This window comes from Alosa pseudoharengus, unplaced genomic scaffold, assembly GCF_046254945.1.
Source record: "Alosa pseudoharengus isolate Yale_2024_CS ecotype anadromous, Long Island Sound unplaced genomic scaffold, YU_APseudo_1.1 YU_APseudo_1.1_scf_16, whole genome shotgun sequence".
NCBI classification, from domain to species: domain Eukaryota; kingdom Metazoa; phylum Chordata; class Actinopteri; order Clupeiformes; family Clupeidae; genus Alosa; species Alosa pseudoharengus.
The window spans coordinates 24,138,491-24,210,579 of NW_027468630.1; the positions used below are offsets into that span (position 1 = coordinate 24,138,491).

At 43.5% G+C, this 72,089-nt stretch overlaps 2 protein-coding genes across 2 annotated transcripts in view; both read right to left on the bottom strand.

Moving 5' to 3' along the window:
• Window positions 1-9,887: 9,887 nt before the first annotated feature.
• On the bottom strand, window positions 9,888-39,941 carry gabra2b (gamma-aminobutyric acid type A receptor subunit alpha2b). The gene is made up of 9 exons (XM_076288166.1): window positions 39,871-39,941; window positions 38,218-38,333; window positions 32,436-32,503; window positions 27,554-27,774; window positions 25,281-25,363; window positions 23,800-23,937; window positions 17,879-18,031; window positions 13,413-13,615; window positions 9,888-10,234 (listed from the first exon to the last, which is right to left on the bottom strand). The coding sequence occupies exons 1-9, from the start codon at window positions 39,939-39,941 to the stop codon at window positions 9,932-9,934; spliced, it is 1,356 nt and encodes a 451-aa protein (XP_076144281.1). The 3' UTR covers window positions 9,888-9,931.
• Window positions 39,942-58,368: 18,427 nt separating this feature from the next.
• gabra4 (gamma-aminobutyric acid type A receptor subunit alpha4) overlaps window positions 58,369-72,089 on the bottom strand; it is a 53,784-nt gene continuing 40,063 nt past the window's right edge. The window contains exon 9 of the mRNA XM_076286602.1: window positions 58,369-58,875. Within this exon, the coding sequence (XP_076142717.1) occupies window positions 58,369-58,875 (507 nt within the window). The remainder of the gene's footprint in view (window positions 58,876-72,089) is intronic.

The window sequence follows — 72,089 nt, forward strand, 5'->3', positions numbered from 1 at the left end:
AGATCCCAGCCATGTGTGAGCCACATCCACGCCAGAGTCAGCCACCGTCCTGTTCTTAACCCCGTAATTCCTCAGGGCCGCACCACCGACACCAATTACCATCTGCTCTTCTATGGGCTGACTGTGTAAAACGCCCACCATAGGTACCGCAGCCATATCGTCCATGAAGCACAAATCGATTGGTTCACTGAGCAATCACTGTCCGTGACCCAGAGGGCTGAGTCCTGCCACGACGCTGAACCTGGCCTGCCAGTTAATCCACAGATGCCCGCGCAGCGCTGTTCAGTCCGAACGTATCAGTGCATATGTCTGCTGCTCTACTTCACAAATACAATCACACACTTCAAAGCGACTGCACCCAGTGGCACACAACCAAACCTACACACACACACACACACACACACACACACACACACACACACACACGCACACACAGCAAACAGTGTTGAACCACACAAACACACACGTGTGTCCCGCAAAAACGGCATCAGTTAAATCAGCCGTGTTAATGCAGAGGTAGAGGAGCACAGCGGAGGCATGATAATACAATGGAATGCAGACTAGAAAGCGTGTGCTAACGGGAGCCTGCGTGAGGAAGCTTCCATTTGAATACCTCGGCTTGTATCCAGGAAGACCACGTCTTGTAAATAACAGGTCTAACAATGATGTGTATAATGGGTATAACAAGATATTACACATGGATCTTGTAGCTATTTCGACAACAGAGCTCTGAAGAGTCCATCGAAAGGCATCTCTCTCTACAACAGATATAACGACACACACTTTACAGTAATAATGACCCAGATAGGTCATCTGCTTCGGGCTGACCAGGTTATAATGACACGTGGAAATTTCCATTTTTAGCCACACAATTTGACATGAACCTGATGAAGTCCAGGCTCTCCAGTACCAGCAGATGAAATGGGTTTGTTTACTCGTGAGCTTGTGGCTGCAGGCACCAGCAGAACTTTGAGGAATTGCCAGTGATGCAGCATGGCATGGCAGCCTGGGTGAAATGGACGGCTTGAAAGGTTGCGCTGCTCAGCTCATACCACAGATTGCATTGTTCCTGAGAGGCCAGTGCAGATGGTGAGAGTCTCAAAGAATCTGTGCGCATGAGTGTGTGTGTCTCTCTGTGTGTATGAGTGTGTGTGTCTCTCTGTGTGCATGAGTGTGTGTGTCTCTCTGTGTGTATGAGTGTCAGTGTGTGCATGTGTATGTGTATGTGTGTGTGTCTGTGTGTGTGTCTAAGATTGTGTGTGTATGTGTTGAGTGTGAGTGTACAGTATGTGTGTCTCTGTGTGTATGAGTGTCAGTGTGTGTATGTGAGTGTGTGTCTGAGTTTTTTTGTTGTCTTTTTGTGTGTGTGTGTGTGTGTGTGAGAGAGAGAGAGAGAGAGAGAGAGAGAGAGATAGAGAGATCCGTGCCAAGACAAGCATCTCGCAGACACAATGGTAAAGACTTGACGATGGCTCGGTGACTAAGAGTGCTATGAGACTAACATTGAGACCACATTTCTCATGAAGGCTGTCCAGTGAATAGGCCTCCCAAGAATTCATCTGACCATCATCAATAACATGATGACACATGCTTTCTTTGGCAAACACAATCATTATTGCCTTTGTCATTATAGTTGCAATTAAATTGATGACAATGTCAGCCACATTAACCCTAATAGAATCAGAACACCCCGTGCAATACATCACAAGAAGACATACCGAAGAGAAATTAGTAGGACGCATCTGGAAATGTGAAGAGTTCCGAACCATGCAGAGAATTCCGGCACATTCATCAAGACACAGGAAGTAGTCCATTTGTTTGGAGTGACAGCTTGCAAACTAGATCACTCAGGAAACCTTGAAGCCTGCACTTCTTAGAAGAGACCACTTCTTAGAAGTAGATGGATGACATGGTAGATCTTTGGCAGGGCATTAGTTTGACTTTAGACTTATAGAGTATTCAGAGGAAGCACTCATGTTAACACATCCAGTAGTTAGTTCAGACCACACAATATGATCGGAAGACAAACATTCAGGTTTGTGCTTAATCCTGAAAACACCACAGGACTGTGCCAGCATCATAGGGCTACTTGCCTTTTATACTAACAATTAGTGTTGCTTTTGTGGTGTCTCTTTGAAATATAAATCTATTTACTGCGAAGTGAATTTTTTGGCTGATTTTCGCTTTTTAGTCCTGTAATTACACAGTTGTTGTATAAAATAAACAGATCACTCAAGGTCCTGTGTCATCCTAAATAAGAACACAGATGTAATGCTCCATGCATTTCTACTCATTTCACTCTCATATGCATGTGCATTCTGTTTCTGTCTCAGATTGTCTGGTATCTGTGTGATCATCAGTTTTAATCCAAGTAAAGTGTCACTGATAGTAATATTCACTATTTAACCATCACATATATTTTCTTCATGTTGGCAGCGCATGAGAATGTGCTGGTTTTAAAAATGGAGGGGCTTCTTTGAAATGAGGTTAAACCCCTGTTGGTGGAAACTGCAGAGCCGAGAGAGGTGGGGAGAGACAGAGAGAGAGAGAGATGGATGCTGATGAGACACAAATGATGGGATGTTGATCCACGTTGATCCATGGAACACATTTTTACCGATTCAGAGGCAAGACCGCTGCACTGTCTGCAGTTACCACAGCAGTGCAGGGGACAGTGCAGCGGTCTTGCCTCTGAATCGGTCAAAATGTCAAAATGTCAGCATACATGGCGTGGCACCAAATAGACTCGGGGAGTCCAGTCGAGCTCAGCATCAGCGAGATGGACAGAAACCAGTCGCCTGGCGTCTGACATGAGAGAGATGGAAGGTAGGGGGAAAAAGTCAATTTTCTGTCTGGGAGAGAGACTGAGGGAGAGAGTCTAAGAGCCAGGGGAGGGGATCTATATCACGGTTTGCTCAGGCGGAGGTAGACACTGGCCCAGGCGCGGCACAGATGTGGCCCTGATGTGGGTGATGGATTCCAACAGTCACCTGCTATTGGAGTGTCTATAGGGAGAATGCCGCAGAGGATGCTGTCTCTGAACGTTACAGCTGGGAGCTTGTCAAATAAAGGATGTCACTGGTAGGGCTTTTCACCAGCCATGCATTGACGGCTGACAAAAAAAAAATAGAGAGTCAGGAAAACAGTGTGGAGAAACAGAGCAAAGGAACCACAGCATGGGAGAGCAGCACAGATTAACATGCGCACAGTTGATCAAGCAAACAGAACGGAGAGATATACGCCGGCACCACTGTTTGCCATGGCTACTACTGTGTCCATTAGTGATGCCATCACGGTGAAGCAGAGCATATAGACATTTGCCGAGAATAATACACACTTCTTGGCCAATACCTATTTTTTTTCATGGTTTCACCATAGTAAAGCAGTCCAACACATTGGAGGTAGACATGGTGGTGAAGGCGTGACGTGTCTTTTCCACATTCTAGAAAAGGCTCCTGTGATGTGATGTGATGCTCCAAGGTGTTTCTCATTCCCTGCATGCAGCGCTGCAGCTCTCTCTCTCCCTCTCTCTCTCTCTCTCTCTCTCCCCGGTAAATAACACACGGAGGAAGCACGGGGACTGGTACCTAATGGCTTTCTCAGAAGATTCTCTCGGACTCCTTTCCCGCCACTGCTGTTTTTTTCTCCCAGGGTACACGGGGGCCACAGCACATCCTCAGGCAGGCACACAGAGAGAGGCCCCCCCCCCCCCCCCCCCCCCCCGCCCCCTGGGGATGCAGTATCAATGTTTGTCAGGTCGGCGCGCAGAAAGCCAAGCCACCAGAATGATGTTGAATTTAGATGGGTAACACTTGAGAGCCATCAAGCTCCCAGCCCTCGCAATTCCAATCCAATTTTCAGCGCCGCTGTCTGTATCGCCTTCGCTTTCCATTCCTGATGCCTCGTAAACATGGTGTCCCGCTCCAAACACTCGAAAGGTGCCAGTATCTCCAGCCAACACAAACAGGACATGCTTATATATCAATCATATTATGGCCCTGAATGAAAGTGATAAGGACTACATTAACAGGGCCACTGTGATACAGATAGGAAGGGTGACAATAATACATACCACCAAATATCAAATACAACAGTGTTACTGAAAAATATATTACCTTGATTAGCACATCTGGCCTCAATTCGTAGTATCTTATTTTTAAGTGGATCTACTGTACAGAGAATTAGCAAGTATGCATATTCATTTTCATTCACTTTTCATCATGTCCATGGAGTGAATCATGCCAGCTGACTGCACTCTCCAATGCTAACGTCACATGCATGGGAAATGGCAGCCAATTATTTCACCTCTAGCCTGATATTGTTCCTTCATGATCCAGAGGTGTTCAAACTCTGTTGATGCATGGTTTTGTTGTGTGGTCTCAGTCAAGTGAGTCGTGAAGAGGTAAGAGTGATCCTCAATTTCTGCTTTTTCTCTGAAAGAAGACCAATTGCAAACATCGCTGTGTGGTGCTTATGACTCACTACTAGAAAGTGTTCATTTGCACAATTTGAATGCAAATGTTTCTGTCATTTTGGCTTTCTTTTGTGCCTGACAGACTGCAAGTCCCTATTAAAATCATAATGGTGAACAACAAATAAATGGGAGAATTGGAACTGCAATAGTTTGGTTGCCAGACTGTAAAATATCTCATGCAATATTAATAATTTGTGTGAGAAACTGCTGGTGTGTGTGTGAGTGTGTGTGTGTGTGTGCTTTCATGTGCATGATGTGCACACAAACATGTGCACATGAGTGTGTCTGAGAGAGAGAGTTTGTGTGTGTGTGTGTGCGTGCGTGCGTGCATGTGTGTGTGTGTGTGTGTGTGTTTGTGTGTGTGTGTGGGCGCAAGCTGGAAACACATTAATACATCCCCCATCATCCACCCCTCTCACTTATAACCAGGGAATTGAAGGAGTTGGGAGAAAGATTTCTCACTCTGATTTATAGATAAACATTCTCACATGCAACCTGAAAAGAAACCCCCACATATTTCTGTCCTGCATGCAGGGCTGTGCACTTCTGTGTCTATGTTCTGGATAGAGTGAGTTTACACACAATCCTGTGAGTGTAGAGTGATAATGTGAAATGCAATGTGTAATATTCAAATGATTTCCATGCTTCCTTTTATGATCATGTCAGGCAGCGTGCCTTGTTTGTGAGCGGTGGAGAGGCAGTGTACAGTGTATGATGTGTGATATGTGATTTGTGATGTGTGAAACCTTGTGTAGTTTCCTCCATGTCAGCGTCTTTGTCTATATTCTTCATGTAAACGTATACCCAAGCCTTTCTCTGTGTTTCTAATCAAATTTTGCCAAAATATTTATTTGAGCCATATTTGACCTTGTGCTGGATTTGATCACGTTATGATTATCACATCTCACACAAACGTAAATAAATTATTAATGTCACGCGTGCAATTAATATGAGCGGCCTAAGCAGGAAGCCTAAATTAGTGCGATGGAGAAATTCTAATCATAATTTCATTCTCATTGGAGTTTGGGGAATGTAGCTATATTTTAATTATCATGCTCAATAGAGCAGGAACTGGTAGAAAATAACGTGTACGCGACAAGACTTCCTATTATTCTAACAATAAGCTCTATGGACTGATCGAGTGGGGGGTACACACACAGCCTCCACATATTTCGTTGAAATAAGTTCTGAAGCAAAATAAACCTCCGTCATTGCATCTGGGAATGCATTCCCATCAGCAGACAACACTCCGATGTAGCCAATTATTATTCCACCTCCCGTCTGCGGAGTTGCACAATCAATGACACAGTTGTGATAATTATTAAAAGTTATAATTACTGTGATGTAGTTGTCTAAAATATGGTCTTCCCCCCCAAGGAGGAGCTTGTCTTTCATTTGGAAAAGAAGGAGGGGGGGACTGGAAAGTGAAGTTGACTGCCTTTTGAAACCAGGCAATGAGTATGGCTATAGCTGTTGACAACTTAAGCGCTTGGCATCAATCAAATAACATGGAAATGACTTCCTCATTTTCAGACTCCAGCTGACACTCAAACCAACAATCTGCTGCCCCCGCTCCACACACACTGCCATCCGCATCATCAGCCCCCAGCCCCTAGCTCCCAGTCCTCTATGGAGTTCAAGCTCCTCTTCCCGGATCTCTGATGAAGGGAGGGAGTTGATGGGTTAACGCCATGCGACGTCTTCACTTTATCATGGCGATGACTGAAAGGTGGCAAAAATAGGCCACGTGAAGACGCCATCTGTGAGCTCATGTTGCTGGAGAGAGAAAAGAGAGGGAGGGATAGAGAGAGTGGGAGAGAGAGACAGAGAGAGAGAGAGAGAGAGAGAGAGAGAGAGCTGGATACGTGCTTTTGTGTCTCAGTCAGGAGCTATAGTACCTGGCTTACTATTGACAAGCTATATGTGCCTATAATTCATGGCCTAAATGGAAATTGAATGACCCTAATGGAAGCTAACAAGTAGTTACTCAAATGGAAAGTGCAATAGGGACAACAACTCAATCCTTTCTATTTCTCTTTCACTAACAAAGGACAATTAGCAATGTAGGCTACAGATTGAATTTTCAGAAAAGGCCCCTGATTTTAAACCTTATATGTATGTTCAAATACACCAGGTGAATGGTTTATTATTGATCTCTCAAACATCAAAGTGTGCAACAGCAATTTCAGCCCCTGGTCGTTATCATCATCCACACTCAACAGTGCAGATATCGTGTATCTCAGCATTCAAATTCTACTCTTGTATTGAGACAGTGGTTTGCCCAGGCTTTTCTTTAAATTTGGTGGTGGTCAACAAGAGCCTTTGTAGGCAAACACAATTGCTTTTGGAGCTTGACTGCACTTCTTTGAAGCAATAACTGCAAAGGGGGCACAAGTGGCACAACATACAGTAGGTGTACATTTCAAAGTGAAGGTTTTTGATAAATTATCACTTTCAATTTAGTTCGCCTTGACACCTTTGATTCAGTATGTGAGTGGCAATATATGAAACGAGTTAATTAAAACTGCCACTCAAGTTCACTGACAAACACAACCTGTGGCTCCTCCTATTACCATATCAGCCTCATCAATTTCACACAGCGTTGCCATGAAGAGGTCTCATCCTTAGGTAGATGTGATCCATGTGAGAGACCTCATTTTTATTCCCGGGGACATGAACGGTAGAATGACACCATCTTCCAGGTTCCTGCTTGTCTTTTTGTCAGAAGGCTCCTCGCCTTCAGTAGCTGAGTGATGAAGACGGGTGCACCCTGGATAATGACCTCTCTCCTTTCTCCCTCTGCCATTTTTAGAAGCCCATTTCTGGGTGAACAGGACCAGGAGTTTTAATCAGAGCACTCCATCACAACTGTGTCAGTCAAGACAAGACGAGACCCAGTGAGAAAAAAAGAAAGATAAAAAAATAGAGAGATAGAGGGTGTGTGTGATCTCCGATGTCTGTACCACCAAAGCCTCCCTGCCCCCACCATCAAGTACTGCGCTCAGGGGAGAGGACAGCTTGTCAAATCCACCACAGGAGTCCCTTGGGGGAGGGGAGTGGGGGCTCTGTGTGTGTAGGAATCTTTTATCAAGATAAGGATGAACAAATAGCTATTAAAATGGCAGCACAACTTTTGAAGCTATAAATTCAAAAGTACCATCTAAAATCCTGTTGAGAAACTATAATTACTCGAATAACAGTTGTTCTGGCATACAGTATAAAAGCAACTCTGGATATCTGAATGACTGGTTACTACCTGCACCAATACGCCGTGGGATAATTTATACTGATACTGATGCAGGGTATCATTCATCAAACATGAAACAACAGTGTCTTTTATGTAAAATTATTTCCAAACAAATATGTTTTTTCCCCACAGTGTAAAGTGCCATCTGAATCACATGTGGAATGAAAGGATTCAAGCACAACCTGAGTGCATCATTAATTTTTTTTATTCAGCCTTATAGCAAGAAGCCTTTGAAAGAGAAGATAAGAGTAAAGATCATATTTATAAAACAGAACCTGACCAAGCAGGGATAAGACACCAGGTGGAATAGTTTTGGACACCAGCCCACAATGCTCCCAAAAATTTCAACAAACAAACAAACAAACAGGTTTTGTACAACATGTATGACACAAGAATGAACCATGCTAGAGAAAGTAATCAAAGTGTGTAGGGTGGTCAAAATAATGTGATATAATTTTATTTTGTAAACTCAACTAAAATGTCTGCAAGTCACCCTGCAAGACAAAATAAATAAATAAATAAATAAATAAATAAATAAATAAATAAATAAATAAATAAATAAATAAATACATCTTTCTCAAAAGAAGCAGTCAATTTCAAAATAAAAGTTCTATTACATTCCTATGCTTACAGCAGCTCTCGGTATGAACTACGTTGCCATTCCATCTGTATGTTATTGCTTAAACAGTATCTGCACAGCCAATGATGCAGGTAAGAAAGCTATGCAAATGGTTGTTGGCTCTCATTTCTGAAATCAATTAATTCTACACTAATATAGACATGACTGCTGAAGGGTTGTCTATAATTTAAAAAATGTACGTGCATATGTGTTATATTAGTTACTGAACTAATTCAGAACACTGATGTCAGACAAAAATTAAGTACTGGGGTGTGAGAGTTGCTACTAAGAATTCAGTGAGTACATGGATATTTACAGTTAGTGGCGGTTGTTTGTTGAGTTCTAATCTATGATAACAAGAAGTGCAAGGACAGACAAGTGCTATTAATGACAACCTATATGGAATATAGAAAAAATCTGCCTCTGTTATTGTTGTCAAAAAGGTAATAAACCCAAAATATAAATGCAATTTTCACTATCAAACATGCAGTAGGACTTGAAGCACTTGCAGGTGTTTTGGTCCGTTCAACACTGTTAGAAAATCCGATCACTTCACCAAAGTGATTAGAATGAGAGGTAAGCACCCACAGCCTTCTACTAGTTGCCATGTTGCAAGTCCAATGTTAACCACATTTGTAGTCGTAGAAATAATTCGGTGCATGCAAGCCAAACATCTTGAGATGCAACATCATTTTATCAAATGATCAGTTCACAAAACCAGTTGCAGTCACTTACTTTGAAACCATAAAAAGAATAGTCAGTTAGAAAATTAAGGAGAGTAAACAGAGAGAAGGTTGAAATCAGAAACAAACAAAAACACTTGAAGCTAAACCTGCACTTGTGTCAAACCTCCAAAAAAAAACAAAAAAAAAAAAACATAGCTTTGTCCTCTGTGAAGGTGATGAGGCTTTTACGTCCGTAAAAAGCTCAATAAACCACATGCTTTTGTATTTGAATAAAACCATATTGTTTGAAAGTTCAAAATTAACTTCAATGACTGTATGCCTAAACAAGGGTGATTACAGTTTAAGAATCCTGGTCATCAAACCGGTCATCTGAGTTTCTGCCTGTAAATGACTATAGTTATGATCATACATGTGTAATGCCATCCCACAACAAGCACCATCACAGAACCAATAGAAAGGCAACGTTTCAGAGAAAACAGAAAGAACTGTGAATAAATACAGTACAGCGATATTGTACTATGTCTAAGCTCTCCCAAAAAAATAACTAGTTCTGAGATACTGCTCTTTAAACACTGCCAAAATATCACAAACTAAAAATTATAAACACACTGACACAAGTACTAGTGACTGTCCCACCCTTCCCCAATCCTAACCTTAGATTATTATAAATACACACGTTATTTACAAAGGCAAATGTCAGTCCAAAAGCACTGCAGAAAAAGATGTAGAAAAAAGAAAGGAAAGAGAAGACCTGGAAACTATCCACAACTTGTCTGCCTCACTGCGTCTGGACCGGACGCGTGCACAGGAGAATCAGCAGTCTCTAGGGGGTATTTGGTATGTCTCTGGTCTCACTCTTTGATCAGCTCAGACCACACCACGGGGTTGGGAGGCAGGGCGTGCCTTTAGGTCGAGGGCACCATGTCCTTGATGACGGGCTCCCTGTTGAGGTACGTGGCCCAGTAGACCAGGTTGAAGCTCCCGAAGAGCATGGGGAAGAGGATGCGGGACATGCGGTCAATCTTGCTCACGCTGTTGAAGGACTTCTTGCACTCCTGCTTGCCCTCCCCTTTGGGCTTGTTGGGGTCGCCGGCGCCGCCCTTGGCGATGGTGGGCAGCACAGAGTCCTTGGTGATGTTTGGGGCGTAGTTGGCCACGGCGACGGCGTACGCGTTGTTCTTCTTCACCACTGAGGCCTTCTCTTTTTTCTATGCAGAGCAATCGAGGAGAGAGAGAAAGAGAGAGCAAGAAAGAAAACAGAGAGAGAGAAAGATAGAAAGAGAGAGAGACAGAGAGAAAGAGACAGATACGGAGAGAAAGAGACAGAGAGAGATAAATGACTGTTAGACATGATATATTTGTAAAGAGGTTGCATCACTGTCTAATTTGCCATCAAGCTGAGCTAAATGAGAAAGCCAGCTTTGTTTACAAAGGAGGTAAAGCTCAAACAAGACCTATCTGAACCTCTCGCATTAGAAAACCTGCTGTCTGGAAGTCTGAGAGCATGAACATGCTCTTCAAGTCTGACAAGGGTTGCACTCAACACCCACTGATCCCATTGCAGAACGTGCTTCTTGTTTTACTGTTTAGCTAATGCTATTATTTTGTGAATGCAATTGACAAAATAATTTTAGCCTCTCGAGGTCTCCTGGCAGAACTTCTGCTGATTCATGCTGATGCCATCTGATTGGGAGCGTCCAGCACGTCTGGCATGGGCCTCCTGGTGTTTGATAGTGACCAAAAAAATATAAAATAATGAAACTAAATAAAAAATAAAATAAAACCCACACATCTTAAGAAAGGGACACTTCTGGACAGCTGCCATTCCCCAGAGCTGTGCTTGATGAATAGACACTTGGGAGCGGCACAATGTTAATTAATGAGATTGAGGAGAGGCTAATGCATTAATCTAAATGCAAAACTGTTGCAGTGCGAGGAGCAGTGGGGTGTCAGCTATACTGCCAAGCCATACACCATTAACAATTTAACAGGAAATAAGGGTGGGACTCTTTGGTCGGGTCTCATTAATTCAATCTGCTAATTACATCTGGAAGAAGTTTTGAGGCCACTGGAAGAGAGTCTAGATCTGCATGTGATGAGACCCCTCATAATTGTGCCGTTTTAATGACAAATGGGTTATGGTGCACATTTATCATTAAGTGCTATGGAAAAGTGTTGGATGGGGTCTGCAGTTTGTACACAACACAAGTTATGCATAAATAATGCTAATGTATATAAATGCATTACAAAGTGGGGGGACATTCATCAATGTGCAGCTAAATCCAGTTGTAATATAAATTACTGACTTAAATTACATTTATCAATAAAAAGAAAGATTACATAGGACTTATTTCATTAGTTCCTTTCTTCCAAGTAGAACTTAATAAAGGAGAGGATACCCATTCTCCAAAAACTGAAACGCATACTTCAATGCATTTTAATACATGTTAGGTCCAGTGAATGACAATAACCTGCATGAAATATAAGAACTGACAGGCTTCTTATTAGCTCACCAAACAGGCCCATTTGAGTTCCTGGAAACCAAATATGTCTCTCTTCATTTTGAGCCTATTCAAACTGTGGACATTCCATTATCTTCCAGACACAGGGGCTTTAACAGAGTGTCTCATTTGATTGGCCTGATGACATTTATTCTGTATAATTTGGGTGGGCTGGGGACGTTCATGAATACCCAATGCATGAACCCTGCACACATATCATTCATTTTGAAGGAGATGACACAGTATAAGGGTTTGGGGGGGGTGTTCTTGAACAGTGAAGATATGAGATTATTACGTCAGGGCATAAGAAAAGGAGCTCCGGAAATTTATAAACCAAGAAATTCATGAGCAGACAGTCCTGCACTGGCCAGCAAGGATGAAGATATCACATACCGATCTCTATCACGAGTGGAGCTCAAAGCAATTTTCTATGCTCCCCACCACCAGCCGAGTGCACAATTGCATTGTGGGAACCACACGCCGTATCTATGGATCAGCAATCATTTGTGGAGGGATGCACTAGAGAGCTCCACATGCTGAGCTAAGGCTTCTTCTGTCTGGTGGTCCAGTTGCGTCAAATGTTTAAACAAACACACTGGCTACCGTCTAATTAATCTCTCTTAATTAGAATTCAATTGACCTGCTGAGCAAACTGACCTGGAGGATGCAGAGGGGCTGAGAGAGAGAGAGAGAGAGAGGGAGAGAGAGAGAGAGAGAGAGAGAGAGAGAGAGAGAGAGAGAGAGAGGGTTTAGTGTCTCTGAAGTCGTGGCGATAACATCGTAACAACTTAATCTCCAGCCACTTCCGGAGCAAATACAAAAACAAGTGCTTGTACCTGGCCTGATAATATCTGAAATAGTGTGTTTTGTTGTGAAAGCACATCCGTCAGGATTGGCCGGCGCTGTGTATTTATAGAGCCCATTCATTTCTCCAGGAGCATCCTCTCTAGCGCTATCAGCAGATGGGAAAGCGGAGAACTGGACTTAAGGCGAGAGGGAGGTCAATGAATGTACAATAGGACTCAGAGGCCTCTCTCTCTCTCTCTGTACTCTCTCTGTACTGTTGTTACTTTTTAATAAAAAAGTATTAAAAGTCACCCACTAAAAACACAGAAAAATTGCTCATTTTTTCTTTCAAGGGTTTTCTTTCTGCATCTTTTATTCTTTAATGAACAGTTTATATTCATAAGGTATTTATCTTAATATCAAATGTGCATGCATCCTCTCTATCCTGAATGAACCTCTGTTTAATGAAATGCACTCTTCCTTGTTTAAGACCCCACTTTAGTACCATCAATATGGACAGAGCCCTGTCCAGACCTCCGCCACCGGAGACCCTTCACAGCTCATTGGTTCTCTGTTCCACTTGGAGAGCCAGTGATGCTAGCCTCCATTGCTCACAGGAGGCTAAAAGCCTGCTGAATCCACAGTCCCCCCCCCCCCCCCCCCATCTCTACACCGCACACAGGGGGGCACGGAAATGGCTGTGCAACACTGAGGTGAAGCAAACCTCTTTGAGTGGAGAAACCTTGCTTGGAGACATTATCAGAATCAATGGTAAGTTCTTTTTTTACATACACTGTGGGTTAATTATCCCGTTGGTATTAATAATATAACAGTTATTCAAGTAAAGATGTATGGTTATGGCCTGAACACACTATGGCTTTTGGGTTTTATTTTGGAGCCCTGCAACAAGAGCAGAGCGCACACCACTGCTGAACCCACGGGGACGCCAGGGGGATAATTAGGCCACAATGTTTGTGGAAATCCCCCTGCGCTGTATGACCACGGGGTTGTGATGGGATGTCACCTTCCGATCGATCAGATCAATGCACGCTTCAGCGAGAAAATTGAGGCTGACAGCCGAAATGGAGGCGGCCATTACCTTTTCATTGACAATGCTCTTCCCATCCCAGGCCCAGCCGCGCTTGGTGAAGTAGTTGACGGTGGCGAACTCGATGAGGGCGGAGAAGACGAAGGCGTAGCACACGGCGATGAACCAGTCCATGGCGGTGGCGTAGGCCACCTTGGGCAGCGAGTTGCGAGCGCTGATGCTCAGGGTGGTCATGGTCAGCACGGTCGTCACGCCTGTGGACACAAACATGATATCATCAGCGCAAAGGAGAAACACTTTCTCTGTTTGGGAGAAATCTGGATTGAGAGACCCCGCAAATAAAAGGACCAGCGAACGTCCTTGACTTTTTTGGCGCACTCATCACAGGAGCCCCGGATCTATGATCTCGCATTTGAGCATTCATTCAAGTACGAATGGGGGGGTGGGGGGGCACTATTGTGGAAACACATTTAAACTTATTTGAGCTATTGCAGGCTGCCACCATCGCTTGATTACTATCCTCGGTGGATGCTTGCACTGGCGTGGCCAGACATGGGGCCTGCCGTATCTTTCTGGGCCACATTTGCTCTCGTTGTTTGGAGTCATCATTAGCCAACTGGATGGGAACCGCTGTGTCCATTCATGCTCCAGTGGACCTGCCGTGTTCCCTGGCTTCCCCTGTCTCACTCTCGTTGTTTTATATTCCCTCCCTCTCTTTCTCTCTCTCTCTCTTTTGTGAACAACATTTCATCCTCTTTTCTGGCGAGAAAAAGAAGTTTATGAGTGTATTTTTAGACTGTATGTCAGGGAGAACGGACGTGAATTATTCTAACCTACTTTCTGTGTGTGTTTTTTTTTTAATTGCTCGAAAAATAAATCGCATTGGCAGCCCACTCTGGCAAGGAGAAATGAGACATTGACCTTAATGAGGCTTAACTGGCAGACTGTTGTCTCCACAGAAGGTTAGTGCAGGGAGGGTCCTCTGAGCACTGGTGACATCACGTAGGCATTCCACAGGAGACAGACAGAACAAAAACTGCTCCTGGATCAGTGGGAAGGCACAGCTCTCCTTGGGGGAGCACACAGACGTGGAATCCAGTGAAGTCTATCAAAGCGCATAAACAAAAGCTCCTAATTAATTTCCTGGCGACGTCAAAACACTCCTGCGCCTACTCCCCTGTGTCTGAGAGGAAGAGATGACACCTGATTGTCTGAGGTAGAAGAAGAGGAGGTAGAAGAAAAAGCATCCCCGACAACAACACCCACATCTGGGGAGACGGATCATTCCTGACTCCTGGACCACCAGGACAAATAGCTTGCATTAGTCCATCAGTGCACACAGGAACAACAGCCATACATCACACAGACTAAACATATCTCCAAGGAGTGAGAAATGCATCGATGATGACATGGGCTCAAATTGAATGGTTCTTTGGAAGGTGGGCTATTTAAGACGTTCGGGGACAGAAGAGGTGGGCCACATCAAGAACTGATTGCCAACTCAGTGGGTCTATTTGCCAAAGCACATACAGTCCTAATCGGCTCATTCATATTGATGAAACAGCCACTAATCTTCAGATGCAGGGAGGTGAACGACAGGGAGGAACCAAATATCCGACAGCGCTCCACTCTCTGTCCGGGAAGATGAAAGATGTTCACATCGTTTCTGTGGGACCGAGCTGATCAGATTGTCAATGAGACTGCAGAAACCGCCCATCGGCACAACGTGCATTTTATTTTCCAGATAACATTTGGGATTTATACATCATAACATCTATATCAAAGAATCCTCTACCGTCCAGTACAAGAATATTGGGGATCACCGATCCTGAGAGAACTCCTTTTCATTCCAAATATATCTGAAGATACAATCACCTCAAACAGAATACATACGAGCATTACCAGTGCATTTACAAAACAGAGACCCAACACAGTGACACATTTTAACTCTATATTTTCCATTTTGACAAAGTAAAAAATTTGATTCCTGACATATATCACAATATATGCATGCCATGAACTACAATTAACTAAGAAAAGCAAGCAGATTGAGCTAGGTGTGTTGCAATCATGGCTGACTGAGCTGCTCATTAATTCACAAAGTGATTAAAAGGGTGATTAATTGGAATTAATCACCGAGTTCTTGCCTTTTTACGGTTCCAGTTTGACAACAAGGTCACATGCTCTTTGAGGCATGATAGTATTTCCGTACCTTACTGTGATTGTGCCTAGTCCACATTATGAAACATGTTAAAAAGTGTGGGATCAATAAAGTCAGAGCTGTGAGGGCCTCTGAGGGAGTTTATTTTTAACAACAATAAACAAAATCATCCAATCATGTAAAAGCACATGTGTCCCTTTAGGAGAGAAATTCTCTCTCTCTCAGGACATCTCCTTGGGTTTTAGGGTGACCCCCTTGGACTCAAGCAGCGAGGCTTGAAATGGTGAAGTCATTAAATTCTCATCAGCTACACTAGTGAAATTAACTCAGTGCTGAAATAAACCCAAAGCACATTAAGCTAAAAAAAACACAAAAACAACAACATGCAAGCCATTAGACGTTAATGACACCTAGGGTAGAGAACCTTTTTGTTAAACGTACGCCGATGATGATCTGGACCAGAGAGCGTGTGGGGTGGCGGTGAAGGACCTGAAGAGTAGATCATGCTTGAGCTGTCCACTGCTGTGACTCTGACCTAAATATAATGAGCTTCTAAAACCTTTGGTGTGGATAGAGAGAGTGTGGGAGAGAGAGAGAGAGAGAGGGGGAGGGAGGGGGGGGGGGGAGAGAGAGGAAAAACTCCTTTTCCAACCACTCTGTATGACAGATCCATTCTGACTTGCTCTTACTGCTAACCTTTGTGGTGGGAGACGGCCTTTATGTGACCACCACAAACCACCTGAGGGGACGAATCTCGTTCTCACCTTCTCTCACACAAGCGCCTGGAGAGGTAACCCCCCCCCCCCCCCCCACCCAAACCTATCCCAGCTACTCTTGACACTTCCTATGCATACATTACCCAGTACATGCCTTATGCCTCATGAATATTAATGCCTGAGGTGCAGCACGCAGACACTACAACAGGAACAAGGTGGAGGCCTTCAAACAGGCCCGTGTGGAGGAGGTGTGCTAAGCTCAGCTCAGCTCAGGCACCCTGTTCCAGCCAGGCAGCCATTTTAACAAGCTCACATTTAATTACTGAGACTGAGGATGAGGCTGGCACCAGAGTGGGGGGTTGAGGGCTGTGCCACTCTCAGTGCCCGTAGGGAATGGTAGGTAAGGGGATTGGGGGGCGGGAGAGTAGGGTTGTGGCTAAGGAGTTTAGTGGAGTGTGTGTGTGTGTGTGTGTGTGTGTGTGTGTGCGTATGATCACTTTGCATGTGTGTGTGTGTGTATGAGTGTGTGTGTGTGTGTGTGTGTGTGGGGGGGGGGGGGTTGTTGGCATCCTGACAGGCAGGCTGGCAGATGCAGAGGGCACTACTCGGGGCATGAAGCTGGGGAGTTAACAGTGGCATGAGCCGGCGTGAGCTGGGTACTGAGAAGAGCATTGGAGGTGTTAACCATGGATAATCGCTCTCTCTCTCTGTCGCTCTCTCTTTCTCTCACACACACACATACACACACACACATGCAAAGTGATCACACGCACACACACACACACACACACACACACACACACACACACACACACACACACACACAAACACAAACACAAACACATATACACACACACCGAAAGTGGTAGAGAGAAACAGAAGAGAGTGAGAGAGAGTGATAGAGAGAGGCAAACAACAAAAGAGGAGGGAAGAGAGAAAGACATAAAGAAAGGGGGAAAGACAAGGAGAAGGAGAGACGAAGAGAAACAGGGAAAGATGGTGAGAGCAAGAGGGAAAAGGAAAGCCTGAACAGGAAAAAGAGATAGAGGGAGAGGAAGAAACGGAGCGAGAGGGAGGCTCGGGTGCCAGAGAGGAGGTTCATCTCCTGCCCGCTGCCTGGGATCTGCCCAAGAGGTCTGAGAAGCATCTCGCTAATATGATCAGCAGGCTTCAATCCCCCATAATTCCTCAAAAAGAAAACAATGCAAGAACATTTGCCAGGCTCAAGGCTTTCTCTCCCCGAGGAAAACAAAATCTAATTTGAGAAAAAACACCTGGCGAAAGCATAAAAATTGGCTGAAGAGAGATCATTCAGTCTCTGTGCAATGTAAATAAATTGAATTTAGAATTTTTCAATTCCATCCAATGCTCATACAATCAAACTTCTTTCGTTGCATCCTCAAAGGATCTCGTGTCTCTCACATCAGCTTGATTGACAGCGATTCCTTCAATCGCGTCCCACCCGCTCCCCTTAGATGAAAGGATAGCACTTCCCCCCTGCCCCCTGATATAATTCAAAGAATGCATAACTCTCCACAAACACGCCATAAACATGACACCATGATGTACAGCTCCTGTCAGGGAGAGACAGATGGGATGATTATGAGAGCCCCTTAGTGTGAGTGGTGAGTGGCACTCACCGAATACAGTCCTGGCGGGCACCGACTCCCGGTTGAGCCAGAAGGAGACCTGGGAGAGGATGACGGTCATGATGCAGGGCAGGTACGTCTGGATCACAAAGTAGCCGATCTTCCTCTTCAGATGGAAATGGGCCATCATGACCGTGTACTCGCCTGTGCGGGTGGAGAAAATCAATTACTGTAAGTAGGCCAACGGTACTGGGAATTATTACATATTCAATTGGACGAAAAGAGAGAGACAGAGAGAGAGAGAAAGAAGTGAGACAGAGAGAGATTAAGAGAGAGAGGAAGAGTGTGAGACAGAGAGAGAGACTGAGAGAAAGAGAGAGACTAAGCTAGAGAGAGAGAGAGAGAGCACATGGGTGCATTAGTGAAACAATGAACGGGAAATCTCCAGCATTAAGTGCAGAGCTTATTTCTGACCAGCAACGCTGTCGATGTTTCCCCTCCTGAATTTGAGCCGGCCAGAACGTTCTGGCCTGAACTGACCGAACTCCCCGTGCAAGTGTGCCCTCTTTAGTCATTTTATTTTCAGGGAAGCAGGGAGTGAGAAAAACAAAACACAACATGAGGAAGGACACCAAATGGACACAATAATGGCGTTAAAAAGCCTTACGACAGCATAATTTGCACGACCGCTTTCCTTTTTAGAGATGAGCGGCAGGCACGATGCCCACATGTGGAACTGAGAATCCCTCACCAGAGGAGAGAGAAAGAGAGAGAGAGAGAGCAAGAGACAGGAGAGGAGAAATATGCCCGTTGCCCATGGCAACAGAAGAGAGGAATGTGTCTCAGTCCTTGTGATTCTGAAAAGGATGCCTTGATTCTGCCACTTGGCGAAGGGGGAACTCCCTGTCTTCTGTTGAGCATGCAAAGTAGGGTTTTTTCTCTCTCTCTCTCTCTTTCTCTCCATAATCCCCAAAGATTTAGCTGTGCCTCTATTGTGTGAGCGTACACTGTCAACTGTAGCCTTGCTCTCCTCATCTCTGTTGAATGCCTAGGTGTGTGTGTGTGTGTGTGTGTGTGTGTGTGTGTGTGTGTGTGTGTGTGTGGGTGTACATGTGTGTGTGTAACTGTGTGTGTGTGTGTACCTCCCTGAAGACAGATCCATGGAAGATGAGGCTGTTCTCTGTACGCTAAAGATCCCTATATCTCTATAATTCAATTTGTGCGCCGATGGCTCTTGCCCATGCTTTGAGAGGAGCATGGAGGCTTGGAGAGGGAGTGAGGCAGATGGAATGTGTGTGTGTGTGTGTGTGTGTGTGGGGGGGGGGGGGGGGGGGGGGGGTCTGCGAGAGTAAGAGCCATTTTTTCCTCTGAGAGGCTTAATGCTTCTTTACTCTGACCGTGAAGATGGTAATTACTGCATGAAGATGATAATCACCCAGTGGTCGCCCTGTCAGAGTCAAACCCCGGCTGCCAGCGCCAACCCCCCCGCACCCCCCCTATCTGAACCGCCAGCACGCCCCCCACACACACACACACACATCCACTGCCACCACCATCACCCTTCAGAACTCTACCATGACAGATTGTTATTTACGGAAAAAGCAAAACAAAGACATTGACCAGAGACTGGGCCTTGCTCTCCTCCTCTCTGTCGAATGCCTTGGTGTGTGTTCATGTTCATGTGTGCGTGTGCGTGTGGGTATGTGTGTGTGTCTGTGTGTGGGGGAAACAAAGACTGAGCAGACCAGAGACTGGGCCTTGGGAGTCATGACCTGAACTCAACACAAATAGAAACAAAGAGGAATGAAAAGGACAACACGCTGCATTTGCCCCTAAGTGGGCTGGGAAGCTAGCGCAGTGCAGGGAGGGGCGGCGCACTCACCCACCCATGGCAAATGGTGTTAGGGGAGACGTGGAAGGAGGAAGAATCTGGGTGCAGACTGAAGACTGTGTTATCTCCGTCTCCTGCTCAACCCCATCTTCCACATTAACAGCTCCATTCCAGTTTCACACGTATAGCTTGCATTGCCATTAGTGCTCTTTAACTGCTATAATTTCTGAAGGTTAATATGGCAGAAAAGATCACATACCAACCACCTATCTAATTACATGGCAATTAAATCCTTTAAAAAAAAAAAAGAGAGACAGCATGTACAATGACCAGTGGTCCATTCTCCAAAATGGCCGAACTGATTGAACAATTACTATTACACTGCCAATAACTACTATAAGGCAAGTCAGCATTGGTACTGAACAGTGTGGTAATGACCTCGGATGCTTGGTTTTCCAGAGACCTTGTTCATTTCCTGTCAGCTTTGTTGCTGTCTCTCACCGGACCTCAATCCAATTTCCTCAAAGCAACAGACGGCCATTTTCTCTGCCTTCTCCACTCAAATGAATAGTGCAACGGCGTGATGACGAGCTGGTGAAATTAGTTCCTCTGCGTTGTCTGAATGACGGCGGAAAAAAGCCAGGCTCTTAATTAGTCAATGAGACTGAATGAGTGTCGCTCACAGAGAGAGTGAGAGAGAGAGAGAGAGAGAGAGAGAGAGAGGCACTGATGACACTAGCGTCACTTGTAATGCAAATTCATAATGAAAAGGAAGACGGTGTCAATGAAGGAATCTGGGTCATCCTGTTATCTCTGTAAAACTCTGCTTCCTTTGATTAGGGATTGAGGAGTAGAGCAAGTGCTAGCCAATTAGATGGAAATGAGACCCTCATGTAGGCCTTCACTGGACTACTGAATATGTCCATAAGTGTGTATGTGTGTGAGTGTCTTTGCTGTTTTGAAAAGAGAGAGAGAGTGCACATATATGTGTGTGTAGTTTTATGTTACTGCATGTAGGTTTAGTTATGTAATGTGTGTGTGTGTGTGTGTGTCCGTATGTGTGTACAGTGTATGTGTGCATGTGTGTGTGTGTGTAAGAGAGTGAGAGAGAGAAAGCATATGCATGCATGCCTGAAAGGAAAAGAAGTCAACATATATCACTTCTTTAGAATAAATGACCTGTGAAAGCCAACACAAAACACTACTACTTCCACTAACGTTTGTGGTGGCCCAGGAGGATTTCCCTCCTGATGGCACTGAAAAACACATACACACACACACACACACACACACACACACACACACACACACACACACACACACACACACACACACACACACACACACACACAGCATAACCATCAGAGCTGCTGCATAACTACCTGCTCAGACAGGTTACACACAGAACTCCAACATGAGCTGTGTTCATGTTGAGAGCAGAGAAGATGGCGATTAAACTGAGTGTGAAACATAACAACATGAAGCCTTTTCCTTTCCTGAAGCCTCTCCTTCTCTCTCTCTCTCAATTCAATGAGATTTATTGGCATGACTGTAAGTTTTACAATGTTGCCAAAGCAGTAATGGAGAAAATTACATCAAGAGAAGAAAATAATTAGCAACTAATAGTAATAATAACAACAATTGACATGGACTATGGATAATAATAATACTAATAATAATAAAAGAAGAAGAAAGAAAAGAATACTCTCTCTCTCTCTCTTTCTCTCCTTTTTAAGTGGATTCAGTGCTCGCGGCTCTGTGCAAGATGTCCCTTAAACACCCCTTGAGCTCAAGTGAACATTCAAGTGTGCCAAACGACCTAGATTCCCTGCACAGTAGACTACCCACTGACACTGTAGTAATGAATGATTAATCCAAAAGTCAGGCCATCAAGAAATCTACGAAAGCCCCCACAGAGATAGTCTGGCGATGTGCGAAGTGTTTCAACCATAAGCTTTCGCGCTTAGCTTGAGAACACAAAGCGCCATGTTGGGGGCCTGACTGTGTGGTGACCTAACAGCGGATGACAGGCAGTGGGGAGACACGAAAGATGGGGATTTTCCAACGCGGTGATGGGGTCCCGGGGGAAATAATGGAGGTGCACTTACAGTAAGCTAAACGCCTCTGTCAGGGACTGGTGTTGGAGGGCTTTCGTTGGAGAGAATGTTGGCCCTGCGCATGTTATTGCGATCTCTGCTATCAGCTGACACTGGAATCAATCAAGCTCTGACCTGGTGAACATTGTGGTCGCCCAGGGCCAGATCAGCCTGAGGTGGTCTGTGTTTGTGTTTGGTCTGTGTACATTCCTGACCAAACGCCCAGATCTGGGACATGCTAAATGCTCGTCCATTAGACGCCACACTGATCTGATGCATTTATCATGCTAATAGGCCAACACATTTTGAGATGGACTCTCCCCATTGAGATGTTTAAAGATGAAATGAAATTGACATTCCATATACAATATTGCACATTCTTAAACATGTGATGGCAACAGAAAATAGTATATATTAGATGTGAGGAATTTATGACCTGAGAGTAATTTACAGCCAACAAGTAGTTGACTTGATGCATGTCAGCTTTGTGGTGTTCAGTTATCAGCAGTTAGTTTAGAGGTTAATCCTCTCTACTGAGCTGAAGAGGAGAAGCCAACTTGTTTTTTTTTCGTTTTAATGTATCAGTGACCTTTTGAAAGCCACAAATTCTCCCAGACTCCATCTCAGAGGGGCCTGGAGTAAGCAGGCACACAGTTCAGGCATGAAGACGTAGGAGTTCCCCCGCAACCTCCTGTCTGAGCGAGCAAGTGAGCGAGCGAGCGAACCAGTGAGAGCTCCCTGTGCGTTAGGTCTCTCCTTCTAAACCACCACTCTCTCTCTCTCTCTCTTTCTCTCTCTCTCTCTCTTTCTCTCTCTCTCTCTCAGAGCTCTGCTTGTCTTGCCTGACTAGGAAAGAGGACAGACAGATGAGTGAGAGGAAGAGGGACAGAGAGAGGGAGAGAGAGAAAACTCGAGAATGAGTGAAAGGAAGAGAGAGGGTGAGATAAACCGGAAAGGGACTGAGTGGCTGAATGAGAGAGGAAGAGAGAAAGAGAAAGGGGGGAACAGTAAAGGAATGGGATGAGAATGAAGGAGAGACAAAGAAAGAGAGAGAGCGAGAGAGAGAGAGAGAGAAAGAGAGAGAGATAGACCAGAGGATGAGAAAGAGAAGGAGAGAGTGCACAGACTAGTTGACCGGCGAGTTCCCCCATCTGTGTCCCGCCCCGGGCCGTTTTTTGTGGTCCGTCTCTCGGATGCGTCTGTCCTCCAGTGGCCTGCTCGCTTCCCGGTAAAGTGGAGAGTCTTGTTGTGGCTGCTGATTCAGACCCCGTGGCCCGTGCCAACGCGAGTGTTTGCACTCCGACTAAATGGCACGGCGCTGGAGAGTGCAGCCAGTATTAGGGGGAAGCCATTTGAAAGATGTTTTATTGTGAAGGGGCGCGAGACGAGGAGGTGACGGGGAGGGCACTGCACACACTGACAGACCCCTGAGTGTGTGGAAACCTCACGGAGAGGAGCTGACGACATGACAAATTCTATGTTACCTACATGGGCTACATGTGGCCCATGAATATGGTGATGGTACATTGAATGCCTACATGACCAAGACACAACAACAACTCATGCAACAAAGATGATTATATGACTATGCTGTTGTTACGTTTTTTAAATTACACAATTAAGTACAGTAGAGCAGCACTGAGGAGCAGCAGCGTGTTGGTACTCGGGTATGTTGGTGTAATTACATACAGGATCCTGGGAGATTGTAGGTGGGATTTAGCTAAAGTGCATATAAGCACAGACTGCCACTGCAGCATTACAGATGGATAATTAGTATGGAAGGTTGTGCTTAATGGTACAATAGTGGTTTAGGTAAGGCTATTGAGTGCTATTTCTTTTAAAAGTTCAAACAGGTTTAGAATTCAAATTCATCTGCGAATGACTGGTGAAAGAGAAAAGGTATTCTTTGCTTCAACATGCTTTCATTAGTGTGATATCTGACCTGCAACAATCTTTCATTAGTGTGATATCTGACCTACTACTGTACATGCTTCTATTGTCTGATATCTGACCGGCAACATGCTTTTATTAGTGTGATATCTGACCTGTGCTGGATTTGATGGTCTCCTGTCCGACTGTCTGGCCAAGCAGATCGTACTGGTTGAGCCGGGAACTCTCTTCCTCCACCACGACTGTAGTGTTGGGAGTCCACTCATAGGTCACTTCTGACATGGTGTAGGCATCTGGAGGACAACAACAAGAACAAGAACAACACCGTTGGCATGTCATTAAACAAGGAAAATATCAAATGTACGGAAAGGAAAATACAGACTTAAGCAGACATGGACAATATTGGATTATCGAGGCACCTAACCAAAGACAAAACCTTGCTGTTTGCATCTTGAACCAGACAGTAAAACAGTTTAGCGTCAGCACTCTGCACTTAGCAAGGCAAGAAACTATAACTAGACAATTTTTTTTTTGTTTCTATACTGAACAAAGCCAGGGAGAGTTTGGTGTCTGCATCTAACCAGACGAGGAACAGCTCAGTCCAGGCCCCACTACACAGCAGGCAGGAGAAGCAAGAGGGTTTCCTCACTAATACCAACTTATTACTTTTTCTCAGCAGGCATCAGGACAGAAACAAAGGCCCTGATAATGACTCAGCTTTAAATCCCACAGAGTTGGGCAAGCATTCGCCTCTGAGTTACATTACTCAGCTATAAATACCACGAAGTTGGAGTTGGGCAAGCATTCGCCTCTGAGTTATCTCAGCGCCTGTTTGGTTACAGTCTCGGCCTTCCAGGGCAGTTGCTGCGATGACACCCCAGCGGTCCCTCACTTTCTCTTGCCCTATCCATCCTTCCATCGTTCCATCCTTCTTTCCATCCTTCTTTCCATCCCTCTCTCCCACATCCCATGCTAAATATGATGAATATCAAATGGCAGAGAATATTAGACGTAGCGCTGCCAAGTGGTGAGTCATCAGGCCATTAGAGAATGATCCTTTTTTTCTACCTCTCAGCACCTTCCCTTACACTAAAGAGAGAGAGAATGAGAGAGAGAGGGAGAGAGAGAGAGCGAGAGAGAGAGAGAGAGAGAGAGAGAGAGAGAGAGAGAGAGAGAGAGAGAGAGAGAGAGAGAGAGAGAGAGAGACAAACAAGCATGCACTCAGGACGCATTCACTCAATCTGACATTTGATGTCAGGACCCAGTTACAAATTAGCACCCCTCGGATTGTTTGGGAGATGGTAACACTATTTATATCAGGGAACTGCACGGTAGGCATTTCCCCCCCGATTTGAATCATGAACTTTTATCATTGATCTAATTTCCATAACAGTACCTGTCAAGGCATATAGATCTCTAACTACGAGCCAGATGCTTAGTATGGCAGGGCTATGAATTTACCATAGCACATTACTGGAAGAGTAAACCTGTCCCTGGCACAAGTTATGATGAGCATAAACTTCGCCCAAATTCATTAGGGAAGGCTGTATAAACTTTGGGTTGTTGTGCTTTAAATATTAATTACAGTCGTAGCATAACAGTATGCGTTGGAAGGTGTGTGCAGAGGGTAGCTTACAGCTGCCAAATTTGAGAGGGCAGGAATGGAAGTCCATGGGGAAGTCTTCAAGGTGCATCGGGCATTCTGCATGCACTGTCAACCTATGGCAGACAGAGAAAGAGAGAAGGGGGGAGAGAGAGAGAGAAAGAGAGAGAGATAGAAGAGGAGAAAGAGAGAGGTAGAGAGAGAGAAAGGGAGAGATAGAAGGGGAGAGAGAAAGAAGGAGAGAGAGAGAGAGAGAAAGAGGGATGGTGGAGATGAGAAGTGATAACAAGTGAGGTGTGAGAGCAAAGAGATTTGTATTGTAAACATCATAATTAATTCATAGCTTGCAACCACCTCAACAAAATCACAGTGGAAAGGACACATCTGATGCCTTTGACAAAAGTGATGCATTGAGATGTTGGCTAAGACACATGCGCCTCGTCCACAGGGTAACTCTGGGGAAATTTGCCTGCCCTAGTCTCCCAGCATGTTCCTCTAAAGTCAGTCAATTCGGCTGGTGGCACAAAGGCCCTCCGTGACATCTGCAGAGACTCACTACTCAGAATAATAGCTCCTGTCACAAGTAACAGCCTGCCACTAGCTCTGCACTAAATCACTCTCTTATTGATTCAGGAGCACTTTAACATTTTCAGCTTCTGCCCGGGCAGAAGTAAGGGGAAAGAAGGCAATTTCAGGTGCAGAGGAAAAGCCAAAAAAGGAAGCCAGAGCGAAAGTAGAGGACTATGACTCAGGGTGCCCTTTAAATGTTAAGCAAGGATCAAACAAAAGCATGTTCCCATTAGAGTATAACTACTTTTTGGAGCGGTCATGTTTTCATTTAAAACATGTTGCTGTAAGGGTCCTGACATTCCTGGGCTGATAATCCTTTCAATCATATGTGGACTTTTGATCAGCTACTCTGCTTCATGGATGTGTGGGGCCTACAGTGGGCCTATTGTGGGCCTACTATCACATGCTTGTCCACAGGATAGTAATATTACATTCTCTTGTAACTCTTTGCAGAATTAGACTGAAAATGTGGAGCAGACAATAGTAGGCTGTCATTAGTTAATCAACATGCACAAAGAAAACTATTTTGAAAATGTAGGCTATGTTTTTGCTTTAACTTTATGTACAAAACTGTGATTGGTCAACTCGCTCTGTGTGTTGAGCCGGCTGCTTCAAGCAACCTGTGGGTAGTAGCATCATACTAGTTCGCTAACATAAGCTTTGCAAATAAACTCAGACATATTTTGGTTACAATGACGGGGTTATCCGATTGTAAACTGTCTCTGCCAGTAACGTTTTGAAATTAACACTTCGTATTGCCAACGAGCAGCAGTAGGAGTTCGACATTCTAACAACCTTTGCGGTGGTGAGCGACGCAGACACAAGAGACACAAAACTTTGAAAGGTTTACGCCGACGTAAAGGCAACTGCATTGTGTCGACGCAGAAGCATAAATTCTATTCACCAGCACATCAGTGGGGGTGTTTACGTCGTCGTATGCATCCACGCACAAATTTATGGGCGTACAAATAGCAGTCGCTTTCAAAATAAAAGCAACGATATTGATTTGCGTGCATTATCTCTATGCTAGGCTCTTGACTATTGTTTTTTCACAGACCTTACGCGGGCCGGTCAGGGAAAGCCCACGGGCCGGATGTTGCCCATGTATGCGCTAGGGGGAGCTTCGTAGAGAAAAAGCATCAGGCTTGCCTGGTGTCCCTTTAAGCCGAGTCAAATGTATTACTGTAGGTCAACAAGGGTTCTATAATCAAATGTTATATTTTCAACAGCGTGCAAAGAGCTTCACGATTTTCTTTTTCCCCTCATTGGTTCTGCAAAGTGGTTCTCACAGTGCTTTTATCCAATTAATTATGTTTTACAGTGCAGTGTAGATGGACAGAGTTACCTAACCCAGGCAACTTATTACCAAACAAATCCCATGTTAGTTATGGAAAAGTTCTCTCAATGTTTTCGTCACCTGTCTGATTTGGCTGTGACATACAGCCACCCGGCAGCATAGACATGCACATGAATGGGGCTAAAAAATGGTTATTTTCTGTAAATCCACGTCTACTTATGAACCTAGGCCTATACCTTCATTACGCCTGCTCCCTTAGAGTAAGGAGAAAAGTGTATAATTATCATTATGCCTGTTTTCTATTATTCTCATTAATGATATTCCATCACCTCAATTACTCCATACAATTACGTCAGGCAGTTTGGATAAAAGCATGGACTGCATGAACCTGAATCTATTGCTAGCAACAGTGAGATGAAGTCTCCACTCTCCACCGTACCTCATTGTGTAGAGCAGGGTGCCGTCATCCTGGATTCTCAGTAGCTTGTTGGGCATCGTCATGTTGTGGGCAACCGATTTCTTGCCATTGTGGAAGAAGGTGTCTGGTGTCCAGATCTTGCTGGCCATGAGGTTGTTGAGGCGCAAGATGTTCATGGGCCCATCGAATTTGAGCCTCTCGTCCTTCCAACTTTGGCGGAAGAAGACATCTATTGTGTACTCCTGTCAGGTCAGACATGAGGCCATTATTCAATCGTCACCGTGACCATGCATCAGCAACTCAGTCACGGCTGTCAAAACAACGCCACTGAAAAACACATCATATCTTGCTCATAACTCTCCCGATATGATTTCGTGCTGATCACCTCCCACCCCTATATGTTCCAGGCGGCCTGTGGCTCCTGCAGGTTTATGTGGGGGGCCATTATCAAGCAGCGGCGCATGTTACAGCACACAGCATAAAAAAACACAAACACACTGTCATGTGCACTTTCTGAAGCGGCTACAAAGGCCTGCCCCAGTCCATAAAAATGCACACGCTCGATGTCACACGTTACGCAAACGACACCAGTGGGGGCCGTGAAACAGCACACAGGAAAACGAGCCCCTTTTTTATGAGTGCGGGCGTGCGGCAGGCCGCTGGAGACGGGGCGGAGGGGTTATTTAACAGGTGCAGTCTGGCGCACGCTCTCCGGCCTCGCTCCGCAACCCCGCTCCGCTGAAGTGTCCCCAACTAACACGCTTGTGCCGGGTCCCGGCCGAGGCCCTGGGGCCAAGAATGCAATTCAGAAGCCAAACAAGCCACGGCCCTCTTTGCCCTTCCGCCCCCTTCTCTTCCTCCTTTCCTCTCCTCCCCTCCTCCTCTCTCTCTCTGCTTCACTTCATCCTCCACTCCATTCTTACAGCACACACGCTCTCTGTGTTGCTCAGAGGCAAACCCCATTAATAGGCATAATGGCTGGCTGTGTGTTTGAGCGCGGATGTGTGTGTTCATATGTGAGTGTGTGTGTATGTGCGCATGCATGTGTATATATGTATACAGTGGACTTACAAAGTACTTAAACTCAAACTCAAATTATAATTGCCATTTATCGCAATTTCCCCAATACTGCCAACTTTTGGCCATCATGAAAAAAATAAATAAGACATAAAAACCTACAATCTCTATCACACAATCTGTCTTCTTTTCTTTGTATGTGTGTATGTGTCTATGTGCATTTTGTGTGTGTGTGTGTGTGTGTGTGTGTGTGTGTGAGTAAGTGTGCGTGTCTTTTCCTCCCTTGTGTCGGCGGGATGAGATAAACAGGAGCGCATGGCAAGGCAGCAGCCACAACAGTAGGGGGCCCCGCTGAGCTGGGGCCAAAAGGGAGACAAAAGCTGCCGCAGATCCATCATGGCCCTCTGCAGGCGGGGGGGCGGCGGGGGTTCTGCCCGAGGTGTGGGGATCTTTATCATACATGTGGATGACAGCATCTTAAGAGACTAGAGGAGCTTAAGCATTTTTCATCCCGGCTTTGGCCGCCAGTGCTGCTCTGACAGAGCCCGATGAATGTCTGAGGCGCTATCGCGGGGAGACAAAACAGACATTCTACAGGAGGCAAATGGAGGGGCTGGCGGGGGTGGAGTGGAAAGGAGTGGGCGGGGGTTGGGTGGGGTGGGGTGGGGTGGGGGACTTTATTTCTAGCTTATTGGTGAGGGACTTTGGACATTGGAACAGCTGTGGTATAGAGAGTAGAAGTACTGTAATCAGTTTACGCAGTGGAAAGAGGAGGAGTTCTATCCAGAGGAGATGAAAACGGCGAGAGCGTGTCCCTTTGAAATGAGGCATCCAGGCATAGGAACGGCGGCAGGCGCGGTCAAATGATCACTCTTAATGGCAGGGGGCCGCTGAAGCACCTGGAGCTGCTGTAGCGCTGGACACAGGAACCAGGGCTGTGCTAAATTGCTCCATAACCTCCTCGAGGTTGTTTACAAAATGCCATAGACTCACGCCTCATTAGGCTTCATTAAAGTGGCAACGCGGTCGCAGAGAGGGGGACTCAGGAACAGACGTAGGCCTAATGTGACGGGTCTGTACCAGCTTAGGGCCGGATTCTGCCCACACTCGTCCATGGCTAGTCATCTGCTTTTGGTACCTCTCCTTCCGTTTTTCACAGGAAAACTGCGGTGAAGGAGGGTCTTATAAAAGGAATAGTGAAGCTCATGTCTTTGTGGGTTTACTTGCTTGGTTCATGGGTCCACTGACTGTTGTGGCTTATTCAATCTGGTGTGGGCATTTTGGCAGCATTCAAGTTGTTTGACGTCTAGTTAGGAAGCGTCTTTGAAATACTTTTTGAGACAGCTATGGGGGAAGTCATTTATCAGCCGCTAAGATTCATTGAGTAAGCCATTTCTAACGCGTGCCGGTTAATAGGTGTGTGTATGAAACAGGACAGATGACTGATGAATGTTTTTGTGTCATGTTCGGAGTGGACTGGAGGGGACGGACGACTTTGCATGACTGAGAGGATCATTTTGAGTAGGCTGCAGATGATTTATTGACACTGCTGCTTGCAATGAACTAAAGACCAAAAAAACTCCTGAAACAACAACATTGAAGGGCCCGTTTTCTATAAAAACAAAAATAGCATTTTAAGTTATTCATTAGATATAAAACTGCATCTGTGAAAGAGGACTAGTATGCGACCCTTGGTGGGGATGGAACCATTTCAGTGGCAGTAAACAGGTGACTAATGTGCTACCTGAATAAGAAATGGAGGAATATATACGAGCACGACAGAACAAGGCTGTTAAAAAAAGAGCCAATTTTGCCATTTGAAAACGAACGGAAAATATATCAAAGAGTGAGCGAGAGGAGGTTTTTCACAGCTGAACATCTTTCTAGGAGGGAGGAAGGAGCGGGGGGAGGGTGGGAGGGTGGTGGAAGTCAGTGAATGAGATGAGCTATGAGAAGAGGGCAAATCGCACAATAAGACAGACCTATGGCCTATCTCTTTTACCCACTTACAGAGCGTCAGAATGGAACACGGGCTACATCCTCCCCTCTGAATAAAGCATAGTAAGGAGCATCAGCTCACAAAAGAAGTGGGAAGGCCCAAGGGGATATGTGCTGTAGCAGAATCAGGCAAGTGGGTTTAGGGGGTTGAGTTAACGTCTTCACAGAGGCTCACACTTACAACTGCCATGCATTTGGTAAGAATGGCATTTCTGGACGATCCAGATATAAGAAATGCAGCATGTTTAACATTCCTTGAAATATACCGTACTTACAATCAAACTGAAAAGAAACCTCAGACTACCAAGAGACCTCATGCTGGTGTTGTCGTAGACTTATTAATCCTTACACCTAACAGTCAAACCTGACATTATGCAATACCTTTGTTTATTTATTAAGGGTGTAAAGGTATAAATATTCATACTGAACAATTTAGGTAAAAACATTTTCAATGTACCATATGCAGTTTTAAATAGCAATCAACAGTAGGCTTTTTTTGCGTGCGGACAATGTTTTAAATTTGAGTTCCCACACAAACATGTTAGTGTTTGACTGTACAGAGACTGGTCAGCTTAGTTAATTAACGCCAGAAAACATTTGACACCTTTTCAAAATATTATTCCTGCTCATATGTTGAGCATCAGCAATGTGGTCAGTGAATGTTAAACTAGCAGGACTTAGAGGCTTACTGCATCGAAAATGAACTTGACTTCAAGACTTCAACAATTAATCAATCAAGAGGTATGTACCAAATTGTGACAATTGTGTACTGTTACACCCCTAATATTTACAACAATAAATACAACATTCCTCAATATGGAAGTGGACTCCATAATTTTGCTACTGTACATCTTCACATGTGGTAGACAAGGTATCCCTGAATTCAGACACAGATCTTTTAAAGAGTATACACATCATCTCCCATTTGGTCAGAAAGGTTCTGGAATGTATGGAATTGGGAAGGTGATCCTTGTCCAGGAGGTCTGGAGGATCATCTTCTCAAGTCAGGCACATACGAGCATGGGCACTGCAGAGTGGCGATGGGATGAGAGATTGATGGAAATTCTCCCATTAGGGGCAATTAGTGGCCGCCTCAGTTTGTTTAGAGGGCAATCCAGATCTTTCTGTCTGTTGCACTGTGAAGATGTCGGAGAAAAAGACGACGAAAGCAAGAGGATCACGCGGGTGAATTAAGATGCTGAGTGCTGTAATACCAGGTTATTCATACCTTACAGCTTCACGGCTGAAATTAATATGTAGCCACTGGCCAGTGTGTGTGGGGGGATGTGTGTGTGTGTGTGTGTGTGTGTGTGTGTGTGTGTGTGTGTGTGTGTGTGTGTGTGTGTGTGTGTGTGTGTGTGTTTAGACATGAGATCCATTCACATCAAACATACCCTGTTTTATCTGAAATTAAAAATCAAATTAATTGTTGCACAGGGGCTGTCAGATGCCAGAAAAGCGCTTTTCTTTTCAAGACTCCAGGAGAGGAGGAACGCCACACCCAGGATATGAGAACTGTCCTTCACCACACAGCTCATTATTGTGCTGCACAGTATTCTGAGACACGAATAGAGAACTATCCACCAACCAATACAAACAAGGACTGAGAGGGAATTATGTGTTAAGCTCCACTCAGACAACACTCCAAATGCGTTAACTTGAAGAAACCACAGTAGATAATGTGCCCATAATGGGCTTTCCTGTTTTTCTCATTTACTCACAAGCTATATTCTACTATCTCTCCCTTTGTACTTGACTTAATGTATTTATTTGTGTAATAATTCTTTGCATACTTTATATAGTTGAACATGAGTGATTCAGTAGATACGTTTTAGGGTTTTAAATGTCAACACAGAGATAACAATAGAAAAGAAGGAGGAGCTCTTACCATGTCGGTGTCTGACACAGGGCCAAAGCTGGTGACGTAGATGTTTGTTTTTACCTCTGTTACACGATCTACAATTAGAGGGGAGAGAGAAGACAAGGACAGAATAAGGAAAGAAAAACACCAACTGCGCCAATCTTCTCTTCCTTTTTCCCCTGAAACTTGAAACAACTTTAATGTCTTTCACTTTGCTGTTGTTCTTACACAATCACACAGTCGCCTCACAGACTACCATGGCAGTTTGTCCATGACAACCAGCTATTCCAAGTAAATGGCTTCAACTCTGTGGTTTCCCCCTAGTTATCTTTTCATAACAAACCACAGGATTTGTTCTCTTTTCTTTGGGAGCTGCCCTGTGTCTTGATAGGTGCAGTTTTCTGCGGTTCACCAGCCTACATTTATGTTTGTCTTTCATGAAAATGTTTGCACCAGTGCTTGCCTGATCCAGAAGGCTCACTCGGCATTCCACCCCCCCCCCCACACACACACACCCCCCCCCCAACCAATCTTATTTATCCCCCTCTCCGACTCAAGACTCCCCTCCACTGTAAAGAGCTGTTCATTAGGCTAAACAAAGTGCTATCAAGAAGGAGAACTCGACCCAGCTCTCCCCCTTTATATGGCAGGAGGGAGGGGAGGGGAAAAATCTACCTCCAGAGCCTATTCATTTACAAACCCATATAGATCAAATGGAACAGGCAATAAGGGTAATTTACACCGACTCCCAGCCATGCTGACGCATTTCTAATAGCACACTCCTCTAACTATGCGTGTGTGGGTATGTGTGTGCGTTTGTGTATATGTATGTGTGTCTATGTGTGGGTTTGTGAATGTGTGTGTGTGTGTGCAATAATCTGTGTGTGTGTGTGTGTTTATGTGTATGTCTGAGTATATGTGTGTGTCTTTGTGACCATATGTGCAGACGTTTGCATAATATTAAACACCAAATGCTGCAGAAGCAAGGGGCCATCTATTTCATTTAAAAAAGGAGGGTGCGCCCGACCATCGACTTCCCCAAAGTGATTTAGAGACACAGGAGGGAATGAAAGGTTGCAACAAGACAACTAATGAGTGCTGTCATCTAATTGTCTTATGAAGAAATATGACCTGGTTACTCTGCAAACACACACACACACACACACACACACACACACACACACACACACCTAATAAAAACAAATAATAAAAGCATGTTGCACATGTCTGATATGCACATACACACACACAAAGCTTAAATACAAAGCAACTGCCTTCAGGGATTTTGATGCAATTTACTATAAAAAAAAATCTAGAGTGCATTCAATGCCCGAGGATGCTAGTCAGCTTTATTAATAGATATGTAATGTAGGTTGGTTTATTCATGGCAGAGAATCCTCAGAACTGCTTTGAAAGACCTTGATGCCTCTGTGTTTTTCACCTCACCCCTTAGTATTCATATATGCCCAGAAATATCAAAATCTGCCAGGACAGATGGAGATGACGTGTGTGCCTGTTTCTTTCCAAGTCAAAATGAGGGGTTGCTGAAGAAACAACAACGATGTATTAGGAGGTTGGGGGGAGGATGAGACGAGACTAGACATTCCATGAGAACTCCCACTTTCAAAACAGCGGATGCTCAAACGTTTATGCCTCCTAACCCAAAGAGAGAGAGAGTGTGTGTGTGTGTGTGGGGGGGGGTTGTCTGCCATAACAGATGAGCTGAGGGTGGCTGCGGGCCTGCCTGAATTTAAATTTCCAGCGGTGGCTGGGTCCTTCTGGGACAAGCGCAGGCACCAAGGTTCTGGGGACTGGGTGGGGGGTTGGGTTGGAAAGGGGGTGGAATTTAGATGGCGAATATGAGTGTGTGTGTGTCTGTGTGTTGAGGGGGGGGGGGGTCTGGTCGGTTGGTTTTGCATGTACTACCTTAATAGGAGCAGCACACACACACACATGGTAATGCATGCACACACACACACACACACACACACACACACACACACACGCACACGCACACACGCACACACGCACACACGCACACACACACTCACGTACACACTCTCACACACACATGGTAATGCATGCACCCTGTCTGCGCTTCAGTCAGAGCCAGCTGACAAATGTGGACACCTGCACCTCTCTCACCTGCTGCCAATTCGCCCGCGCAGGCAAACACTCCAACCACCCCTAATGATCCCGCTCCAGCTTATGGACGAGAGCATGCCAACATCCATTTAAGTCTTAAATAATAACCAACAACACATCCCTCTGGCATAGCTCAGCCCTTACAATGCATGTACTTTATTTCCACTGATTGGCCATGGTTTCTAAATTAGAGCTGCACATAACCGGGACTTCTTTTTATATTTACAAAAATTGCTCTCCAAAGCAAATTCTCTGCATTCAACGTTCAAAACCATTTACAACAATGTTGTCCTGAAGGTGCCCTTAGCTTCTGTAAGTATGTTATGGTATCGTCTCAGTCTGCTGCACTGGCCTTGTATTCCCAAATGAAGAGTCTGCAGTCGTACCACCAACAAACCCCCCTCTACCCCCTCCAGGCACCATGCCCCCCCCCCCCCCCCCCCCATGAGACTCCTGTGTGGAGTTTTTATTGTGCTGCTTCACACCATCATTCACTTCCTATCATCGATTAACAGTCCCCTCCCACGCTGTTTATCATCATCCTGCAATTGGGTGCCTGATACCTGCTGGGCTGGGGAACCGGCGACAAAAATCACCTTCAGCTCAATCAATAGCCCACTCTTGAGGACAAAATAATAATGAAAGGGCCGTCCTATGCTGCCCTGAAATGTGATTTTTATTAGATCATTAAATCCCCTGACCGGGGCTGATAACTGCACCGCTCGGCCAATGTTGAGGGATTGCTCTCTGATTCGCTCGCAAACCTTAATCACCCCAAGGAGGCGCTGCTGCCCATGCCATCTGAGCGCGTGCCAAAGACAGAGGTGTGTGTGTGTTTGGGGGGGGGGGGGGGGGTCTGTGGACCTTCACCTTTTCAAAGACAACAATTTCACTCACAACCTTTCCATGGCTTCATGAAAGCTGATCAGCTGTGATGGCCATTCTGTGATTGGATAATCAGGGATAATGACACCACATTTCCTCTGACTGCAACCACAACATCTCATCTCCCCCATCTGCCCCACAGTATATTTAAGTCACAATTACATAGTGAGCAACCACAGGAAATCTGTGTTCTTTACTCGAAAAACAGGACATTTACTTTTAAATCATGTGGCAGAAAAAATAAAACACAAAGCAATATACAGAGTTCCCACTCTAAGTCAAATGTAAAATTCCATGACTTTTCATTGACCATTTGGGAAATAAATGGGCATTGAAAGAACAAAGTAGGGCTAACCACAACCACTCAAGCGAGCGCAGTAATGGAAAAAGCTAATAACATGATAATCACAGATGCTGTGTGGAAATATATTTGTGAATGTATTTTGGCAAGTACATTTTCATCTGCTCAAACAAAATTCCCTGATATTCCCTGACTTTATCCCAAAAATTATATATTTCCCCCGACTTTCCATTTGTGGAATAGACTTCCATGATATTCAAGAAATTCCATGACCCGTGGGAACTGAGCATAGCATAAATAATCTCTCTAACCACTGTGAAGAAATGAAAATGTCATAGCAACTCTTCCAAAATGTCATAGCGATATTACTACAGTACATCTTATGATATCTCGGGTCTGAGAGGCAAGACAAAATACGAGAGCCTTTGATCGCTTCCCAAGATTGTGGGACACCTAAAAATGGACTGACCCTGAAAAAAAATAGGTTACACTAAGCAGCCCTGTGGGGACAAGAGATGGTCAAAGTACATCTGTGTACACTGATGATGGAGAACGTCCATCTATGTACCCTAATAGTGGATTCTACAACACGCACACGCACACACACACACACACACACACACACTTTCTGTATTCAGTCTCAGATGAGCTTGACATATGGGCAATATGCTCACTTGGGCCTGAGTGCTTTGAAGTTGACCAAACCATACTATGTGACAGACCATCAAGCACCATTGGCTTCACCTGCGTCTATCTAAACGATGTATCAAAGATGATGTTCTATAAATACTTTGCTGAAGTGGACATGGCAATCAGTCAGTAGAAGACTAGAGCTTGAGTTCGTACCAACAGATTACCATGACTACCACATGTTTACTGGGTACATCGTGACAACTCCTATAAATACCTGCACGTTAGTATCCTACACAATTATGGCTCTCTTTTCAAGGCTGTGTTTTCACAGCATGCAAACATGAAGCAATGCTGGTGAAGCCGCTCATCAGTTTAAATTAAATGACGTGAAGTCAATGGAGCTTCAGCCGTGAATTTGTTTCATTTCATCAGCCCGCCTCACACTACTCAAGCTCTGGCCGTGGCATCTAAATGTCAGCCATGTTTGAGGCCAAGTTGGATTGAGTGTGGATGAGCTGCCATACCACCTCAACCTGGCCGGGCTGCTACCGCCGTTACCGCTGCTGCTGGTGCTACTGGTGATGACTCGTCACTCTTGCGCTCGTGGCACTTTGATTGGTTTCTCCGATGGATGGGGCGGCCCTGCGTCAGGGTGAGTAAGAGGCTGAGCTCCTGACAGACTGCCAGACAAACCCAATCACTTCACGTCTGTTTCCCCTTCCTCTCCTCGTCTGGATGGACACAAGCGCTTGTGTCTTTTAATGTGCACCGTTTGGCTGCTCTCGCATCGCAACAATTTAATTTGCTCTCATTAGCTTTAAGTAATAAATGATGGTTGAGACAGGGGGCTGGGCCTGAGTCAGCTCAGCTGAGTATAAAATAAGCAAGGGTCACTTCTCTAAAAGCAATGTGTCTGGGTTGTCAGTTGAAACATTCAAATCAGCTGACTGCACTGCTTTGGGATGACCTCCCAATCAGACGTGCCTCTTAGGATTGACCCTTCACATTGACCACATGGATCAAGTAAAAACGACAGTGTCCAATCAACTAACGAGAGATCTACAGGGAGCTTACTAGACCCTAATGATGACCCCAGAGTGCTAATGGTCGGGCTTGGTGGGGGGGTCAAAGTGTGCGAGGAGGCAAGACAGGAAGATGAATGGCCTGGGAGAGCCAGTGGGACAGTGGAGCTGTGAAATGGACACTGAAATGTGAAATGGACACTGAAATGTGAAATGAAGCCTCATTCCTTTTCTTTTTTCTCATTTCTTTCTGTTTCGTTTTCTTTCTTTTTTTATAGCACAAGTTTTAATGCAGCAGCGGGAGGTTATGAATAACAAAGGCGGTTTACAGCTCCAGTAAAAACACAGATCTTTGCCCGTGTTTTGAACTCTTGCCATTCCTTATTTATGATGTTTGGTCATCTCAAACTTGAGCTGATGCTTTTGGCACTGGCCTAAACGTAAATGGGCAAGGAAAAACTCCCTTACCAAGGAAGAAACCTTGGGCAGATCCACGGCTCAAGGGGCTAACCCAACTGCCAGGGGTCTTGGTGTGTGTGTTGGGGGGATGACAAGGGAGATGGGATAGTGTGCTGTGTATGTGGGGAGAGGGCAGTGTGCAATATGTGTGTTCATGTATATGTGTTTACATAACTAGATAGTTCAAATTGCCACCAGTAGTAAAATAAGTGAAATGTGTCAAATGGGAACAATATCACCAGGTCTCGTTTGCTAGATAAACTAAATGGTTACTCCACACAGAGAATGTAATGGAAAAAAAAACAATGGCTTAAACAGCTTAATGTAATTGGCACAACTCAGCACAGCAGGTTCCATGTCTTACCTCCAAGGCCAGGTCTCAGTCGATTATCGTAGCCATCAAGAAGTCTATCCAGGATCCGTGTGAAGAGTGTGATGTTGTTCTTGAAGGCATCTGTACTGGCGTCACCAGAAATCGACCTAAAAGGGATTTTGATATGTGTTAACCAGTTGTTCATGAAGGTTACCTACAGCAAAAATTAAAAAAAAAACCTGTGTTGTTAGGTACTGTTATTACATCATCATGACATGGCAATACCCATTATGGAGTTGGTCTGGTAAGGGCCTATTTTTTTAAATAATTATACTATTAGTGATTTATTGAGCAGATCGACCAACAGTGTTAGACAGACAGGAGAAACATTTTCGGCCAGACTCAAAATTCAGCCAACAAGGTTTGCTTCCTACGCAGATGCATTAGTGAACGTGCCAAACCCTTCTAAAGCCTTTCTCTGTGTCCTGTAAACGAGTCTTCTTTCCACTGCAAATTGCTGATGTGTAAGTTACAAGCACTTAAAAGGACAATGACTCCTGTACATTTAACTCCTGTATAATTAACACAATGCCTTGTCTAGCCTACTGGTGACTGATGCCGTTTTGGGTTTCAAGAGAAAAGTGGTAAATATGCAACACTATTAGAATATGTGTTGCCAACAATAGCCCATTTTCTCAAAGCTTGTTTTTCATATAAAGTCGATTAGAATGATTCCCCATAAAACTTTGACATCTATGCAAAAATGTATAAAATGTCAAAGTTTGTAATGAAATTAGAACATGTAGGCTACTATTGGTAGATAAGTATCCCTCTAACATCTGGTGTCTTGTTCCATGATTAACAGTCATATTCGTGCTTCAAAACAGTTATTTCTAATCACAATTTCATTGTTAAATAGCCTAATGTAAATAGCCTAATGAAAGACATTACAGCTTGACATTTGAGTGCGACATTTTGTTTCTGATCAAAACTAACGAGGTAGTTAACTTTGCTGGAGGTCAAGTGAAATTATTTCTTTATAGGTAAAGGTAATCTGCTCAGGTAAAAGTCACGCTCTCTTCGCACACGCTTGCGCTCCGAGGCTGTATACCTGGAGGTGACTAGCGCGGACCGTGTCGTTTTTAAGTGTGTGTAGGCTACTGTGTAACATTTTAAGGTAGAGATTTATGGGTGATGTATCCAACGCAGCAAGTTGACGAAATAGGCAATTATAAATTAATAAACAAACGACCAAACAAACAAGTAAAAAAACAATTTGAACCTTACCGCTTGGCCAGCAATCAATGTTGTATTTGTGCAACGCGCCAGGCACTTTACTATCAGATCTGACAAAACTCAGTCAACGTGCACTTGATGAAACGGGGCTCCCTTCTAATATTCAATAGGCTACTCCTCACACTCCTCTCTCAGCGAAGCTGAAATCTGCCTCCACCTAGAGGAATCGTTCAGGTCCCAGGAGTGCGGGACTTGATACTATAGCCTACCATACTGCTTAAGATTGTAATTCAAACAAACAAAAGCTTATCAGAAAAAAGTGATGTGACCTTTAAAATGAAGTGTAATTACTGTAATGTGTATCAAGACAGGAATCTGGACTACGGACCAACTTGATGGACTGACGCTGGCTATTAACACTCATGGTTAACACTTTCTTTTCTCACTGAATTGAAATGAAATGCTTACCTTGAGTGCAAAAGCACAGCTAAGGACAGACAGAAGAACAGATGGCAGAATATGATCACCCTCTCCCTCATTGCTGGTTTGAACACCTACAGAAAATAGAGCGGAACGGGGGAAAGCCGTTGAATTATTACACTTTCAGTAGTATTTATACTTACTGACAGTTAAGAATGATCTACTCGTAAGCTACAATTTAGTAGATATTTTACGTAAACAATTATTTTTTTCTGTTAATGTCAAAAAATGTAGGCTATTTTGGTGGACAGCCATTACATTCATATTTGCAACACGTTAACAATGACCACTTGATATGCATTGACTGCCACTGAATTTCCAGGCGTTGCATGGTCATTTCCTTAAAAAATTAAAAAAAAAAACCCGCCTCCGTCCAAAACAAATACAGCTTGTGGATGAGTGTCAAACACTCACGTGTTTGCTACCTCTTCAAATATTCTCCAAATGCACTGCAATGTAGATCTTAAGATCCGCTCATTGTTGTCAGCACGCAAAGCCCTGGAATTAAGTGAAACAAGAGTATGAAAATGCTCACCTGTTGGATAAGCTGCTTATCTTTGTTTCCCCCCCCAATCCAAACACTGAAGATATGAAAGTTGAGCTCAACAGCTCACGGCACTGATGGTTTCAGTGAGGTGTCGGTTAAGATTTCAAGAGAGCGCGCAACTGCAAACAGGGCGAGCCGTATTATAGCCTACTTCCAGTCCCAATCTCATACATTCCTACTGGAGACCCACGTTTCCAAGTCTTAAAAATAAACAACGGTTATCACCTTCTCTGTCTAACCCCAACTCCAACTCACGGCACTAAGTGGCTCACCTCTGGTTGAGTCTCACTGAGTCCACAATACATATTTTGCGCGTGAGATGGAAGAAAAACTACAAAGAAAGAGCCGCCCGTTGACAACAGGGTCCTAAAGGCAGTGTGTTCAGTGCAATGAGCCTTTTCTGCAAATCAAGATTGTGACGGAATGAGGTAATGTTGAGGGGTAGTTACTATGGGGATTTCACAATCATTCAAAACGATATTAATGTTTTATTGTTAATAATACATGATGGTGAAGATGACGATTATGTTGATGATGATGGCCATGGTGTGTCTGATGATACCAAAGAGACGAATCCTTAATGGTGATGGTAATCATGGTGGTATTGTGAAGAATTTTGGCAGAGATACTAAGAGTTATTTCAACAGCATGTTGGTTAACAAATTAAACAACATAATATGGGTTCTAATGAATACAATTCTGCACCCATCCCCAAAAATATGTGCAATGCAGAGTTTTGATGTTGCATACACTGTAGACTAGTGTTTTATAGAATAGTCAATGGAGAAATAAAGTATATGTGGGAGACATTTGGATTAGTTTGTTTTTCATTATATTGGGATAGCCTAGTTCTACTATTATATATATATATATATATATATATATATATATATATATATATATAGTTGTGTGTGTGTGGGTGTGCATGTGTGTGTGTGTACATGCGTGTGTGTGTGTGTGTGTGACAGAGAGAGAGAGAGAGAATGTGTGTGTGTGTGTATGTTTACAAATATAGCAGTACGTAAAGCACATGTGTAGACAGCACTGCATATGGTGCGTGTGTTTGAATGTGCGTACGTGGTGTGTACATGCGTGTGTGTGTGTGTATGCGCTGCATATGGTGTGTGTGTTTGTATGCGCGTACATGATGTGTACATGCGTGTGTGTGTGTGTGTGTGTGAGTTTGTGTGTGTGTGTGTGTGTTTATGCGCTGCATATGGTGCATGTGTTTGTATGTACGTACGTGGTGTGTACATGCGTGTGTGTGTGTGTGTGTGTGTGTATGCACTGCATATGGTGCATGTGTTTGTATGTGCGTATACGTGGTGTGTACATGCGTGTGTGTGTGTGTGTATGCGCTGCATATGGTGCGTGTGTTTGTATGTGCGTATGTGGTGTGTACATGCGTGTGTGTGTGTGTATGCGCTGCATATGGTGCGTGTGTTTGTATGTGTGTACGTGGTGTGCATATATGCTGCATACTGCATGGTTGGAGGACTGGAGAAATCACTGACACAGGCCAACATCTTAATCTGGGAAATCTGCTATAAACATCCCCATGCTCCCGAGGAGAGTTGTAATATTTTATGTGTTTGCTTGCCTCCACTGTTCTGAGAATTTATGCATTGTTGAAAGACAGACGCATAAATAAGGCCCCACACACAATGAGTTCCAAGCGGAGTAAATCAAAGCGACCTGACAACCAGTCAGCCTAATGGAGCAAGCGCAGGTTGCCAACAAATATCCCCCTCATCCTGCAGAATGTCAGTGTCCTGAGTCCAGCGGTTTCACTGTAAAGCCTCCAAAGACAGGCTCGGCTTTTCTGAGTTTCTTGTGGACGTCTGAGGAGAGGGCAGGTGGTGCTGTGCTCCCGCACTGCCCAACTGCGCAGTCGGCAGATTTATTTCCCAGCCTCCCACTAAATCACCTCAGGATGATCATTGATCAAGCACTAACGATTAAACTCTAATTTAGCTTACGTGTCCTGGCTTAAATATTTCAGCATGCCTTCTTCAGGTCCTGCAGCACAGGAGTTGGCTTGTGTTGCCGGTGTTTTTGCATGTTGTGTGAAAGTAACAGTGAGATTAAACCGTTCCCATCGCCTGCCAGTGTCCCTGAATTAAGTTAGTAATGAGAAAACCAATGCAGGGGAATGCCATTATTGCAAATGGCATGTCTATGTTTGCCCAGAGTAAAATACTACCATAAAAAATGATTGTAATGGAGCTCATCTGCAGAGAGAGAGAGAGAGATAGAAAGAGAAAGAGAGAGAAAGAGAAGGTGAAAGTGAGAGAGGGAAGTAGGGGAGGGAGAGAGGGATGGACAGGATGATATCTAGCTTTCCTCTTTGACTGAGCAGTGTTCAACCTGTACTCTAATGGTTGCTAACACCATTTTCATTCATTTCATTGACGTGGCTATACATCACCTGTGCTAAGAATAGGACTCATCACAATGTTTCAAAACACTTAACTCCTGCACAAGCACGTCCAGAGCGTAACTGAGGCCCACATCTCAGCGTGACTTTTGTTTAGGCTCACGACGATAAAATGTTAACGATGAGATCACTCAGCCTGACGGAGAGCAATTACTCTTTAAGGGGAAATGAAATGGAGCTTTGACTGTTTGCAGTGTCTCATACACATGTCTAAACCAATCCCACCATGGCTCAGTGGGGAACCTCTGCCATCCACCTTTGGCGGCTAGAAATGGGAAGACATGCTGCGCTCTGCCATTTGGGGGAGACTTTTGTCCAAATGACGCACTGTGACAAGAGGACAGTGTGGCCATGATGGTCCGCCTGCTGGTAACTGCGCAGACAGGAGAAAGCTGAGTGTCTGGTGGGAGAGAGAGAGAGAGAGAGAGAGAGAGAGAGAGAGAGAGAGAGAGAGAGAGCATTTCTTCTGTGGAGGTAAAATAGAGATTTTCAACAAGAGGGTTGCTGCCAAGAAGTATCATGTCACATATGGTTCACATGTCAGTGTGCCTGCATGGGGGGATTGGGGGCTTCAGAAACAAGGAGTGGGGTTCCACACACAGCGACGGGCAGCCTAAGCTTCACAAAACAGTGTTTGAAATGCATGTCTCCAGTGTGACACCCCACAATACTGCTCATTTCCTAACTGTGAAACCACAGCATGTAGTTGATATAAAAACCTTAGCACATATCCCATGAGCTTTTGGATGCTTTTTTCATGCTTCACTTACGGTTTCATAACAAAATTGCTTAGAAAGAAATACATTATACCTATATGAGTTTCACATTCCGGTATTTAATACTGTATAAAGTAATTGCATCTTGTGCCTATCCTTGGCAAACATATGCCCCCTCTGTACGCTGAGGCCCATCAGGAGACTACGACACCTCCAAGTGAAGAAAGCGTAGGAGTTGAAACATCTTTTCCCAGCACAAAAAATGAGCACGTCTCTGGTGGGCAAGCTGAGATGCAATTTTGATCTTGTACTAATTGCATTCCCAGATCTCTACCCCTTCTGTCTGTCTCGCTGAACAGAACTGTAGTTTAGATTTGATGGGGGGAGAAAGAGGGGTGTATGTATAGCATAAATCATGTGGTGTCTTTTCACACACACACACACACACACACGGCATACACTCAGACATACACACACACATGCCATGCACACACACTCATGCACACACACACACACACACACACATAGACACGCACACATGCACACACAAACACACACACACACTCACACACACAGACACACACACACACATCAATAGTCCATTTGTACAAACTGTACCATGCTGAGGGACAAAAGAGGCGGAGAGTTTTCCAACTGAAATAATGCTCTCTTGTGAAAATTCAAAAGCCAGCGCTGGGCCAGACGTGTGTGTTGTGAGCTGGGGTGTGTAGGTGGGCTGTGTGTGGGAGGGTGAAATGTCTAATGATACCATTAAAAAAGTATGCATTTAAAACACACACTCACACACACTCACACACACTCACACATACTCACACACTCTCACACACACACACACACACACACACACACACACACACACACACACACACACACATGTAACACTGAGAAAAGTCCCCTGCAGTTGCATAGAGGTATGTTTGCTTTGCACACTCATATGGTACATACAGGGCCAGTACTGACAGTCTTGTTTGAAATGTGCCATCATGTGGCACATGCCTGCTATTCAACTGGCCCTATTTTTAGATTGCATTTAGTGGTGTGTACACTTTGTCTTTATGCAGATATGCCTCTCAAGCATGCCTTTCATTGTGTTCCTTATATGAGCACTTCACCACGGTGGGAAGCATCACTAAGACAAAAAAGACAAAAAAAAACAAAAAACAAGAGACTGATTAAGCTCAGACAATGAGCTGTCCAAGGCAATCATCTTGAGTTAAGTGTGCATGACTCCTGACTATAATATGTCACCTGTATTTAAGGGATGGACACATACTCTCCTTAGATGACAATAGAGTGAACATGTAATTAACTCCAATCCAAAGCAATCATTTAGCACTGTGTTTTTCTGCAACCTTTCAATGGCCTTTAACCAAGTCTTGCAGGAAGACTGCAAATACCGCAAACCCAATTGCAACACCCCGGTCTCCTTCGCGTGCACAACATAATGGTGGGAAATATAGCATAGATTTATTTCTCGATTTCTGCCTTACCTTTTTGAGCATTTAAATGCAGAGAAAGGAAGCACACCTCATGACTAATTCCTGTGATTAATAGTTATTTGGTTATCACTCCTTCTCTCTCTTTTGTTTCCTCTCTTTGGGTTCACTCGACCAGAGAAGCACACAATCCGCATTGCCTCTCTAAGCCATTTCACTCCAGGTCGATCGCCTGCACTCAAAGGCACAACAACCGTGGCATTGCCAAGCATGAATGGAGGCACAGCCCCCCCCCCACCCCTCGACCCCCCCCACCTCTGCTCTCCCTTGCCAAGCTGAACCCCCTCTCTTTGTGCTCAGGAGCCCTCGCTGCTTATCAGCTGCTCAGAGCTCCACCTGCTTATTATGAGAGACCCCTGGGCAGCCATATTGATCCCCGAGCCATGCTGTCGCCGTGACAGCAGGTCACGATCGCCACTGCCCCTCGCCGCAGACAGTGAAAACGAAATGACCTTCAGTGCCCTTGCTGCTTTGTGTCTCGCTGTGTGTAAGGTGTTTTTTTTTATTTTTTCCCCCCTTTTTTTGTATGTGTGTGTGTGTGTGTGTGTGTGTGAGTGTGTGTACTGTATGTGTGTGTGTGTGTGAACTAACAAAGGTTGTAGATAAACCCTTTAGGGCACATAATAACACAGCAAGCAATAGTTACATTGCTACATATCTATACAAAGTATACTGGTTAAGGTACTTGGAGATAAGATCTCACAATGACAACTGTTTTATGGCACCATGATAGAGTCTAGCATTCTAAAAGGTATAGCATTCTTCTTGACATTCCAATTATTCTACATATACCCATTTAAGATATAGCTTTAAGCTGTGACAACGACTTCACAACTCCCCCTTATTTTTCAGAAACGTGTTTCTAATTAAAGCCTGCACTTACATGTAAGCCTGGTAATGCAAGCAAGTGATAACTCACTTTAAACAAATATGTGCATTAAATTACTGATAAAGGTTGTCACTTGTGTTATTAATGTTTTTAAGTGGCTGGTGGATTCCATTCTCTCTCTCTCTCTCTCTCTTTTTCTTTAAAGTGCGTAATTGACAGAACAATTGGGGGGAAAAAACTGTAACGAAATGTGTTGTACACATTGTGTTGTACACACTGTACACATTTGTAGTGAGCTGTGAAAAGGCTGACTTTTACTTTTCAAGCATCTATCCATGAAGATTAAAAAGCTTTGGTTGATATTGAATGAATATTAAATGTCTTTGTAGCTCCAGGGCATAAATGCAGTGTTAGTGTTGCCTGACATTGCATCAGTGGCAACATCAGCCGCACTGCCTGGTCAAGGACAGGGAATTCCTTTTACTTGCTGGTGAAGGTCACCCAGCAGGCAGAAGCAAAGACAGGCAGATGGTAAAATGTGCTGCTTATTTTGCATCACGACGTCCACCTGCCTGGCTCACAATGGGTCAGAAACCAGATTCCAATGGAAAGGTAAGTGACAGGCATCCTCTTCACTTTTCCTGAAAGCCTAACTAGCAATCAACTAACAGCGACCTCTGCTGGATGAAATAAATATGTCTTTAACACTACCTCAGAAATGAATAATCAAGCTTTTACGTGTGGCTTGAACCAGGTAACAGTGAACAGAGTTACAAAGCATCAGAATTGCATGATCTATTACATTTAATAGATTTCTCACCTTCTTTTGATGTGTTCTTCATTTGAGGACATCAGTTTAAAATACTGTCCACAATAGGCCTACCGTTTCCTAACCTTGTAAGGTGTTCATATTTTTGTTTCTCAGCCAATGTTCCCAGGTCTGGTGGACCCACCACATTATTAGGCTTTTAAATCAATACAGCCATAACAATTTATGTAAAATAACTTAGCAGATGTTTACTTTAGCTCAATTACCAATGATATAGACATAATTTATGGTTCATTTTTGCCACTTACAACTGTGAGATCACATTTACGATCATAGGCCTATGATAATTTTCATTTTTTGTGAGAAAAATGGAAAAAAAGGGAAAAAATAGAAACAAGATTTTTGATCATTATTGGTGCTTATTTCTTAGAACTTATTCAGAACAGGTGAAAGTGCTTGAAATGTAACAGTTTTGTAACTTTGTGTGGGAATAGCAAGTGCAGAAAGACAACATTCCTGCACACAAACACCTACACTCAGACATGCACACATACAGTGGGCAGTGCATAGACACACAGACACACAGAGACACACAGACACAGACTCACACACACACACACACACACACACACACACAGCAGGCCCAGTTAGGGCCTACGACATAGCACCTACAATTATTAGCCTACACTCGGGTCGAGTAGACCCGAACACCTCATATGTAATAGTTATGTGTAGGGGGGTTGTACTGTGTGCAGTCATTGAAAATGGGTTATTTTTTATGTTCTTCACAGAAAATGAGCCAAGTCCAATGAGTTTGAGTTAGAAAAAATAATAAATAGAATACTTCTTATTTTAGCAAACATTGAAAATGGGTCACACAGACCCGAACACCTTACAACGGCTAAAAGAAGCAAACAACGTGAATAAAATATAACATAACCTGTGAATACCAGACTCGTCGTGAATAAAAGATAACATAATCTGTGAATACCAGACTCGCATAAATCAAGCCCTGCTGACACCATCAGATAAGTTTACCCTTCAACAAGACAGTTCATTTGTCCCTCTGTCAGTGTGGATATGATCCATCACGTGATGCTCCCAGAATGTAGCCTATTCGACTTCCTCTTCTACTGGGGTTTACGCGTGATCAGGGTACTAAACTGAGTCAGATCCTCTTTAACACCGCTTCAATCAGATGATCACGACATGATGCATGGATTACCGGTCCAGTCTACAGCCTGTTGCCGAGGCAACAAAGCAGTGTGCTGCGGGCACGGAGGGCGCGTGATGTTGCGTAGGCAGTGGTGGGTCGCTGACACTGATAAATACTCCATGGGCGATACAGCCGGGAGAGAGAGAGGGAAAAAACTTTTTTTTCTCTCCTGATTTTTTCTTCGTCTTGGCAGCCAAAATGGATAGGCCTACAATATGATACATCTTAGACAAAAAAAGTGTTTTGCCCTCTCTTTTCTTTTTCATTGTGCAAGGCCAGGCCAAAATGGACAGAATATTACACACAGGGGCAGCCGTGGCCTACTGGTTAGTGCTTCGGACTTGTAACCGAAGGTTGCCGGGTATAGTAGAACCCCGATCAGTAGGAATGGCTGCGTGCCCTTTAGCAAGGCACCTAACCCCTCACTGCTCCCTGAGCGCCGCTGTAACAGGCAGCTCACTGCGTCGGGATTAGTGTGTGCTTCACCTCACTGTGTGTTCGCTGTGTGCTGAGTGTGTTTCATCCATTGCATCCATTGAGTTTCAGCTTCTCCTCCCTGGTCGCAGGTTCACAATCCCATAGGTGTAGAACAAAACGATACAAAAACAGTTTTGTTCTTGCAGCCGCACTACACCGAGGAATAAGTCAAAGTTATAGCCTATATTTCTTTTTCTTTTATTAATTTGATTTATTTTTAGTGTTGTATTTTAGTGCACTTCAATATCTCGATGATCCGGACCTGTTGGACATTTTTAACTGCCATTGTCTTAAGTTGGATGACGTGTGATTTGTGCCTCTGTGTTCTTTGTTTTCCCCATATGTGTCTGGGGGCTCTACTGTAAACAAAATCTACCTCTGGGTACTAATAAAGTAAATTGAACTTGAACTTGAACTTGATCTTCAACAACAAGAAGAAAACAATCTCCAAGGAGAACTTTTACTGTGTTGTTTTTAAACTCCATTGGTTCAAATTATTGAGTGCTTTATACCGTAGAATGTTTGCACACACCCACATATATCAAAGAGTACTGGCTATGAAAAGATAATGTTTTAGAATCTTGTCACTAAGGTCCATATTATCTGACCACTATATGGTAACTCAAAACCAGAATTCAGTTCTATTTTATCCAGCAAGGATATTGACTATTTTCAGCATTACAAGCGTAGCTATTATAGGCTATTAGAATCTACAGCAATTCAAAAGGAATCGACCTGGAGTGCTTAAATTCCAAAGAAAAGAGGTGAGATGCATCAGGTGAAAAGATGGATCTTTATAATAATGTCTGGAAATGGGCCCTTAAGATGCTTCCCCTTGTAGAGGCTTATATATATATATATATTTTTTTTTTTTACGAAAGAGGAATGGGTCATGATATTTTCATACTACATTGTATGTTGTGAGACATTCGTATGTGGGCGGGAGAAATCGTCAGTGGCAGTCAAAGTGATTTGGGTCAGGAGTTTGGGGGTGGGTGGTTGTGCAACAACCCTCTTTTGGCAGGAGTCTTACAGTTAGCTCAACAAACCCACATCAGGTTCCAGAGGAGATGCAACATTATTAAAGAGAGAGAGAGAGAGAGAGAGAGAGAGAAATGATATAGGAAAGCATGTTTCTCTCTCTCAACAGTATTATAGAGAGAGAGACAGAGAGAGAGAAATGATATAGGAAAGCATGTTTGCAGTGTCTGCCATCATAATTTTACAAAAGTAAGAGACGTGTAAAAGTGGTGATGGCTACAAAGTTGAACTCCTGTAAATACAAATGCAGAGGGGAGAAGGAATGTTGAAAGGTGCAGATGGCGGCACATCTGAATTCACCTGACAGAGGTTTTCATCCATCATTCCTTAACCAGATCCTCAGCTGCATCAGAGCACGCTGTGTGACTCCTGTTACTCTCCAAGTGTTGGCTAATGACTGATAATTACATCCTGCATGCTAGGTTCTACCCAACAATAATTAGGACAAATTGGGGAATCACATGCATATAATTAGAGAGGATATGACTGATTTCACCTCTATGTGTGTGGTGTGCTATTGACTTATCTGTGCATACTCATAAATCAGGCATACTGTCTATAGGATGACAATTCAGCCTGAAAATACATATTGTATCCATGTATGACATCTCACATAGATATACTCTAATATTTATGATAAAAAAATGGCACCATCAATTCATACCTGTGTCTGTTGTTTTTTCAGTGTCTTTTCAAACCCACCATGGCTGGACTCACCTAAGTGGGAAGGAACAAAGGCTGTGAAATTTACCAGGGACTCATATGGCTTCCCTTGTTATAATGCAACTCAGTGGGGCAGCACCGGGAGTGACAGCTTTTGTCTGAGATACGAGGCCAGTGACTGCTGTGGTTATGTGTAACCTGTGCAATAGCAGCATTGCTTACTGACCGCCCCAGAGACTCTCTCTCTCTCTCTGTCGCTCTCTTTCTCTCTCTCTCTCTCTCTCGCTCTCTGTCTAAAGCCTTCTACAGTGAGTCATTCTGTTTGAATCAAATGCACAGGCCTGCCGATTCCAACCTCACTGGTGCTATTCTCAGGAGTTTGTGTGTACTCTTACAATTGCTAATACCACTAGTTGGTTACCAGGGAAACAAACCTGAGCATAATTCTTTGTCATGTGCGTTCTGATCCTCTGCGCTTCTTTTTGCAGGCTGTTGCATCATGGCATGGCATGCAAAATCAGAGAAATTTGCATCCATTTCTGGGCTTAATCTACTGGAAAACACCAATTAAGTGCATTTTGAATGTCAACATAAAAAAATACATACTGAAGACATGTACCCCAGATACTGAAACGGGAAATACCTGAAGAAGTTATGATGCCGCATAAACCTCATAATCAAACGTAAACTATTTTCTGCAGATGAATTGTTTTTATACAAATAGGTGTTTATATGTATTAGTTAGTTAATCAAGTTAACATGGGGTGGTGGAAGTGTAGTGGTTAAGAAGCTGGGCTAGGGTGCAGTAGCCTGAAAGTTGTGGGTTCAATTCCTGGCTTCCACCGTTGTGCCCATGAGCATGGCACTTAAAGGAAAATTCCGGTATTTAGCACTTTGAGTCCCTTTTCTGGTTTGTTTTGGATGAACTAGAGTGGTGGACACCGAAATTTTGACGATTGGTCCTGTCTCGACCTTTCTGACTCATTTTGAATCACCTTTGACTAGTCAGAGTGGCTGCCAACAGGCATACTGTAGGCTACTCAAACATGTCCTAAAACAACCCTTAACGTTCGTTTTCAAAACTGTGCAACTCACCGAGTGGTTTGTGGTGGTTAGTTGATGTTCCAAAACAAGTAGCGTAGCGAAATACAGTTTCTGTCGTGTTTTATTTGGCATTTTGTAAAATCCCATTGATTTCTGTTGGAAGACTCATTGCACGTTGATATTACTGCGCCACCGTCTATGCTTCAAGTTCAAATATTGAGCGGTTGTGAATAGTTCCACAATAGCAAATAAGACGGCTGGAAATCATACATTGCGCCGATATATTTGCTTTTAATAATCAACGAACACCACTAACCACTCGGTGAGTTGCACAGTTTAGGGTTGTTTTAGGACATGTTTGAGTAGCCTACAATATGCCTATTTGCAGCCACTCTAAGAAGTCAAAGGCAATTCAAAACGAGTCAGAAAAGTCGAGACAGGACCAATCGTCAAAATTTCGGTGTCCACCACTCTAGTTCATCCAAAACAAACCAGAAAAGGGACTCAAAGTGCTAAATACCGGAATTTTCCTTTAACCCCAAGTTGCTCTGGGGACACTGTAATCACTTATAATATAGTTAACATAAGTCACTTTGAACAACAGTGTCTGCTAAATGAATAGATGTAATATTAACATCTTTGTTGAAAAAATGGTGAATAAATACACTTCATTTAGTCTTTTCTTGTGTTGGTATGAGAACTGACGTCATTCAATGGTCTGGATACTGTTATTGAGCTCTTGACCATGCATACAGGTACAGTGGTAGGAAGGCCACCCAAGAACCCCTATACAGTACAACTGTGCACGTTTCTATTCACGGACGGGACAGCAATATGTCATGTGTTTAAGTATTTATCTTCATGTTCTCTCCATTCAAAAAGAAAAACAGTAAAGATAACCTCAAATAAAAAACAGAGAATCACTCATAATAAAAACATAACACTCTCACTCGACACCAGCGATTAAACTGGGCACAACACTGGTGTATACAACATCCAGATGGTTCGATCTTGCTGAAAGGCAGAAAGAGAAGGCATACCGTTTTTTGATCTTAACATGAACAGTGTTTATAAATAGCACAGAAACTGTGAGCATGTGTGTGTGTGTTTGTATAATATGTGTGTGTCTATATATGCATGCGTAGGTGGGTGGGTGTGTGCGGGTCCTGTGTGGGCGGGTGGAGGTTATGTGTGAGAGGGCTACCTGCACATATGCCTGGGTATGTCACAAGTAATAAATGCTGACAGAAACATAATTGCAAATTATTCCCCCTCCTGGCTTTTATAACAAAAAATATATAAAACAAGCGAAGAGAGGGAAAAAAACTCATTGTGAATAAATAACCACTTACTCTCATATGACCAAGTATTGCAGTGAGGGACAAGACATTTCTGCCGTCTCACAGAGAGTTTTAGTCTTCCGTTCTACAGATCTTCTTTTGCCCAGTAAAATAAACAGATTAAAGACAGTTAATTGTATATTGAAATAAACACACAATTGAAAAACTTGAAGGACTTAACCATTGTTTACGACTCAAGCCTTGTTTAGTTTTCCACAAAATATCCTTTTCACACATTATCATGATAATGCCTTAATGTGATAATACCTTAAATGCCCATCTAAAAATGGGAACTTTAATTTTGTGGAGTTTATGTGTTCATCAGTTTAACCAGAAGGGGGCCCTATTCAAATGATCTTGAATCACACATATGCAGTAGAGGCCGCTGTCTTATAAATAGCACTGATAATCTGGCAAAGATGAACATCTCATGGCTACTAAAGAAACAAGTGTGAACTTATGTAATGAAGCATGCATGAAACACATGATGAACATCATAGACAACTCAGTGTGTATCCATAATGGACAAATTGTGGTGATAATCTAACATTTACTCTGTGCAGCAGTGCATTTTTTTATTTATTATTATTATTTTTTTTAAGTATAAACCCTTGCCTCTGTATGTATTAATAGTGTGGTTTGGTGTGTGTGTGTGTGCACGCATGCATGTATGTGTGTGTGTGAGCGTGTGTGTTTGGGGGTTGGAGTTGGGGAAGAGGAATAATTATTTCCTTCTCTTCCGTCACAGCAATAAATCCAGTTCAGTACAGGAATGGAAAAGTCAGAACAATTATGAACAAGAGCCAAGGGCCTGAACCCATTCTCCCTCTGCTGTCAGAGACAACAGCCAAGCCGTCCAGCCATGAAGTCATGTTTCTTAATTACACTTTAATTGCTCCGCAGAAACTGCCTTTCTTCAGCTAGCCATTGAAAACTGTCAGTGCCATAGCTGTTTACAGTTTTTTTTTTGCTCTCAAACTACGGTTGTCATGGCAGCGTCTCCTATTTTTAGACTGATGTTTAAATGTGTTGAAGAAAGAGAGAAGAACTGGCTTCTTTTGTCAGTGGTTAGCACAATTTAGTTTTTTTTCTGTTCAAATGGCTGTCCTCCACTGACAGACATGCTCTTTTGGAGAGTCCAGGCTGTCACACACAGACTGCCGTGTTAGCAGAGTACACACTGTGCAGGGCTCTTGAGAGCTCGGTTGCTCAATCACCATACAGTACATGTTGGAAACACTAGGAGGACTGGGCTTTTGGTATTTCTAACTGACTGATTCATGCCAGTGGTGTGTGGGGGCCCCCAGTGTTATTATTGGGGGTGCTCTTGGGTTTGAAGGAATCTCTCTCTTTCAGTAGCACAGCAGGGAGAGGCAGAAGAGGGTCGATTCAGGGTCGATGGGAGCTTGGAGGTCTGGAACTACACCAGGCCCTCAAGCTCTTTTTTTACTCTGATTTTCTGTTCTCTCTCACTCTTTCACACACACACACGTTAAGCTTATTCTATCATGTATGTACATGCACTGGTGTGTATTGACTCAGGGTTGCATAGAACGATGCTAAACAAAATAAATAGCCCGAAGTATTACTGTCTGCAGGAAGCACAAAGTAAACAGATTGATATGTGTTGTTGTTGGCACACCTGCCAGAAATTCCAGAAATATCTGTGCATGTAACCTCAGCATACCTTCATATGATATAGAATATAACCATTAAAATGGACACTACTACATTAAAACAAAGAGGAATTCTTTACAGCAAATAACAGAGGATGAATGGTTATATTTATTCGAACATTATCACTGGTTTTATTTGGCTGTGATCGATATCATCATTAAGGAGACCATCTTAGGCACCTGCACAATGTCATATTCTAAGGTGATTGTTTTGCATAGAGCAATTGTAAATATTATTTTCAACTACAAAACACAGAATGTTAGTATTGTCTGTACAAACACATTCAGTTATTGATGACCGTATTTACAGTAAGTGTTTAAATTACAGGTGTTTCCAGACTCTGGTCTGTTGGTGAGGAACAAGACTTATTTTGTTCGTCTTCACACATTTCATTTGCTGTCTGTGTGCTGTGTGCTGTGTGCTTCGTTTCCCCCACTGCTGCTCCTTCTCGTCCTCCTCGTGGGTTTTTAGATGCAGTCCAAGAGCAAGATCACACACAACTACGAACAACTTCCCTAGGTGAGGTCTCCCGCTGCGGCGGACAATGCTTCTTGGTGAGGAGAAGGAAAAACAAAGTCAGTATGTTGGGATAACGTTTGCACACCCAGCTGCCAGTACTCTGCATCATCAGCGGCAGTGGATAAATGGGGATGTGCTGCGTCTTGCACTGCCCGACAGAGCTCCAGGTTCACTGAGGTTAAAATCCCATCAGAAACACTGAAGTCCAGTGGTATCCTATTAAGGTGTCCTTTTTCGCTTACAAGGAATTAAATAAATGCCGATGCATCTTTTTTTTTTTTAAATCATGCATGTATACACATAATTCAAGGCCTGCCTAACCTGAGATGATCTAGTCTGGTTATTGATGCAAGCAACATGGAACAGGAAATCTGGGCATTGCTTTATTGCACAAAAAAACCAAGACAAATTGGAAAAAAGAGAAAGAAAAAAGAAAGAAAATCAAACACCACCACAAAGTTCACAACAGGATGCTCGCTGACGGTGATTTGCACTTTCATTAAGCTTCTTAGTGATGGAGAAAAGACCGGAAGAGAAAAAGAGGAGAGAGCAATAAAGCGTGTTGTCTCAACAGATAGCTTGGAGGGTCGGTTTAAAGTGTCGAATGCAGTCAGTGAACCACAGCCCTGTCTTCGGTAATGATATTTCTGTTAGTTACTGAGCTCGCCTCCTCTGGCTGAATGCTTTCTTATGTAAACGGCAAAACTATTATCCTCAGATGACATGCCTCCCTCAGAGCAGGTGAGCTACAAGAGAAACGGCAGGGCAAAGCCAGAGGGTGTGATAACAGGACTAGGTAGGGCGACTCCAGTGGTTTCTAAGCAAAGAGATGGCTAATCGGAGGTCAAAATTGTGTGTGTGTGTGTGTGTTTCTAAAAACAGGTATAGGTGGAGTTAGATAGGGGAGGGGGTAGGTCAAGGTTACAAAGTCAATTTCACCCATGAGCGCGTTTTTTCCTGGGACACTCATAGTCCCATTAAAGAGTGTATCCAAGATGAGCTATGGAAGGAGCATTAGTCTATTTTAGAAGGAATGAGTGTGTATCTGTATGTGTGTGTGTGTGTGTGTGTGTGGGGGGGGGGGGGGGTGAAAGAGAGAGAGAACAGAAAGCAGGATAGGGAAAGGAGAAATAGAGGGAATAGAGAGTGCACACAGAGAAAAGGAATGAGTGAGAGAGAGAGCGAGAGAGCGAAAGAGAGAGAAAAAGAACAAGACAGGTAATGAGCTACCCAGTGTTGTATATAAGTGACACATCCCTAGCAAAGGTAAGTGCCTGGAACAAGATCCCCAGGGGCACTAAATATCTACTTAGCACTTAGCTTTCAGGTTAACCTTTGAAACGGCACTGCTGGTTTCAGAGAGGAAAAGAAGACAAAAAGCCTGCAGATGCCTCAGAAAGTATTAGTATTCTTCCCACATGCTCCAGGCTCAGGCTGAAGACATGCCTTACATGGTTGCCATGTCAATGCATCCTCTCTCAAGAACAACAAAACACACACTGATTTAATTTAGCGGCTAGCAGATTAAATGTACTCACTGGGAGATGTGTGTGTTTGTGGGGGGGGGGGGGGGGGGACTGCTCTCAGTACTCCAATCAATAAGGCAGCTATTAACAAGGACAACAGGGCAGCCATCCTAATACACAGAGATCGAGCTAATCCGATCGCCTACTATTGACCACAATAAGGACAGGACACGATGATCTCTGTCACTGTATTTAAGTGTGAGAAGAGCATATCATCTGGTATTGCATCTTCTCTGCCCGCTCACGGTGGATGGGCCTTGGGCTGGAGGAGGCTCCGCGCTGGCCTCCCATCGCCCGGTCGAAATTGACATTTAATCCGGGGTCTGGCTGGCTCCTGGCGATTTACCGCCCCTGCTGGTGTCCTCCTGGCTCCCGGACACATCACTCTCAACACACCTGGCACAGCCAGACCGGCCTGGCACGTCACCAGCTCCCGAGATTGGCAAGCGCTCTGAGAAAACTCAATAGCTGCAGAGGGTGTGTGTGTGTGTGTGTGTGTGTGTGTGTGTGTGTGTGTGTGTGTGTGTGTGTGTAAACTGGACCGTGGCTAGAGCTTGGCTCTGACCCGATGGCCGGTATTAATCACAAGGCCGGGACGGACCCGGGGAAAATGTGGTTGTGTTTTAGGGTGAGATATGGAAGTTTCTCAAGTTAATGGTGTGTGTGGAAGACACTTCCTGGGCAACCAGAATTGCTTACGCCTGGTCAATATTTCCTCTCTGAAGTAGACAGGGCTTTGCTATCAATCTGGCCCCCGAATCTTGTTTTTTACAAAACGGAGGCATTTCTTCATCCCTTTCTCTGTGCCCTCACCCCACTATTCAATCTGGGCATTTTGCCCTTCAGATTGGGTCATCATACAAAGTCTTTTCTCAAACCTATCTGCCCTGATACAAATAAACATGCAAACTCATATCATCCCATACAATCTTGGTTTTCAAGGAGAGTGTACCGGACCATGTCCAAAGGTTTTGTGTTATGTAAATCAAATACCTTTCAAAGTTCTGTTAAAGATCCACTGCTGTAACAGCCTCTGTTATTGTTTGGTCACATGATCAGGATAGGCAACAGAATGCCTATACACATGTATTGTATGAAGTATCATTTGTTACACCATACTCACTAACCTGCCAGCCTGATGACAGGAAGGAATAACACATTCAAAGAAAAGAAAAGACAAGAAAATGCTCTACCAATAAGTAAAAAAAGTTAAAACGTTAAAACAAACAAGCATATGTCAAGCCACTGTGGGTTCGCTGGACTTAATACTATTCTAGTCAATAAGAGGTTATAGAGACAGCATCAGTCATCCCTGTCTCTGGTCAGGACTGTGTCACAAAACGAAAAAATAAAGAATTAAAAGACATGCATTTAAATTAGTGGTTTTACGCTGGTGAAACATCAGCTGAATTGCTGTTCAAGCTGTTGTATTGTTTAAAGATCCTGTACTTGACCCAAAGTTTGCAACGACTCAGAGAAGCTTACATTGGATGAGACCTTGATTTGTTTATGCTATTTTAGCCAACCTGAATTTAGGAGGGAAACAGGGAAAGGTGGGTTGAGAACTGCCCCCCAGTGAGGGGGGGTGTTGCATTGTGGGTATAAAAAAAAACAGACCTGGAAAGTGCTCAGTTCCTACTGAGTCCTATTGTGGCATCCTCCCAGGTTAGATACTCTGATTGAAAGGAAACTGCCAGAAGTCCCTCAGATGAATTGGCATAAATATGTGAGCACAAATAAACCCCCAAACAAACAATAAACAAAAACAAAATCCAGAGATTTGTATATTCCATCTCTGGAGACTGCTTGAAAGATTTTTTCTTATTAAATCCACATGCTTGTTCTTGAGGGAGGGTTAGCATGGGGGTCCTTGACAATGAACAACAACAACCAAAAAAAAACAGGCTAAAAGATTATTTTTGCTGAGATAATCTGCAACAATGCTTGTTCAGTGTTTTTTTCTGACTTTTTTCTGACTCCCCTTGGAAATGTTTGACCATATCCACACAGAGAGATTTATTTCCTCTGTAACTCAACATCTCCACGTGAGAGAGAGGTTAGAGAGAGAGAGAGAGAGAGAGAGAGAGAGAGAGGGTATAGAGAGAGAGAGAGACTGAGAGAGTGTGACAGACAGATATAAATCCACGCCGAGACGAAGACGAGGAGGATTATATATTTCGTCCCTCCATTGTATCTTTCGATAAGTAAACCACCCAGTAGACCATGTTGAAGGCCCCAAAGGACACTGGGAAGAGGATGCGTGCATATTTGTCGATCTTGCTGGTGCCGCCCGTGGCAGGAGCGCTCTGCTTTGCATCCATCTTGCTCTGGATGTGCTCCAGCTTCGGCCCCAGAAGGTTGTGGAGGGAAGGCGCGCCCCCCTGGGCACTGGTCCCCATCCGGCCTCCCACAGTGGGGGTGGAGGGGGGCGCGGGTGGGGTGGTTTTGGAGTTGGAGGCTGCAGTGAGCGCTGAGTTGGGGCCGGTTGGAGCGAGGGTGGAGGAGCTGCCGGTGGTCCCGGTGTTGGAGGAGGCTTGCCGTGCGCCCTTCACCGCGGTGCTGTTGTTACCGCTGCTGCCACTGCTGCTGCTGGCTGAGTCGGCCTTCTTGGAGTCCGAGCGGGATGAGGAGTTGTTCAGCCGTTTCCTAAGGTTGCCGTTTGTGTCCGAGTTTTGCTGTCAAGGGGATGAGAGAAGACAGAATAACTGCATGACCAAACACGGTAAAATACTGAACATACTGTTAGTTGCCCTTTTCTTTCAGGTCCTTAGTTTAAGATTGGTAAAAGGGACATGATGCCTAATCCTGTTTAAAAGTCTTCTGGATTACCTGCCAAATTATTCTAGCAATCATGAGTTACCAGCGTATTCAACTGATATTAGCTTTCTCAATTACATTACAAAATAAAATGAATATGTCTTTCTTTTTAGCACAGCATTTCCCAAAAGGGTATGCTGGGGAAACGAAGTCCCCAGAAAAGAAATACATTTTTGTGTAGTTTATAAGACATAGATACCTCACAATAAACAGAACAATAAATAAGAAATGAAGAGGACCAAGTACATAACCCTGTAGAACCCAAATGCAAAAGCAAGGTTAAGTCTAAGTAGGGAACCTGTAGGAAGCTTGGGGTGAGGCTTGGTGGACAGGTGGTATGATGGCTGGAGGGCAAAGGCTTGGTCACTTCTCCATCATGAGTAACAACAATGAAACTAGGTCCATCTGGTGAAGAAAATTGGGGACAGACCAACTGGCACATTTCCTATAGTTTCATTCATTTGCTTTATAGGCTGCATCCCGAAGGCCTATTTGCAAACGGCCTCTCTCCTCGGTCCTCAGCTCGTGCCCCGGAAATGTCTACGTCATCGAGGATGTCTCATTTGTCTAATTGCAACCAGAGGAGGTGAGAACGAGAAGAGAGGAGAGAGGCGAAAGGGCTGTTACGCAAGGAAATATGAGAACATCCTATGTGGAAGTGTTTTCAGTTGGAATTGTGTGATCATTGGTCCAAACTGTCAATGCGAAAAGTTCCCTCCCACGTCTATCAACTTTCAGATTCCACCAAGTTCGTAGGGATTTATTAGCGGTAATAAGTTACTAGATAGACCAAGAAAAGATCTTTAAATGCTGGACTGATCATGAACTACTATGCAACTACTACTACTACTAAAAATTAAAGTTCATGCCTGTTTTGTTCACGCATTGTATAATAAGTATTCATTCATGTCCCCCAACTGGGCAACTCAGGTAGCAAAATCTTCCCCCCAAATTCCCACCTCTTATTCCCACATGAAGTGACGTAAATTATGGCGTTTTCACTGGAAATTTTTTTTTTCCAATGCACATGAAGGCACCGTCATATTGGTCTCTCCTTCATTCCTCCATCCTCATCGTTCCTTTCTTGTTTCCTTTACAAATATAATTAGAAGAAGGGGTTAGGACAGGAGGAAGGAAGGAAGGAGAGATGGACAAAAAGACAAATGATCTGCAGCCATTCTCGACATTCCTGGCCTTGTGCTGTGATCCCGTTGTCCATGCTGATGGCTTGTGACAACCCGTAACTTGTGAAATTACGTCACTTCCTCGTAAGAAGCACTCCAGTTTGCGTTTACGTTCATCACAACACAATGAGTCAAAGACCAATTAATCGCTGGTATTCACCTCGAGTAACGTATTGTTGTCTAGCGTTTGTTTTTAGCAACACAGGAACATTGCTAACCACTTTTACCAACACCAACGGATAAACAACACATTCCACGATATTCCACGAACAACAAGACAACATAACACATACCCTTGAGGCATTGGAATGTGTACGAGTAATTGAAATGGACATTCACATTTGCTAAGCAGTAAAAAGAAGAGTAAAATAGCACAGCTACTTAACACAAACACAGGCCGCAGCCATCTTTGTTTTCAAGCCGTAAGAACTCTCCGCCGAACTTGGGGGTCTCCTGGCTTGTACGAGACGAGATCGCTTCTCGTCAGATGACTTGAAATGGGCGTATTTGCGTAATTTTGCGTAACTTCCGTTTTTTCGGACAGCTTACTACGTAAGACGAGTACGATGGAAAATGGGACCACAGGACTAGGCGGCCGAGTGTGACATCAAAATTGTTTTTCCAGCTGGTGTAGCCAAATTTCAGCCTTGCGTATGCAGCTGATTTTTTATGACTGTGAGATCAAAAGCAGGAGAGCCAAGGAAAGCCAAGACCAGGGAGCAGGTGTGCTTCTACAGGCACCAGGTGTTTGCTAAGTTCTCATAAATTAACAGAGGACAACATCAGACAATAGCAGCCCGACATATCGGCATTTCATATACTGTAGCCCACATCCTAAATAAACTTAAAAGGCTTATTCACACGATAACAGTGTCAATGAAAGTAGTAAAATAATGAAGATAAATTCTTTTCAAAACAAAATGTAAAAATGGGCATCATATTGTGAGTGGTTTGTAGTAGAATTGGAACTGATTTATGAACTGTAGAGTCATGAAGTTTGATTGTTTGACAAGTCAGTTTAAGAGTTGCAGCACAGGGGAATCGTGAAGTTTGAATCGCCAGTAAAGGAAGTAGACTAAGCAAAGTAAACAGAGAGAGAGCACAGGTGAATGTGATTAGTAGGCTAAGCTAGCAGTGGTGATAGTCAGCTGGAGAAGTTACCGCAGAGAGTTGCAGTACGGGGGAATTATTAGCAGGTACATTGCAAAAGAACATCCAGTAAAAGGTAGGCCTAATAAACAGAATTATTTTCAGTATCTCTACTGCTCAGGGGTGCGTTTCCCAAAAGTATAGTTGCTAACCTGATAGCAACTTAGTTGGTTGGCAATGGGAAATTGCATTGAAACCAACAAAGTTGCTTACTTAGTTGGCAACTATGGTTTTGGGAAACGCGCCCCTGACCTTCTTGACACTGTTAGCTGGTCCTCTTGTTTACAATTGTTGCATCTTTGATGGTGTGCAGAGTCGGTGGTAACAGCCTCTCTTCACTTCGAAGGCAACTAGTGTTGTACAGTATAATGGTGCGATCCATTTGTCCAGTGTGCTTGTCTAACGAGTAGTAAGTTCGGAATCCGGAAGTTACGAAAAATGACACAACAGCATGCCCTTCCTAAACTTGTCTAAAGAGAAGCAATCTCGTACTAGTCAAAGGACACCCAGTTCACGGCGAGTTCTTACGACAAGGAAGTTATGTAATTTCACAAGTTACGAGTTGTCACACCGTCAGCATGTACAAATGGATCGCACAATAAATGCTTTTAACGCTGACATCACACACTCCGCGTGCAGTGATCAATGCATTGTGCTGCATGGCACAGTGTCTGAATACATTTCCGAATGGTGATCACCATGTTACACAAGGAATTTTGTTCTTTTTAGGTGTCTAATGAAGGTCTTGATTTCCCTTATTTCTTCATCCTGATATGTCATCCTTCTTGATTGCAATTGCTTGTAGCTTGTTTTGTTTCCAAACAAAACTTGGTAAACATGACTGATAAACTCTGATCATTGAAACCACTGGTCAGAATTTTGGGCATAAACTATTAATCAGGTATGAGACATTTGTTTTAATCTCTCATGGAAATCACAGACCAACAATTTGCGGCTAATGACCATGCTCCAGTGAACATGTAAACAGATGATTAATGTTTGCAGAGTAGATGAGCTGCACGGGAGCATTAAAAGTAAACAATTAGACTGGCCTAATTTTACTTTTGCAGGTGCAGGGGTGGAGAGTAGGAAATTATTTCATTTGCCAGTCAGCTAGTCAGGCTTACACATAACTCTTTTAAAAAGAACATTACAGCACTGCTTGTACAGTCCAATAGCTCAAGAAGACAGACATAACTGCATGACCAAACACGGTAAAATACTGAACATACTGTTAGTTGCCCTTTTCTTTCAGGTCCTTAGTTTAAGATTGGTAAAAGGGACATGATGCCTAATCCTGTTTAAAAGTCTTCTGGATTACCTGCCAAATTATTCTAGCAATCATGAGTTACCAGCGTATTCAACTGATATTAGCTTTCTCAATTACATTACAAAATAAAATGAATATGTCTTTCTTTTTAGCACAGCATTTCCCAAAAGGGTATGCTGGGGAAACGAAGTCCCCAGAAAAGAAATACATTTTTGTGTAGTTTATAAGACATAGATACCTCACAATAAACAGAACAATAAATAAGAAATGAAGAGGACCAAGTACATAACCCTGTAGAACCCAAATGCAAAAGCAAGGTTAAGTCTAAGTAGGGAACCTGTAGGAAGCTTGGGGTGAGGCTTGGTGGACAGGTGGTATGATGGCTGGAGGGCAAAGGCTTGGTCACTTCTCCATCATGAGTAACAACAATGAAACTAGGTCCATCTGGTGAAGAAAATTGGGGACAGACCAACTGGCACATTTCCTATAGTTTCATTCATTTGCTTTATAGGCTGCATCCCGAAGGCCTATTTGCAAACGGCCTCTCTCCTCGGTCCTCAGCTCGTGCCCCGGAAATGTCTACGTCATCGAGGATGTCTCATTTGTCTAATTGCAACCAGAGGAGGTGAGAACGAGAAGAGAGGAGAGAGGCGAAAGGGCTGTTACGCAAGGAAATATGAGAACATCCTATGTGGAAGTGTTTTCAGTTGGAATTGTGTGATCATTGGTCCAAACTGTCAATGCGAAAAGTTCCCTCCCACGTCTATCAACTTTCAGATTCCACCAAGTTCGTAGGGATTTATTAGCGGTAATAAGTTACTAGATAGACCAAGAAAAGATCTTTAAATGCTGGACTGATCATGAACTACTATGCAACTACTACTACTACTAAAAATTAAAGTTCATGCCTGTTTTGTTCACGCATTGTATAATAAGTATTCATTCATGTCCCCCAACTGGGCAACTCAGGTAGCAAAATCTTCCCCCCAAATTCCCACCTCTTATTCCCACATGAAGTGACGTAAATTATGGCGTTTTCACTGGAAATTTTTTTTTTCCAATGCACATGAAGGCACCGTCATATTGGTCTCTCCTTCATTCCTCCATCCTCATCGTTCCTTTCTTGTTTCCTTTACAAATATAATTAGAAGAAGGGGTTAGGACAGGAGGAAGGAAGGAAGGAGAGATGGACAAAAAGACAAATGATCTGCAGCCATTCTCGACATTCCTGGCCTTGTGCTGTGATCCCGTTGTCCATGCTGATGGCTTGTGACAACCCGTAACTTGTGAAATTACGTCACTTCCTCGTAAGAAGCACTCCAGTTTGCGTTTACGTTCATCACAACACAATGAGTCAAAGACCAATTAATCGCTGGTATTCACCTCGAGTAACGTATTGTTGTCTAGCGTTTGTTTTTAGCAACACAGGAACATTGCTAACCACTTTTACCAACACCAACGGATAAACAACACATTCCACGATATTCCACGAACAACAAGACAACATAACACATACCCTTGAGGCATTGGAATGTGTACGAGTAATTGAAATGGACATTCACATTTGCTAAGCAGTAAAAAGAAGAGTAAAATAGCACAGCTACTTAACACAAACACAGGCCGCAGCCATCTTTGTTTTCAAGCCGTAAGAACTCTCCGCCGAACTTGGGGGTCTCCTGGCTTGTACGAGACGAGATCGCTTCTCGTCAGATGACTTGAAATGGGCGTATTTGCGTAATTTTGCGTAACTTCCGTTTTTTCGGACAGCTTACTACGTAAGACGAGTACGATGGAAAATGGGACCACAGGACTAGGCGGCCGAGTGTGACATCAAAATTGTTTTTCCAGCTGGTGTAGCCAAATTTCAGCCTTGCGTATGCAGCTGATTTTTTATGACTGTGAGATCAAAAGCAGGAGAGCCAAGGAAAGCCAAGACCAGGGAGCAGGTGTGCTTCTACAGGCACCAGGTGTTTGCTAAGTTCTCATAAATTAACAGAGGACAACATCAGACAATAGCAGCCCGACATATCGGCATTTCATATACTGTAGCCCACATCCTAAATAAACTTAAAAGGCTTATTCACACGATAACAGTGTCAATGAAAGTAGTAAAATAATGAAGATAAATTCTTTTCAAAACAAAATGTAAAAATGGGCATCATATTGTGAGTGGTTTGTAGTAGAATTGGAACTGATTTATGAACTGTAGAGTCATGAAGTTTGATTGTTTGACAAGTCAGTTTAAGAGTTGCAGCACAGGGGAATCGTGAAGTTTGAATCGCCAGTAAAGGAAGTAGACTAAGCAAAGTAAACAGAGAGAGAGCACAGGTGAATGTGATTAGTAGGCTAAGCTAGCAGTGGTGATAGTCAGCTGGAGAAGTTACCGCAGAGAGTTGCAGTACGGGGGAATTATTAGCAGGTACATTGCAAAAGAACATCCAGTAAAAGGTAGGCCTAATAAACAGAATTATTTTCAGTATCTCTACTGCTCAGGGGTGCGTTTCCCAAAAGTATAGTTGCTAACCTGATAGCAACTTAGTTGGTTGGCAATGGGAAATTGCATTGAAACCAACAAAGTTGCTTACTTAGTTGGCAACTATGGTTTTGGGAAACGCGCCCCTGACCTTCTTGACACTGTTAGCTGGTCCTCTTGTTTACAATTGTTGCATCTTTGATGGTGTGCAGAGTCGGTGGTAACAGCCTCTCTTCACTTCGAAGGCAACTAGTGTTGTACAGTATAATGGTGCGATCCATTTGTCCAGTGTGCTTGTCTAACGAGTAGTAAGTTCGGAATCCGGAAGTTACGAAAAATGACACAACAGCATGCCCTTCCTAAACTTGTCTAAAGAGAAGCAATCTCGTACTAGTCAAAGGACACCCAGTTCACGGCGAGTTCTTACGACAAGGAAGTTATGTAATTTCACAAGTTACGAGTTGTCACACCGTCAGCATGTACAAATGGATCGCACAATAAATGCTTTTAACGCTGACATCACACACTCCGCGTGCAGTGATCAATGCATTGTGCTGCATGGCACAGTGTCTGAATACATTTCCGAATGGTGATCACCATGTTACACAAGGAATTTTGTTCTTTTTAGGTGTCTAATGAAGGTCTTGATTTCCCTTATTTCTTCATCCTGATATGTCATCCTTCTTGATTGCAATTGCTTGTAGCTTGTTTTGTTTCCAAACAAAACTTGGTAAACATGACTGATAAACTCTGATCATTGAAACCACTGGTCAGAATTTTGGGCATAAACTATTAATCAGGTATGAGACATTTGTTTTAATCTCTCATGGAAATCACAGACCAACAATTTGCGGCTAATGACCATGCTCCAGTGAACATGTAAACAGATGATTAATGTTTGCAGAGTAGATGAGCTGCACGGGAGCATTAAAAGTAAACAATTAGACTGGCCTAATTTTACTTTTGCAGGTGCAGGGGTGGAGAGTAGGAAATTATTTCATTTGCCAGTCAGCTAGTCAGGCTTACACATAACTCTTTTAAAAAGAACATTACAGCACTGCTTGTACAGTCCAATAGCTCAAGAAGACAGACATAACTGCATGACCAAACACGGTAAAATACTGAACATACTGTTAGTTGCCCTTTTCTTTCAGGTCCTTAGTTTAAGATTGGTAAAAGGGACATGATGCCTAATCCTGTTTAAAAGTCTTCTGGATTACCTGCCAAATTATTCTAGCAATCATGAGTTACCAGCGTATTCAACTGATATTAGCTTTCTCAATTACATTACAAAATAAAATGAATATGTCTTTCTTTTTAGCACAGCATTTCCCAAAAGGGTATGCTGGGGAAACGAAGTCCCCAGAAAAGAAATACATTTTTGTGTAGTTTATAAGACATAGATACCTCACAATAAACAGAACAATAAATAAGAAATGAAGAGGACCAAGTACATAACCCTGTAGAACCCAAATGCAAAAGCAAGGTTAAGTCTAAGTAGGGAACCTGTAGGAAGCTTGGGGTGAGGCTTGGTGGACAGGTGGTATGATGGCTGGAGGGCAAAGGCTTGGTCACTTCTCCATCATGAGTAACAACAATGAAACTAGGTCCATCTGGTGAAGAAAATTGGGGACAGACCAACTGGCACATTTCCTATAGTTTCATTCATTTGCTTTATAGGCTGCATCCCGAAGGCCTATTTGCAAACGGCCTCTCTCCTCGGTCCTCAGCTCGTGCCCCGGAAATGTCTACGTCATCGAGGATGTCTCATTTGTCTAATTGCAACCAGAGGAGGTGAGAACGAGAAGAGAGGAGAGAGGCGAAAGGGCTGTTACGCAAGGAAATATGAGAACATCCTATGTGGAAGTGTTTTCAGTTGGAATTGTGTGATCATTGGTCCAAACTGTCAATGCGAAAAGTTCCCTCCCACGTCTATCAACTTTCAGATTCCACCAAGTTCGTAGGGATTTATTAGCGGTAATAAGTTACTAGATAGACCAAGAAAAGATCTTTAAATGCTGGACTGATCATGAACTACTATGCAACTACTACTACTACTAAAAATTAAAGTTCATGCCTGTTTTGTTCACGCATTGTATAATAAGTATTCATTCATGTCCCCCAACTGGGCAACTCAGGTAGCAAAATCTTCCCCCCAAATTCCCACCTCTTATTCCCACATGAAGTGACGTAAATTATGGCGTTTTCACTGGAAATTTTTTTTTTCCAATGCACATGAAGGCACCGTCATATTGGTCTCTCCTTCATTCCTCCATCCTCATCGTTCCTTTCTTGTTTCCTTTACAAATATAATTAGAAGAAGGGGTTAGGACAGGAGGAAGGAAGGAAGGAGAGATGGACAAAAAGACAAATGATCTGCAGCCATTCTCGACATTCCTGGCCTTGTGCTGTGATCCCGTTGTCCATGCTGATGGCTTGTGACAACCCGTAACTTGTGAAATTACGTCACTTCCTCGTAAGAAGCACTCCAGTTTGCGTTTACGTTCATCACAACACAATGAGTCAAAGACCAATTAATCGCTGGTATTCACCTCGAGTAACGTATTGTTGTCTAGCGTTTGTTTTTAGCAACACAGGAACATTGCTAACCACTTTTACCAACACCAACGGATAAACAACACATTCCACGATATTCCACGAACAACAAGACAACATAACACATACCCTTGAGGCATTGGAATGTGTACGAGTAATTGAAATGGACATTCACATTTGCTAAGCAGTAAAAAGAAGAGTAAAATAGCACAGCTACTTAACACAAACACAGGCCGCAGCCATCTTTGTTTTCAAGCCGTAAGAACTCTCCGCCGAACTTGGGGGTCTCCTGGCTTGTACGAGACGAGATCGCTTCTCGTCAGATGACTTGAAATGGGCGTATTTGCGTAATTTTGCGTAACTTCCGTTTTTTCGGACAGCTTACTACGTAAGACGAGTACGATGGAAAATGGGACCACAGGACTAGGCGGCCGAGTGTGACATCAAAATTGTTTTTCCAGCTGGTGTAGCCAAATTTCAGCCTTGCGTATGCAGCTGATTTTTTATGACTGTGAGATCAAAAGCAGGAGAGCCAAGGAAAGCCAAGACCAGGGAGCAGGTGTGCTTCTACAGGCACCAGGTGTTTGCTAAGTTCTCATAAATTAACAGAGGACAACATCAGACAATAGCAGCCCGACATATCGGCATTTCATATACTGTAGCCCACATCCTAAATAAACTTAAAAGGCTTATTCACACGATAACAGTGTCAATGAAAGTAGTAAAATAATGAAGATAAATTCTTTTCAAAACAAAATGTAAAAATGGGCATCATATTGTGAGTGGTTTGTAGTAGAATTGGAACTGATTTATGAACTGTAGAGTCATGAAGTTTGATTGTTTGACAAGTCAGTTTAAGAGTTGCAGCACAGGGGAATCGTGAAGTTTGAATCGCCAGTAAAGGAAGTAGACTAAGCAAAGTAAACAGAGAGAGAGCACAGGTGAATGTGATTAGTAGGCTAAGCTAGCAGTGGTGATAGTCAGCTGGAGAAGTTACCGCAGAGAGTTGCAGTACGGGGGAATTATTAGCAGGTACATTGCAAAAGAACATCCAGTAAAAGGTAGGCCTAATAAACAGAATTATTTTCAGTATCTCTACTGCTCAGGGGTGCGTTTCCCAAAAGTATAGTTGCTAACCTGATAGCAACTTAGTTGGTTGGCAATGGGAAATTGCATTGAAACCAACAAAGTTGCTTACTTAGTTGGCAACTATGGTTTTGGGAAACGCGCCCCTGACCTTCTTGACACTGTTAGCTGGTCCTCTTGTTTACAATTGTTGCATCTTTGATGGTGTGCAGAGTCGGTGGTAACAGCCTCTCTTCACTTCGAAGGCAACTAGTGTTGTACAGTATAATGGTGCGATCCATTTGTCCAGTGTGCTTGTCTAACGAGTAGTAAGTTCGGAATCCGGAAGTTACGAAAAATGACACAACAGCATGCCCTTCCTAAACTTGTCTAAAGAGAAGCAATCTCGTACTAGTCAAAGGACACCCAGTTCACGGCGAGTTCTTACGACAAGGAAGTTATGTAATTTCACAAGTTACGAGTTGTCACACCGTCAGCATGTACAAATGGATCGCACAATAAATGCTTTTAACGCTGACATCACACACTCCGCGTGCAGTGATCAATGCATTGTGCTGCATGGCACAGTGTCTGAATACATTTCCGAATGGTGATCACCATGTTACACAAGGAATTTTGTTCTTTTTAGGTGTCTAATGAAGGTCTTGATTTCCCTTATTTCTTCATCCTGATATGTCATCCTTCTTGATTGCAATTGCTTGTAGCTTGTTTTGTTTCCAAACAAAACTTGGTAAACATGACTGATAAACTCTGATCATTGAAACCACTGGTCAGAATTTTGGGCATAAACTATTAATCAGGTATGAGACATTTGTTTTAATCTCTCATGGAAATCACAGACCAACAATTTGCGGCTAATGACCATGCTCCAGTGAACATGTAAACAGATGATTAATGTTTGCAGAGTAGATGAGCTGCACGGGAGCATTAAAAGTAAACAATTAGACTGGCCTAATTTTACTTTTGCAGGTGCAGGGGTGGAGAGTAGGAAATTATTTCATTTGCCAGTCAGCTAGTCAGGCTTACACATAACTCTTTTAAAAAGAACATTACAGCACTGCTTGTACAGTCCAATAGCTCAAGAAGACAGACATAACTGCATGACCAAACACGGTAAAATACTGAACATACTGTTAGTTGCCCTTTTCTTTCAGGTCCTTAGTTTAAGATTGGTAAAAGGGACATGATGCCTAATCCTGTTTAAAAGTCTTCTGGATTACCTGCCAAATTATTCTAGCAATCATGAGTTACCAGCGTATTCAACTGATATTAGCTTTCTCAATTACATTACAAAATAAAATGAATATGTCTTTCTTTTTAGCACAGCATTTCCCAAAAGGGTATGCTGGGGAAACGAAGTCCCCAGAAAAGAAATACATTTTTGTGTAGTTTATAAGACATAGATACCTCACAATAAACAGAACAATAAATAAGAAATGAAGAGGACCAAGTACATAACCCTGTAGAACCCAAATGCAAAAGCAAGGTTAAGTCTAAGTAGGGAACCTGTAGGAAGCTTGGGGTGAGGCTTGGTGGACAGGTGGTATGATGGCTGGAGGGCAAAGGCTTGGTCACTTCTCCATCATGAGTAACAACAATGAAACTAGGTCCATCTGGTGAAGAAAATTGGGGACAGACCAACTGGCACATTTCCTATAGTTTCATTCATTTGCTTTATAGGCTGCATCCCGAAGGCCTATTTGCAAACGGCCTCTCTCCTCGGTCCTCAGCTCGTGCCCCGGAAATGTCTACGTCATCGAGGATGTCTCATTTGTCTAATTGCAACCAGAGGAGGTGAGAACGAGAAGAGAGGAGAGAGGCGAAAGGGCTGTTACGCAAGGAAATATGAGAACATCCTATGTGGAAGTGTTTTCAGTTGGAATTGTGTGATCATTGGTCCAAACTGTCAATGCGAAAAGTTCCCTCCCACGTCTATCAACTTTCAGATTCCACCAAGTTCGTAGGGATTTATTAGCGGTAATAAGTTACTAGATAGACCAAGAAAAGATCTTTAAATGCTGGACTGATCATGAACTACTATGCAACTACTACTACTACTAAAAATTAAAGTTCATGCCTGTTTTGTTCACGCATTGTATAATAAGTATTCATTCATGTCCCCCAACTGGGCAACTCAGGTAGCAAAATCTTCCCCCCAAATTCCCACCTCTTATTCCCACATGAAGTGACGTAAATTATGGCGTTTTCACTGGAAATTTTTTTTTTCCAATGCACATGAAGGCACCGTCATATTGGTCTCTCCTTCATTCCTCCATCCTCATCGTTCCTTTCTTGTTTCCTTTACAAATATAATTAGAAGAAGGGGTTAGGACAGGAGGAAGGAAGGAAGGAGAGATGGACAAAAAGACAAATGATCTGCAGCCATTCTCGACATTCCTGGCCTTGTGCTGTGATCCCGTTGTCCATGCTGATGGCTTGTGACAACCCGTAACTTGTGAAATTACGTCACTTCCTCGTAAGAAGCACTCCAGTTTGCGTTTACGTTCATCACAACACAATGAGTCAAAGACCAATTAATCGCTGGTATTCACCTCGAGTAACGTATTGTTGTCTAGCGTTTGTTTTTAGCAACACAGGAACATTGCTAACCACTTTTACCAACACCAACGGATAAACAACACATTCCACGATATTCCACGAACAACAAGACAACATAACACATACCCTTGAGGCATTGGAATGTGTACGAGTAATTGAAATGGACATTCACATTTGCTAAGCAGTAAAAAGAAGAGTAAAATAGCACAGCTACTTAACACAAACACAGGCCGCAGCCATCTTTGTTTTCAAGCCGTAAGAACTCTCCGCCGAACTTGGGGGTCTCCTGGCTTGTACGAGACGAGATCGCTTCTCGTCAGATGACTTGAAATGGGCGTATTTGCGTAATTTTGCGTAACTTCCGTTTTTTCGGACAGCTTACTACGTAAGACGAGTACGATGGAAAATGGGACCACAGGACTAGGCGGCCGAGTGTGACATCAAAATTGTTTTTCCAGCTGGTGTAGCCAAATTTCAGCCTTGCGTATGCAGCTGATTTTTTATGACTGTGAGATCAAAAGCAGGAGAGCCAAGGAAAGCCAAGACCAGGGAGCAGGTGTGCTTCTACAGGCACCAGGTGTTTGCTAAGTTCTCATAAATTAACAGAGGACAACATCAGACAATAGCAGCCCGACATATCGGCATTTCATATACTGTAGCCCACATCCTAAATAAACTTAAAAGGCTTATTCACACGATAACAGTGTCAATGAAAGTAGTAAAATAATGAAGATAAATTCTTTTCAAAACAAAATGTAAAAATGGGCATCATATTGTGAGTGGTTTGTAGTAGAA

Bases quoted from the DNA above. Each gene is read 5' to 3' on its own strand.
- gabra2b (XM_076288166.1), bottom strand. From the start codon at position 39,941: ATGAGGGAGAGGGTGATCATATTCTGCCATCTGTTCTTCTGTCTGTCC. The intron at 25,364-27,553 runs GTACGGTGGAGA...TGTCTGCCATAG, and splicing joins ACCCTGCTCTACACAATGAG to GTTGACAGTGCATGCAGAAT. The intron at 10,235-13,412 runs GTAATGGCCGCC...TGCTCTGCATAG, and splicing joins AGAGCATTGTCAATGAAAAG to AAAAAAGAGAAGGCCTCAGT.